Genomic DNA, 71,447 nt, shown 5'->3' with positions numbered 1-71,447 from the left:
TATTGAAAGAAAGAAAAAAAAAAGAGCCTCTAAAAACCCCACACACCAACAACCTCAGAACTCTGACTCTGAAACTTGGAAATGTTACCTAAATTCTGACAAGAAAGGGCTTGTACATCTCTTTGTGTTCAGAATCGGCTGCTGGAGAACACAGAGCTTTCTCGAGGCTGTGCCCTGCAGATTCATTTCAGATTTGACATTTAAAAGAATGTTCCACCCACGGCTTTTCTTTGCGAGACGAGAGTATCTGTGAACTTAATATTCAGGTGGATAAATAGATTGCTTGGAGAAAATGATCCCCTCTGAAATGCTGTCCCCTGACACTTTTCTTTTTGTTTTGTTTTGTTTTCTTTAGGAGAACTGTGAGGGAAAGAAAGCAAAATGCAGAAATCCTCTCTGACATCCTCACTGCCCACGATGTTCCCAGCTCAGATGAGGCGTGAGTTCTCTCCGTCCCCACCCTGCTGCCTCTGGGTGGCTGTTCACCCGGAGCCCAGAGAAGTGACTCCTCACGGTGCATGGGTGAAGTTGGGGGGGTGGAAAGCTGTGGTTTTGTTTTCGCCGGCTTTCAACTGAAATGTAGCATTTCCTTTGATTCTTGAGTGGAAGCAAGAACTCAGAGCAGCATTAGCAGGACTGGGGATTTTAGCACCAGTGGGATCACAGGTGTTTCATACCACGTGATTACTCTTGTGGAATCTGGAAGGAATGGTTCCTGATCATCTCTGCCCTGAAGTTGCAATCATTATTAGACCTGCCACTGATCTTACTACGAATGCACGAGAAAAGAGCACACACGTTGCTTTTCCACACTTAAAATTCTACACCCATTTTGATATTTGTGGGGCTTTTTTTTTTTGTCATCCTTCTGAATTTTATTTTACGCATTTCAGCATACGATTCTGGGAAGGGGTCCGTAAGCCTCGCTGGCCTGCTGAAGGGGGCCACGGCGTCGCCCGGCCACCAGCTCTGTGCTGTGAGTCTGACATGTGTTATTAGGGGAGCCCTCACACGCACACTGTGAGGTGGGTATTAACAATCCTCCCCCCCCCCCCCCCCCCCACTTAACAGATGGAAAGACCAAGTCTCGAAGGATGGATACCTTCCCCAAGGAATGTATCGGAGCCACCAGCGGCAGAGTTGGAATTCGACTCCAGAACACCTGGCCCCCTCCTCCTGACCACCCCACCTGCTACCCGCCTTCAGACACCCGGGAGGCCCCTCTCCTCCCAGAAGCTGCTCTCCCTGAATCACCGGTGAGCGGGGTTTGCCTGAAGTAATTGATTGAACGTTACCCAGAAGCGGAAGCCAACCAAAGAGAGACGAGTAAGTGTTCGGTTCACCATATTTAAAACTTTTCATTTTAGAGAGAGAATGTTCGCGTGCGTCCAAGTGCACAGCACCTGCCTCACGCTTCATCTGTGCAGGACTGGGTGAGACACTGGGCAGATACCTGGGGCCGGAAGAGGAGGTGAGGAAGGAAAGGCGGGAGCAGGCTGGGAAAGGAGAGGGCAGAGACGGAAGCAGGAGGCAAATAGACAGACTGTTGTTCACGGGCAAGTCAGAGAAGGAAAGGGGCCCAGACCCGCTCTTCCAGAGACATGGGTTCAAATCCTGCTCTGGCCTCACCAGCTCTGTGAACCGTGTTCTTAGACGGAGACCTCGCCCCTGCCTCAGAGATGAGTGCAGGGTTGTCAACTATGTGTGTAGACACAGAGCGGGGCCTGGCCCTCGGGCGCCCGGTCTGTGGGGACACAGGTGATGAGGGCCTGATTGTCACCTGGCATCCTGAGCCATTGCGGGCTTGGGCTTCGGGGACAGAACTTTGGTCAGCGGCTTATCTCAGTCCCGTGTGTTGCCCACCGAAAACCACTCTCCGTTCTCCACCTGCTCTTTGCTCGGAAACCATCCCCGTCTGGCAGACCAGGTGCCCGCAGTGGCTGCCACCAGCCAGGCACTGCGGCACCGGGGCCGGCACAATGGTCCCGAGAGCGCAGGACCACCCGGCCGTGAGCCAGCACCTTTGCCCCTTAGCACCCGGAGAGGTGATGTGTTGTTCCAGCTCATTCCGCGGGCACACTCAGCATCCTCGGAGCGACCCCCAAATCGCGGAGGGAGAGTTTTTGCGCCGGTCTTCTGACCCTGGGCTTGAACAACAACTTGGTTTCTCATTTCACAGCCGCGCTGTCCTTTCCAGAAAACCCAGCCCTGTCCGTCCCTGGCTCTCACTTCCCGGCACCCTCACTTGCGCAGCTTAGAAACGGTAAGCAGCATGTTCCTCTTCCAAACATACTTTGGCGAAATATGCATGGCTCTGAAAACAAGGCCCGGCCACCTCCTGGGTGGAGCCCTGGGGAACTTGTCTCCTTGGTCTCCTACTCTTGATAACCTGACCCGGCCGCCTGCTCAGGTACAGATTCCCTGCCCTGGGTGTGTGGCCGGTTCTCTGAGCTCCATGCCTGCTGGGGACGAGGGGCGAAGAGCATGCTGGCACCACGAGCTCAGGAGGGAAGGCACACGGTCCCCCAGGCCAGTGGCCGCGGCAGGATGTCTTTCCCGGGTGACTCACCCAGACTCACATGGGTCCCACGTCCCTGGGCGCCAGCTGGGCCCAGATGGCCAAGAGGGGAGGCAGGGTCTTTCCACAGCTTTGCTCAGGATTGATGCTCAAGCCCCAGCTGAGGGACAGGGTGTCCTCGTCAGAAGCCTTGGCAGAGGCTCTCTTTACGAAGGGACTTACCCACGATTGCGGAATGGATGTGGCCTGACATTAAGATGTTTTATGACTCTGATTAAGCACGAGGGGGGAGCTGGAGAGAGGTGGTGATTAATCCTCCCACGGAGGAGCTGGCCCCCTTCATCCCCACTAGACAGAGAGGCTGGACAGCAGGGGATGATTGCCGCTCCCCAAAGAGAAGAAGCCCAGTTTCCACCCGGGGTGTGGGGGGGTGAGCCTCGGGCCTGCTGGGCGGGCGCTTTGCGTGTGTTCCCGGGTGGCCCGTGTATGGGCCCTCAGAGGGTCAGACACCTTGTGTAAGACAGAGGACGCCTGTGCCCTGGGACGGCGGTCCCTGAGGGGTCCTGGATGCCCCCTTTGAGACAGGTGCGAGGAGGAATCCCAGGAGGACAGAGCCCATGACGTTCCTCAGGGTCTCTGGTGTGGGCCCCACGGGAAGGCTCTTTGACAGCCACGCCCCGAGCAAGTCCCTGTTTCGTGCAGGAAGAGTGTTTCCTTCCTGGCCTGGTTCCCCTCTCTGCTTGGCCCAGAAGGCTCAGGACTAAATTTGGGAGTCCGTGTTGTGAGTTCTTGAATTCCCATAACGTACACAGGGCATTCTGGCCCCTCCTCGCCCATCTTTCCATCTTAGCTCCGTGCTCTGATCGCTCAGGCATTCGTGTTTCTGGTGTTCGTCGTAGGGCGCACACCTCTGGGTACGTCTCCCATCCTCGTGGAATGAGGTCAAGGGTAATAATGGGCTTGTCTGTCTGTCTGTCCTTCCTGGCTGGGGATGTCTCTGGTGTGCCCATGCATGGGACTGTCCATATCCTCAGAGGAAACCCTCTCACCGATCCCTCCAGAAGGAGAAAAAGAGGGGTCAGGCACTGGACATGAAGTTGTAGAGACAACCCACGTGCCCACAGGGGCTGGTAAATGGGGTCTTTGTACACAAGACTCTCTTCGGTCTCTCAAAGGAATGAATTAGAGTTGCGACTCTCAACGTGAACAATTCTCCAGAACGGACGACTGAGCCAAAGGTCAAGTTCCAGAAGAATATATATGAGATGATATTATTCAAAACCCTTTTTAAAATTTTGAAGTGCTTTTCAGCAGTGTTTGTTGGCTTATTTGTTTTTATTTTTTTGTTCGATGGCACTCTGGTCACTGAAATGAGGATGTCTGGCTTCTCAGAGGTCAGGACCTGCCTCGAAGGACCCCAGTCCTTCCTACTTTTTCCAATGGTTCACCTTCATCTGTGGGAATTGAGCACTGGGTCCAGGGGCACAGACTGTGGTCTTTGCCAACACACCGAGTAAAGCCATGTGGGGACACAGGAAAGCCCCCTTTCGGGGTTCCATCAGGAGAGAGCCCTCATCCATGAACAGGGATGGGGCTTCATCCGGGACCACTCAAGGGAGACTGGGAACTGTGGCCGGGCTCACCTTGGGCACAGAGTCTGAGAGGGGGCCCACTTCATGCTTGTCGCGAGGGCGATTCTCAGAAAACAAAACCAGAAAGGACCAAGGGTCGGTGAGGATGTGGAGAAATCGGAACACTTGTGCTTTGCTCGTGGGCGTGTAGATGCAGCCACCGTGGCAAACCGTAGGAAGCTTCCTCGAAGAATTAAAGATAGAATGACTGTAGGGTCCAGCAAGTCTGCGTATACACTCCAAGGAACTAAAGGCAGATGCTCAAAACAGATATTTGCACACCGATGTTCATGGCCGCATTATTCGCAACATCCAGAAGGTGGAAACAACCAGAATGCCCACTGATGGGCACGCGGATAAACTAAATGTGGTCTAGCCACACAATGGGATACTATTCAGGCTGAAAAAAAAAAGAACGTAATTCTGACACGCTACAGCAGGGACGAACCTTGGAAACATCGTGCTCAGCAAAACAGGCCAGTCCCAAAGGACAGACGCTGTCTGATTCTGCTCAGTGAGGTGTCTGGAGTAGTCAGGTTGTTAGACACAGAGAGGAGGCCAGAGGTCGCGGGGGGCTGGGTTGCAGTTTGCGAAGACGGAAACTTCTGGCGATGGATGGCGGGGATGGTTGCACCACAATGGGAATGTGCTTAACGCCGCTGAATTTGACACTTAAAAAGTAGGTAAAATGGCAAATCATATATGTATGTTTTGTAATCATAACAAATTTAAGGGATGCCAAAAAATCTCCGTAATCAAGGCAAATATATGCATTAAGAAGCGGGCGAAGGCATGGCTTTCCTTCCGTGATTTTGCTTCGTCCGTTTTTTTCATTTCGTTGTTCCGTGTGTGATGGCCAGAGGATTCTTTCGGCTCTGTCATCTGGCCTGATAAACTCTGATGATTAAAGTTTCCCTGACACAGCTGTATTCCCTGGTTCACGGGAAACCGAACCAGAGAGGGACTTGGGCACAGTTTGGGGCGGTGGGGGTCTTCTTCCTCCAGGGAAGGGCCAGGGTCACCACCTGCCTCTTGGTCAGGGTCAGCTCCTTCAGGCTGGGACCTTGTCTGTCCTGTTCAGAGCAGTACCCAAATCTGCCTGGTGCCTGGCACATAGAAGGTGCTTAATAAGTCAGGGCTGAGTGAGTGAGCCAGGCAATGAAGGAATGAAAAATAAAAGTCTAACTAACATGTAACCCTTTATAAAGTACACACAACCTTTCTCACAGATGTCCTTGAAACTTATACTTGGGGTACTTCTTGGATGAAAAGTTGGTGGTTGAAATGGGAAAGCATATAGGGTTGTGATGCTTTAAAAACCATACCTTAAGGGGCACTTGGAAGGGTTAAGCGTCTGACTCTTGATTTCAGCTCAGATCATGATCTCACAGTTCATGAGTTCCGGCCCCAAGTTGGGCTCTTCACCGACAGTGTGGTGCCTGCTTGGGATTCTTTCTCCTTTTCTCTCTGCCTTTCCACCGCTCTCTCTCTCTCTCTCTCTCTCAAAATAGTTTAAAAATCCTATACCTTAAGTATTTATATTTGTAAATCTTCAGTGGAGGTGGACACAGTCAAATACATTTTCTTTAACCACAAAAGAGGTAAACATATAATTTGTCACCAAGTACTTAGACATAAGATGTATTTGCATTTGATGGTCCCTTAAATGCACAGACCATTGAGATGTCAGACGTCTGCTCATGGGATAGATGAGCTCATGTGCACGGTCTGAAGGGGTCTGCTTATCTTCAGAGCTAAAGAGTTTTCTTCCTTGCAAAGCTGTTTCTGTGCCTGGTCGGAGTGGTGCCCCCATGGCTGGCTTCCCCGAGAGGCACCTCAAGTTCATTGTGCTCCTCTGAGATGGCCCCTGTAGGATAGGAGCCCTGGACAAGGTAAGGGGAACAGTGTGTATGTGCACAGAGTATGCATCCGTTCTGCCTCCTCCTCCTGCCCTCCCAGCTTTGAGCTTCCGGGCTCCGGAAAGCTAACTACACGACTTGCCTGGCTCACCCAGTCGAGGCTGTTTGGTGCCCTGTGTTTTCCCCTGTGCCCTGTCTTCTGCCGGAAATGCCCTCCCCCTTCACTTCTTCCCACTCCTACCCCACACTCACCTAAAGGTCCTTGGCCCTCCATGTCCGGTCCCGGCATCGAGAGCACATGGGGGGAGCGCAGGGTCTCAGCTCCCCCCACCACCTGATGAGTCACAACCTTCTGTGACAAGGTCTTCGAGTGATTCAGACGCCCCTTGAAGCGCGGAAGCACCATCAGTGACTCCTGCTCATCCGTCAGTGTTCGGCTCAGAGGCCACCTCCTCCAGAGAGCCCTCCCGGCCTGCTCCCCGCCCCCAGCCTGCAGCAGGGGCAGTTGAAGAGCCGGGGTGGCCCGGCAACGGGCGCGCAGGCCACCTTCTCCAGCACTTCCCGTCCCCGAGCGTCTCTCTTCTGTGCCCGTGACCCTGCGGACGGACGCGTATCGTCTGTCGTGGTTCTGCCGGGGTCGGCGCTCGGGAGTCTGAGCGCCCGCTTGGGAATCCTCCCCCTGCACTCAGGCCCCTCCTGTAGCCGTGCTTGGGGTCCCTGTTGTGGGAGCCCCTGGGAAGGGAGACCACCTGCTCGCGAGGGCTTCGGGTGCCGTGGGAGCATGGTGGGAGCCCAGACCGACGTGCCTGCTGCGGACTCCCCTCCTCGGAAAGCAGGCTTCCTGCTGGAACGGTCCGCGCCCTCCTAAGTGTTCAGGGCTCCCCGTAGAGATTCTTCTAAGGGCTCCCGGGGGACGTGCGGACAGCCCTCGGGGTTCTCAGGAAAGATGTGAGGCCTTCTTCCTGGCTCTCCTCTGAGCACCCCCCCAGCTGCCCAGACACAGCCCCAGTCTGTCCTCCCCCATCACCATGATGAGCACCCAGTGCTCCATGCGACCCCGTGAGCCCCCTCCCCCTCCCCCACGCCACCTCCCCTGTCCTCACAGCCTGGGAGATCTGCGTAGGACACACATCACACACGTCCCCAGCGGCCACCCTCTCCCTCCAGGCCTACCCCTGCCCCTGGCATCCCCCCCTGCACCACAGAGACGTCTGTGCAGTTGCCCTGCCCCCCCCTCCCCTTCCCTGTCACCTTTGCCCCAGTTCCCCTGCCCCAGAAGCACAGCCCTCAGGCCTTTATACTCTTGTTCTCTCCGCCTGGAACGTTCTGCCCCCTCCCCTCCCAGGCTACTTCCTGTTAGCTTTACTCTCAGCCTGAATGTCACCTCCGGGTGTGATCTCTGACCCTCGTTAGCCATCACCCTATTGGAACCGTCTACAGAGCAGAGATTACCATCCTTTGTCCCTTTGGTCCTTGTCACCTGGCCTTGCCCCTCCTGCAACGTAAGCTCTGGGGTCCACGGGCTCCACGGGCTCACCGGGGTGTCCTTTTCCATCACTGCCTCCCATGCACTGGAACACACATCATAGAAGCTGCACAGACATTTACTAAATAAACGGATGTGAACGAAGGAAGTAACACACACACACACTTTGCATCAAATAGAGTCAAGGGTGCTGGTCCTTCTCCGAATTGCATCTGGACCCTGTCTGCCTGCTCTGTGCCCGAGGCTGACCCCTCTGCCTGCATTCCCAGCCCCCCGGGGGGCCGTCCCTCTCCAGCAGTCCAAGGGGGACCGGAGGACAGAGGGGGCATTTCCCTGTTCCCTCGACAGCCTCCACTGGGCTCAGCTGAGGCCACATCCCTCTCCTCCCTCCGGACCGAGGTGGGACCAGGTTCCCCTGGTGCTGGGGGCTGGGAGCCCGCCTGCTAGGTCCTGCCCTCATCCGTGCTGGAGCTGGGGACTATCTCCTCGCCTCGTCGTCCTCTGCACCCTGGGGGAGAAGTGCTCCTGGCTGGGACCCTGGCTGAGACACAGGGCACCTGCTTTCTGGGGATGAGATCAAGGGGTCTTTCCTCTGTTTACACATCGCACACACACGTTTTTGCTTTTCAGTTATTTATTTATCTAAAAACAATTTTTAAAATTTTCAATTCTATTTTTACATTTTCAGGTACTCAAGAAAGAACTAGAAGAGCCTAGATTCTACACATGTGCACGTGTGTGTGCCTGTGTGCATGTGTGTGTGTGTGTGTGTGTGTGTGTGTGTGTGCACGGGTGCATGGGAGTGTGTGTTTGCCATCGAGAGAAAACTTTTTTTGACTGCATAAAATTTATAAGTGTTCAACAACAGCATCTTAAAACCATAAAGATTAAGAAAAAAATGTCAGAACAAGAAAGAAACGGTTGCAAATTCTTAAGTTTTCCCATCTATAAATATAGGACTAAACTAATCCTATCAATTTAGGACGAAAATATAAATGTAGGGCTAAAATATAAACGTGGGACTACGCTAATAACAATTCTGTGCAAGTTTGAGTGGGATGTGGTTTACGTTTTTTTCTCATTGTTTTTAAAACCAACCGAATGTTATTCATGTAAATATTAGGTGACTTCTGCAGATTTGTGACCCTAGTCCTAGGGCGCAGAAGTGGTCTTGTTTTGGACATTTTTATGTCCGACCTTATTCTATGTCAACCTTAGAGAATGTTTGAAGGACGAGTGGTGTCAGTTTAAATCAAAACGCAATACTTCCATGTTTCTAAAGCGTCTGAAGGGGAAATCATGTATTCGTGAGAACATTCACGCAGCTATATTAATATGATGCCGCGGTAAAGCTATGCTGCTCCCCTAGGAAGACAGGTAAAGCACGAGCGTAGTGAGAACAGCATAAGGAAAGCGAGGACGATCAGAAATCTGTCGCAGAAATGCGTGCAGGTGTGTGTGGGGGTGTGGGTGTTCAGGGCCCCGCTGCCCTGAGCTGAGTCGATCCCACAGGCGACCCCGGATCTCTGAGCCCTCACAGTGGGGACCCTGGTGACCCAGGGGACCCCCCTGACCCTTCCCGGCCTCTCTGGGCTGCGGGGGGAGCAGCGGGAGCGAAAGGGCCCCTCGGGAAAGGCTGGCAGCTGGACTCCCAGCGGGCCAGCAGCTGCCTGATGTGGTCGTTTTCTGCCCTTAGCGCCTCGAACTTCCTCTTGGTGGACACAGCTGCCGCCCAGCTCTTCTGGGCTCTGTCCCAGTGGGCGAGGACCTCCTGGTGACAGTAGGGGGAGTTTCTCTCCAGCTCCTGGCCCACGTCCTGGGCCATCTTCTTGTAGAGGTTGCGAAGCTGGTACGTGCAGTTTATGTCTCTATACAGGTTGGCCAGTTTCCTCTTGATTTCCAAGCACCGCGCTTCCTCTCGAAACCATTTCTTGTGACGCTGAAGGATGTGCTCGTCCCGTGCATCCTGTAGGCTCTGAAGTTGGAGCTTCAGCTGCTGAATCTCACTCTCAAGCTGGGAATTTCCACGCTGCAGGGTGGCTTCCTGGGTTCGGAGACTGTTTGCCTGTCCTGTTGGCTCTGCGGTCAGGTGCTGGTCTTCCCGCCGCTGTCTGGCTGTGTCTCGATGCCCCCCTTCGGGACCCCGAGGGGACACAGCGACGCCAGCATCGCCAGCGACATCCTTCAGATCACCTGCTGCCCACTGCAGGGGACGATGGCCATTCCCCGCCGCCCCCCTGTGCTCGACGTCCCCGCTCCCGGCGGCCCCGCCTTCTCCAGGGAGGTCAGGCGAGGGGATGGCCCGCAGCAGGTGCTCAGCCCCAGGCCGTGACGGGCCTGCTTGATCTTTCGGGCCCTGCTCCCCGCGTGCCTTCGCCCGCTCCAGCCTTTCTTCCCCCTCCCTTTCCTGACCTCTCTGCCTCCGTCTCGAGATTTCTTGGTTGAGCGTTTCCGGACTTTCTGGACAATGAGGGTTTTCGCCCCGATTATGCATTATTTCCTTCCGACCTTGTTCTCGATCCTTCTCCGATGCCCTCAAGATGGCGTTTTCATCAGTGACTTGGGGAAGTGTAGGAGGCTGGCTCTCGTGTGCCTGTTTCACAAAGCCAACGGAGTCCCGCAGTGAGGCGCTGCTCAGGTGTGTGCCCGTCGCCGAGGAGCACAGGATTTGTGAGGTGAGCGGGGGCGGCCCGAGGGCGTCATCGGCCCGTGAGGCTGGGCCAGGGCTCTCACGGCGTCCTCCACAGGCCTCACCGCGGGCTGGACACCTCTCGCCCAGTGTCTTCGCGCTTCTGGGACTGTGTTGTCTCCTCACTGTCAGAACCAGCACCACAGCGCATGCCAGCACGGCCCCGGGAAACACGGGGTGTCTCAGGCTTCCAGAAGTCCCCTCCCCGCACCGCACAGGTGCTTCAGGACCAGCTGAAACGCGCATCCCGTGGCCGACGGCGGGCCCTGCGTGGCTGCGCGGGCCTCCACGGCTCGGCCTCCGACCACAGCACTGCCTCTGAGGGCCAGCGTCCTGTGGTTCCCAACTGACCACTCGGGAGAGTTCCGTCTCTAAGGTAAACAAGTGCTCGGCAACCGGGGCACGTCGGTTGGGCTGGGGGGAGGGGAGGCCAACCAGTTTCTAGAAAACAGCTCTGCCTGACTTTGCTGACGTAGAATGTGGTCTCACTTACACAAGCACCGGGGGAGGCGGGAAGGGCGGATCCCAGCCAGGAGCTCGGCCCATCTGGCCCGACGGCAAACCTAGGCGGTCAAAGCAGAGCCAGGCAGGGTCCCTCTCTGTGCACCGGGGAAGTCGGGGCAGAGTGTCAGGTTCCCGGGCGAGGCCCACCGTCCTGACTCGAAGTTTCCCTCTGCTCCAGGGACTCCTGGTCCTGCTCGCAAAGGTCCCAGGGATCTCCCTCCTCGGAGGCTCCCTCCCTCCTCTCTGTGGTCACTGTGAGCGGGCAGGTCACTCTGGGTCTGTCCCCAAAGCTACTAAGGGACCAGGATTCCAATCCTAACAACTGGGGAGAAATCAGGAACTGGCAGGGTCTTACAATGTCGTGGGTTCTGTGCAGCCAGCCTGTCCTTGTCCAATCCTGGTGCTCCTGCGAGGGGGTAATGCTTCTGCAGGGTGACGCAGTGGCCGTTTCCCTCGTGTGGCCCTCCATCCATAGCCGTGTCTCCCTCGGTGCCCGGGGGAGGGCCCCCAGTCCAGCGAGTCACCTCAGAAGTGGGCCCCTGGAGGGGCCCAGTATCTCTGCGGCAGAGTCCGGCTCCGAGCCCCTCGTCCGTCCCCTGGGACCCTGATGGAAGAGGCCGTTCCCACTCTCCTTGTCTGAGAGGGGAAGAGAGAAGTCAGTAAGGCTGGTCAGGTGTCCCGAGGGGTTCCAGGCTTAGGCTGTGGGGGCCCTCTGGATGGACAGAACAAGTACTCTGAGCAGGTTTGGTGATGAGGGAGGAGGTGGCCCATGGTCTGAAGCGAGAGCTGTTTAAGTAGACTTTTTATTTATTTATTTATTTATTTATTTATTTATTTATTTATTATTTTTTTTCCCCAACGTTTATTTATTTTTGGGATAGAGAGAGACAGAGCATGAACGGGGGAGGGGCAGAGAGAGAGGGAGACACACAGAATCTGAAACAGGCTTCAGGCTCTGAGCCATCAGCCCAGAGCCTGACGCGGGGCTCAAACTCACGGACCGCGAGATCATGACCTGGCTGAAGTCAGACGCTTAGCCGACTGCGCCACCCAGGCACCCCGTAAGTAGACTTTTTAAAAATTATTTATTTATTTTGAGAGAGAGAAAGAGAGCATTTGTGCATAATTGGGGAGGGGCAGAGAGAGGGAGAGAGAGAGAGAGAATCCCAAGCATGTTCTGTGTTGTCAGCACACGGCCTGACTAGGGGCCGGATCCCACAACCCGTGAGATCTTGAACTGAGCCGAAATCAAGGGTCGGACTCTTAACCAGCTGAGCCACCCAGGTGCCCCTAGATTTTATTTTTTGTAGTTAATTTTATGTTTGAAGAAAAATGGAATGGAACGTATGGAGAGTTCGCATATACCCCCTTGCCTCCCTCGTTAAGAACCCCCTACTGTTGACAACTGGCATTAGTGTAGTATAGCCATACTAGTGATGAAGCAGCATTGGTATATTATTATCATCTAAAGTCCATAACTTACATTAGGAATCACTCTCTGTGTTGTGCATTCTCCGGTGTTCGACAAATACACTCTGTCATAAGTGTACCGGTCCAGAGTCTACAGAATAGTTTTGCTGCCCTGAAAATTCCCCAGGGCTCCCCCTGTTCATTCCTCCCTCCCTCCCTCCCTCCCTCCCTCCCCCTGAGCCCCTGGTCATTTTCCTTGCTCTGTATTCAGCTTGTGTGACATTAATACAGTGATCCCAGCTTTTTAAAATTACTGTCACTGTGGTATACCTTTCTCTATCCCTGTACTCTTAATCTGTGTCTTTATAGTGAAAGTGAGTTTCTTGTAGATAACATAGAGTTGGCTCTTGTTTTGTGTGTGTGCGTGCGTGTGTGTGTGTTTATCCATTCAGTCTCTGTCTTTTAATTCATATATTTAGACCATTAACATTTAAAGTGATTATCAATATTTGTGGGTTGATACCTATCACATTTCTGACTGTTCTCCTTTGTCACCCTTGTTCTGTTTCTTTTTTTTTAAACTCCTTTTCTGCATTCTGTGGTTTTAGTTGAGCAATTTATAGGATTTTGTTTTATCTTCTCTCTTGGAAGCAAACTTCTTTCAATAATTTGTAGTAGTTGGGGCACCTGGGTGGCTCGGTTGGTTAAGGGTCCAACTCTTGATCTCGGCTTGGGTCATGACCTCACAGTTTGTAAGTTCAAGCCCCCCATCAGACTCTGTGCTTATGGTGCAGAGCCTGCTTGGGATTCTGTCTCTCCTTCTCTTTGCCCCTCCCTTGCTTGTGCTCCCTCTCAAGATAAAAATAAATAAACTTTAAAAAATTAAAATATTTGTAATAGTTGCCCTTGAATTTGTAGTGTACCTGTACCACTGGCCCAAGTCCGCGTGCAAGGACCGTCATCCCCAGGTCTGCTTCTGCTGATTTTAACTTCTTTAGTGTTGGGAGATGTTATGGGTTGAACTACGTTCTTGCAGAATTCAAATATTGAAGTCCTCACTCCCAGGACCTCAGAATGGGACCTTACTTATAAATGGAGTCTTTACAGAGGTAATCAAGTTAAAGTCACGGGCCCTAATCCCGTGGGACTGTGTCTGCATAGAAGAGAAAATGTGGGCAGAAACGTGTGGGGAGAGAAGGCAATATGGCGACACTGGGGAAGATGGCCAGTGACAAGACAGGGATCAAGGCCCAGAGCAGATCCTCCCTCATAGTCCTCTGAAGGGAATCTTGCCCCCCACCACCTTGCGTGGGGACTTCTGTCCTCCAGAAGTGGGAGATGACGGATTTCCCTTGTTTGAGCCTCCCAAGGTGGGTATTGTGTGACAGCCGCCCCAGGAAGCCGATAGAGAAGAGAAGAGAAGAGACGTGGTGACCAACAGAAAGAGGGACAGAGACAGAGGCAAGCAGAGGGTGCTGTGTGCGCACGTGTAAGTGTGAGTGTGCATGTGTGTTTGTGCGAGGATGCATGTAAGCATGAGTGTGTGTGTGTGTGCACACACGTGTTCGGAGGATCGTCTTATTCCCGGCTGCAGGGTTGAGCTCAGAGACATTTCGGTGAACTTGTGGACCCCCAACACCTACCCCAGCGCCCAGTAAGGTTGATTCCTTGTCACCTCTTGTTGCAATGTCACCGCTGTCACGCACAGCTATTGGAGAAACGCCAGCCACAGGAGCAAGGGTAGCACTGGGACCCAGGCCTTGGTGCTAGATGGAACTCAGTTGCTCTTAACGTCGTTACTCCTGGGCTCCTTCACTTAACTGGCTCCTAGAAAAGCATAGAGTATCTGGCTTCCTGTGATCTCTACGTTCCTAGTGGTTGACGTTTAAGAGCTGCTTGTGAATGAATGGTTGGGGGAGGGGTGAATATAAAAATGACTGAATAAAAGTTAACTAAACTGTTGGGGCTCCCCTTGGAGGGTCTTACGGGGTTCATACATTGTTTGGGGAAGCAGAAGCCTAGGCTCGTGTAAATTTGATCGAAAATACTAGTCTGATTGCTCAGGGTCTGAGAGCTCTGGCCAAGGTGCTGTGTGTGTGAGATGATGCACTCACTTCATCCCCAGGGCGGAAAGGCTAAGAACACCTGTACCACTGATGGCAATGCCTAGGATGGATGGGGCAGATGAGGGTGACAGTGTTGAGAGCCCGTCCAGCCCCTCGTCTGAGGCGGGGGTGGCTCTGGGCTCCAAGCCCTGGAGGCCTTGACCACCCCCAAGCCCACGGTCAGGACAGATCAGAGGCCACTGCTGAGTCCAAAGAAGCCCCTCCAGTTTGAACATAGGGCTTTAACCTCTCCAAGCCTCCGTTCCCACATCTGTAAAATGAACGTAACGAAACCGACCTCCCGGAATCCCAGGGAGATGATGCCAATGCTATTGTGTTTCACAATTGTTAATTACACATTTGTGCTGTGATGAAAAATAACCTCTTTGTTAGCCAGTTTGATGGAGTTTACGAGCAAATGGCAAAGGTGTTTCTCATGGGCTTTACGTGGAGATGGGCCACAGCTGATGCACAACCTTCTTGCTCCAGACCTCGTGTTCTTTGTACCGTTTGTTGCCCCCAGCATCCCCAGGACACGTCATTTGCCAGCCAATCTGGGCCATGGGCTCCCGTGAATCAGCATTTCCAGCCCCATGCCATGCAAACACACATGTGTGTTGAGCCCTGGCTGGAGAGTATGAAACCATAGATATGGAAACTGTTGGTGGGGGTCAGATTTGGCAATCCTGGGCTATCTTGCCACTGAACATGACTTGGGGAGGCAAGGAGGGGACAGTTACTCATAGCACATGGACAAAGGCGATGTCCATTCCAGTTGTGAAGGTGTCATCACCAGCTATGACAAAAATCATATTTCCCTGAATGTCAGATTTCAAGTAGAATCACATGTTCCAACCCTGCCCAGGCGTTTCAAAAGACTTACACAATAAGGGGTTTCCCCCTTCACTGCACTGAGCCTCACCCTTTTGTGCAGCTTTTTCAGAAAAGACAGATTAACATCTGGCCCCGATTATGGGATTCACGCATCTGCTCAAACTAAACTAGCCGTGACCAGCTGCTGCGTGTATGAGGACTGTGTGTCCTTTGGGTAGAAGGCTCGTGGATAATTTTAAAATTCAAGGGCTGTGCACTGTGTTCAAAACAGAACAGAAGGAGGAACTGGAAGCTTGGGGGAGCCCCTGGGTAGGATTTATAATGATTTAAACAAAACGCAGCGTGGTTATCATGGCAAGAGAACAGCATCTGGAAACGGAAGGCCTAAGTCTGAGTCCTGATTGAATTAAATGCCAGCTTTCTTGCCAAACTCTGCGGCCTGGGTTTCTTCTTATGAAAACAGAGACATGATGGTCAGGAGCTGTATTTTCTTCACAGACCCCTTTGCTCATGACTTAAATGGAGACCCTCAGGTCACTAACTTCCCACAATCTTAAACAAATGATGGATTCATCCACCCACGGCCGCCCCGTGACTCCACTTTATGGAGGGGAAACTGAGGCACCGTGTAATGAAGTCACATGCCCAAGGTCATGCAGCAGTGCGTGAACAGTTGGGTGAGAACCATAACCCAAGGGCAGGCCACAGCATGACAAACTCTACCGTCAACTTGATGTTTCCAAAGAGGTGATGAGAGAGGTTACTGCCCTCCCCACCCACCCTGTTCCGTCTCCACCTGCTCTGGCCCCCACATTCTGTACCTCACTACCTCACCCACCCAATGGAGCAGCCCCTTCAGGCTCCGAATCATTGTTGCTTTGAGTGTCCACCATTTGCAGATCTGAGGACCTCTGAGGCCTCTGCATGGGGAGCAACCAGGACATGGGGTGGGCTGAGTTGTTTGCCTTTCATGACTTCAGTTTTGACTATGTTAAAAATAAACTTTTAAAATGTGAAATACACTACATCCAAAAAAGATTTAGAGAAGAACTTGGGTGGCTTGGCCAGTTAAGTGTTCGACTCTTGGTCTCAGCTTGGGTCCTGATCTCATGGTTTGTGGGTTTGAGCCCCACACTGGGCTCTGCCCTGATGGCGTGGAGCCTGGTTGGGATTCTGTCTCTCCTCTCTGCTCCTCCCCTGCTTGTTCTCTCTCTCTCTCTCAAGCAAAAAAACTTAAAAAAAAAAGAGAGAATTGGAGTGACATATGGAAAAGGACAAAGAGTGAAGGACGGTAGGAGAAGGACTTTGAGAGTATCCATTTCACCTTATTTCCTTATCAGGTAGAACATTAGATAATCCTTTTTGTTTTACATAAAACTGCTCAACTGGCTATGAAAGGGTAAGATTGGAAGGATGGACCCTGGATCTGGAAGGAGAAAGGAAAATTCTCTTCACCTGATTCCTGGCCACCTTCTGGTCCCTGTTCCACTCCGTTCTGGGTGAGCTGCTCTGCTTTCCAGAACATTTCTCAAAGTGAGGTCCACAGATATCTGTGGGGCTCTGACACCCTTTCAGATACTTTGCAAAGGCAAAGGTGTGTAAAATTGCTGGGGCCTTAGCATTAACTGTCCCAGCCATCACTGCATTCTTCACCACCATGTACTGGTAGGGAAAAAAAAATACCAGTTCCATTTAAAAATGTCCTTGATAAAGGAGTAAAAAGTAATTTTATTAATGAGTGAATACACGTTTTTAACTTCTGGGTAACAGTACACACGAAGAACTGCTGCATGCTAAGGTAGATTGGTTGTCCCGGGAAATGCATCATGCATTTGTGTGAGTTGCAAGCTAAACTAACCACTTTATCCATGGACGCCATTTTTACCTACAAGAACAACTGACAAGTTATGTTTATTCAGACTTGGTTATCTGACAGGTATTTCCTCACAAGCAAATGAAATGAGTCTGTCATTTCAAAGAAACTTAAGACTATTTGTTGCCAATGATAAAAATTGAACTTTCAAGTGAAAATCTGAATTTCTGAAAATTTACATTGCCACTGTGAGCTTGATAGATGCTCAGTACTTTCCTGGTGAAATTGGTGATGGTGGTAATTAATGTGATTGTTTGATATTAGACATTGAAATGTGTCAACATTTTGAAGCAATATTTTCCAAATGACTAATGCGTGATGTTACAAAATCACCCCTGGGTAAATGATCCACTCAAAGTGCAAGACAGACCAATGGAATTTACTGTAATCACAGGAAAGTTTATTGGTATGGTTTCATATTCCAACTGCAGTGAACCTTTAAATAACTTTCATTTGCCAGGTTAGGTTTAGTATAAAATACACACAATTATCCTAAACATCTCCCAAATACTCCTCTGTTCCAATTACGTATCTGTGTGAGACCTGATTTCCTCCAAAATATATTGCAAGAGACAAAATGCAGAAGAAAATATAAGAACCCAGCTCTCTTTTCAACCAGACATCAGAGAAATTTGGAAACATGCAAAACAATGCTCCCTTTGTTTTTTTGGAAAAGTTATTTTTCATAACAATGTTATTTTAAAAAGGAATTGCATTGCAAAATTTGTTCTAATTACTAATATGGTGAACACCGATGCCAGTGGTGTTTTGGTAAATGTTTAACAACCAGCTCCCTGAGGGTCCTTGAAGGGAGCCCTGATTTATAGTGTCCGCTGATTTCCATGGTATAAATGCTCTCATCACGACCACTTTCAAGGTGCCAATATGTCATTGATGCGAAGTTGGGAAGGGACCTGCTCTCCCTCTAGCCTGTGGTGAGAGGGATCCAGCACATCACTGATTATAACCCACCTCTTTGTTGGCATCCTAACTTATGTTTTTAGCTTATTGAGAGAGAGAGAGAGAGAGAGAGAGAGAGAGAATACCAAGTAGGCTCCGTGCTGTCAGCACGCTGGGTTCGATCTCACAAACCCATGAGATCATGACCTGAGCCACAATCAAGAGTGAGATACTTAGACTGAGCCACCCAGGTGCCCTATCCTAATTCTGAAGTGTGTTTGAGAACAGGTGTCCCAGGATCATCACCCCGACCTCAGTCAGCTCAGCATTGTCAGGCACCCTGGAGAAAGTTTTTGAGACTGAAGTTCTTATGTTCCTCACATCAACATCCTACCATCCCCTGTGTTCCCTCTGCCAACCCCTTGGCAAAGACAAGACACCTGTGTCTTTCCATTCTAACCCCTTCTTAAAAGAATTTTTTTTTTTTTTCTGTAAGCAAACACTTTCTCAGGATTCCGTCAGGAAGAGCTCACAGGTGGCTGCGATTTGGTCACGATTTACTAGGTGACCTGTGTGTAAAATCGGTTAAATGGACTTGTGACTCTCAATAGACAGAAAGCTGCTGAGAGGACAATGGATCAGAGCTCAAAATCATACCACCTCCCTTCATCCCCTGTCGGGGTGGGAAGAATGAGGACCCTTACCAGGAGGCGTATATATAAACAAAATACTTTATTATTTGCAAGAGAAAAGGCCAGATTACAAAATCTTTATACTTCAGTTCTGTGCATGACCACACCAAAGGTTTATGATGGACTTTGGTTTCTGTAACTTAGGTTGAACCACATGACACTGCCAACTTTGTAAGTTTCTAAAAAAGTCCAATATTGGCAATTTCATGTGGTTCAACCCCATTTAAAATGAGCCAAGGGCTAAGATCCCCTTTGGCAGAAAGACATTCCCGGTCACATGTCTGTTGATGTTATAAACAGATGTCTGAGTGATAAACATGTCCCGCTTGAGAAAAACATCCTGTGCTTAACGACACTGGAAACGGTCTCGGGTAGGTACTGAGACAGAGTCCCCATCTCTGGTGTTGCTGTTCCCAGCTGACCCCCGCACCCAGTTTTGTGGTCTCAATACATAGATGGACTCCTCTCCGGGGACGTGAGCCACTCCTCTGAGTGGCCTCTCACATTGCGAGTGAAGTAGGTGAGACTCCGAAACCAGGTCGACTCGATCGTTTACAAGCGTCCTGACTGCACGCGGACCCAGGCGCTCCTTCGAAACAACCACGGGAGTCTCCCGTCGGGCGCAAAACATTTCTGCAAGTCGACCCCTCCAAAGGATTCTCTCTCCCGTTTTCTGTGCCCTCTCTTTGCCTCTGGGCATTCAGCTTCCGTGAAAATAGGAACAAAGACCCGTGCCGCTGCGGGCACTGAGCAGAAAGGAACAGCATCGTGCGTGTCCAGACAGCCCACGGTGACCCGACAGGTGAGCCAGGCCAGGGAAAAAATTCGAGTTTCGTTCATGACCAACAGACTTCGTGAAGGTCCCCCTCCCCTCCCCCCACTGGCCCCAACCTTCAGCTCTGTACAATACGTTTAACTTTACATGGAGTGCAGATAAAAATAAAGCTTTCTTACAAATTGCATTTTTTCCAGTGAATTACTTCTGCAGTAAAAATAGCTGCTACATAAATCCTTCCTGATCTCTGAAAAGGAGCCACATATTTCCAAAAATAGCATTCTTATTTTAATCATACAGAATAATTTGGGGCGCGGAGGTGGACCATGGGAAGGGAATGGCTGGTCAGGGGACGTTAGTCGTCGGGGAAACCCGGTCGAACTAAAAAATAAAAGAAGGTTTGCGTATCAACTGGTTTAAAGGCATGCACAGAAATGGAAAACATATGCCATTCGTCAAGAAAAATACTGCTCTATAGCTTTTACGTTACAATTAAGGAGAAAGCGGAGGCTACGTGTGCCTCCAGATAATAACATTAAGTGTTTTTATAAAAATTCCCAAATGTACAAAGTCCTTGCCGGATGATAATCCGGGCAAAACAAAACAAAAACAAGGGACTGACCCTCTCAGAACTTACACCTGTAGGCATATTGAATGTAAATAACACGGCTTTACAACTTCTGCGTCTGGCCGGGCAGACACGACGTTTGCAGAATGCCGCACGGGCTCTGCGTTCCCGCTCCACGTACGCTGACGGAATTATTTTAAATTACAATGTACAGTTTTTGTTAAATAGGACCATTAGAGGATTCAGACAGCAACGAGGAGATTACAGTCATATATACAAACCTGACTCCTGAAACGGCACCACAGTCTCCCTGCACCGCCCCTCCGCCTCTCTGAACCGAACAGAACACCCCTGCCTTTGTGATTCCCGGCTGCCAGAGGCGGAAAGAAACTTACGAGAAACAAACAAACAAAAACAAAAAAAAAAACCCAAAATGCGCGTGCCCCAGACAGGCTCGCTCCTTTGAGACTCTCCGAGAGCCCGGACGTTCCGGTCACACAGCCTGCTCGGGGATTGGGGGCGGCCAGGGCGGCTTCCCAGTGCTTCTTTCTCGGCCGTTCTAATGTTAAGAGCGTCATCAGCAGCGTGTTCCAAGTCGGCAGGCTCTCCGAGCGAGAAACCGTGCTTCCTGGTGGCGGAAAACCCGCGGTTTCGGAGGGAACAAGGCCACTGCTCCGCGGCGACTCTCCGGGACGCGATCAACGCCACCTGTCAGGGTCCTCGGGGTGGGGGGTGGGGGGGCCCACGCGGGCGGGGCCGGCTCCGGTCGGGGCCCCGCGGGCCTCAGTCCTCCGTGTCGGGCTGGACGCCCAGGATGGCGTGCAGTTCCTCGGGGGTGAACCCCAGCAGGTGCTGCAGGTCGCACACGAAGCGGTACACGTAGCGCTTGCCCGACGTCTTGTGGATGATGTTCTTGTCGTAGTAGTAGCGCAAACCGCGGCTCAGCTTCTCGTAGTTCATCTTGGGCTTGTTTTTCCTCTTCCCCCACCGGCGGGCCACCTGCGGCGGACACGGAGGGAGAGACTTCAACTGGGCAGGTAAAGAAAAAGCGGGGGGACCTTCTCCCCCGATGAGGGTGGTCGTGCCCGCTTACCCAGAGAGAACCGGGCCGGCCCTCACGAGCCCTGGGGGTGTGTGCTCTGTTTCAGGGCACCTGCCGGGGCACTGTGTCTCTGAGGACAGAGGGAGGGGCCCCCACCCGCCGCGCCGCCTCCTGCGGCCTGAAGCAATGGTTCACGGTCAGGTGGCCCCGACGCAAGGGAAACGCTGTGTCCCCCCCACCCCCCTGGGCTCCTATTCTAGGCACCCCAGCCAACAGCTGCCGGGTGTGGTTCCGAGCCACGGGACGGTATGCATTCCTCAGCGCTTCTTTGCACCTTCCTGCTGCCAGAGATCACAGGCCTCTCTAAGGCCCGCAGGGGAGGGTCTCGGATCTGCCCCCGGCCTCCTCCTGCAGAGGGGAAGCCCCGAGGACCAGCACGGGGCTGCGGGGGGGAAAAGGCAAACTCCCCACGGCATTTGCGAGTGGTCGGGAGAGACCCTCAGTTTACCGCTTGTGCCTCTATATCAGAGGAGAGAGCAAGACGGAGAAGCCTGCCCGGTGCCCACATGCACGCCCACGGGACACTAGAGCCGCTCTCGTTAGTAGCCGTGGACCCTGCCGTGTGCCCAGCTGGGCCTAAGGTGAGGAAATCAGGGTTCTGAGCCCAGAGATGGACTTCCCGAGCCCTGGCCGTACCTCATCAGGGTCAGCGAGCTTGAACTCCCATCCGTCCCCGGTCCAGCTGATGAACGGCTGGCAGGACTTGTCCGAGAGTAATTCCAGGAGGAACTGCCACAGCTGAATAGGTCCGCTTCCTGGGGGGGGGGGGGGGGGGGGGGAAGGGGCAGGTTACACGTTTTTACAGATTTACAGTTCGGCAAGGCTTTCGTCCTCCTAGTGACCTCAGCTGCCCAAGCCATGTGAGACCCACCTCCGGACAGGGGGCCAACATGATGACCCGGTTCAAGGGTGGTGACACTTCAATGGCACCAGGCTAGAGACCGAATAGGGCGTCTTCCTCCCCGCCTCCCACTCCAGAAACAAGGGGTCACTGGGCCCTTAAGGATCGCTGAGTTTGGTCTTCTGGAAAAAAACTCAGGGCCACCGACTCTAGACATGAAAATTCCTCAGCTCGAGGGCGCCCGGCTGGCTCGGTCGGGGGAGCGTGCGACTCTTGACCTCGGGGTTGTGAGTTCGAGCCCCACGGTGGATGCAGAGATGCCTTAAAATCTTTTTAAAAAGATTCCTCATCCTGTTTAATTGTTCCTTATGTAATACGTTTCAGGGTTTATTTCTAGAGCCACCCAGCAGGATAGGGGCGGGGGTGGCTGAAGGGGCGTTTCCCCACAGAATGAGGCACGCCATTCAAGGAATCCTATGCTGCACCTTCCTGACTTGAATGAGGGTGGGTAAATTGCTTAATCCAGGACTCAGTTTACTCAACAGTGAGTTGGGCATCTGGGGTTGTATCCATTGCTTCACCACCGCTGGTGAGGGATGCTTTGCTTTTCATATACCTCTCCTGGGTAATATTTAGAACCCCCACCTTGTGAAGAGGGTTATCACTGTATTTTATTTATTTTTTTAAAGTTTACTTATTTTGAGAGAGAGACAGACAGAGTGAGTGGGGAAGGAGAAAGAGAATCTGCAGGTTCCGCACTGTCAGCACAGAGCCTGACATGGGGCTCGAACTCACGAACCGTGAGATCATGCCCTGAGCCGAAACCGAGAGGTGGATGCTTAACCGACTGAGCCACCCAGGCACCCTGTAACACTCTTTTATTTATTTATTTTTAATGTGGTTTTTTTTTTTTTTTAATTTATTTTTGAGAGGGAGAGCAAAAGCATGAGCGGGAGAGGGGCAGAGAGGGAGGGAGACACAGAATCCGAAGCAGGCTCCAGGCTCCGAGCTGTCAGCACCGAGATCGACGCGGGGCTCAAACCCACGAACTGTGAGATCATGACCTGAGCCAAAGTCAGAGGCTTAACCGACTGAGCCGCCCAGGCACCCCTGTAACATTGTTTTAAAGAGGAGGTGCGCTCAGATGCCAGGTATCTTGCCCTGAATCACACACCCATCAAAAGAGTTGTTCCTCAAGACCCCATGGCCATCATCAATAAGGCTAGAAAACACGAAGGGCAGGAGTTCTGGAAGCAGACACAACCAGGTTACCTATGTGCCCGGAAAGCTGTCTACTTCTGAGCCAACCGCCCCAACTGTAAAGCAGGTTACTGCCCTCACCTGCGCTGGGCTGTCCCAAGGATCGCCAACCCTATTCGTGCCTAGTTAGCCACAAAGAGCTGACAGTAGGCAAATGGTAACGAATCTTAAAATGAAGATGGGGCGCCTGGGTGGCGCAGTCAGTTAAGTGTCCGACTTTAGCCAGGTCACGATCTCGCGGTCCATGGGTTCGAGCCCCGCGTCAGGCTCTGGGCTGATGGCTCAGAGCCTGGAGCCTGTTTCCGATTCTGTGTCTCCCTCTCTCTCTGCCCCTCCCCCATTCATGCTCTGTCTCTCTCTGTCCCACAAATAAATAAACGTTGAAAAAAAATTTTTTTTAAATGAAGACCACCATGGCTGTTTATTTTCTCATCAAGCCCATTTCTGTGGACGTTTGGGACGACAGAAAGAAAAAAAAAAAAAAGGATCCCTCTGTATTCTTACTTTAACCTGTGAGTTGTTTTTCCATAGGTATTTTTTTTAATCCAGTGGCTCCATATGGTCAAAATATGAAAAAAAAAAAACAAAAACACCCACACACATTTAAGGACCTATGAAGCAATGAAAAAAAAAATCTTGGTAATTTTGCTCAAGCACTGGAAATATCTGCTTCCAGAAACAGCCTTAATATTTATCCGTTGCCTAAAATAGCTCTCGCCCAAATCTTAAAAATAAGATGGATTTTAGAAACACGAAAAGGTAAACAGCCCCCGTGTTATTGCAGGCGGGCTCCTGTCCCTCCCTGGGCTGGCTGACGTTCTTTGGAATTCCTGGAGGGGGTGAGTCAGAGCTAAGGCCTCCGCAGGCCCCGTGCGTGCGCCCCAGCCGTCTCCCCTGCAGGCCGGCCCTGCACACCCCAGGGGACGGAGCCGCCCCTGGAAGCGCATCCCCGCCACCGAGCTGGGTGTGCGAAAATCCCTGCAACGTTGGCCGTTTTAGAAATCAGGGATGCGGCCTGCCCGATTCGCCCGATTCGGGATGACGGCCACGCAGGCAACGCGGGGTGTGAATACAATGTGCTCCAACCAGAAACACCCTGGATAAATAATGCGGCGCTGCGGCTGGGCGGGGCCCGGGGAGGTGACGGGGAGACCCGGGCGATGCGCTCACCTGTGAAGCCGGCCAGCACCGCCGCAGGTATGACTGGTTTGCCCTGCTCCACCGGGTCGCTCCGCTCCTGGATGTAGTCCTTGAAGGACATGGTCGGCTTGTTGAGGCACAGGGACTGGCTGCAGTCATCCTCGAAGCTCTCGAAGGAAGGCACTCGCTGCACGTCCAGCAGCGACGACTGGCTGTTCCAGGACTGCAGCAGCGAGTCCGAGCTCTCGAAGCTGTCCGTGCCGTTCTCGGGGGAGTCACGGTCCCGGGGCTTTCCTGGCAAAGACAACCGGGCACGGACGCTGATTCCTCGGGGCAGGGGACCGTCCGGTGTTACCGAGCCGCGAGGGACCTCAGGCTGGTCTGGGGCTTTGCAGCAGCATGGACACCAACCCCCCTGGGGACTGCTCACAAAGCTCCTCCACGAGGCACTCGGTCCTGATGACTAATGTGCCATACAACCTCAGCACCCAGCAGCAGCATGGCTGAACCAAGCGCAGCTCTGCAGGATGGAGTATTACACAGCAATGAAAAGGACAACCGGGGGCGCCTGTTAAGCCCCCGACTTCGGCTCAGGTCATGATCTCCCAGTTCGTGGGTTTGAGCCCCACGTCGGGCTCTGTGCTGACGGCTCGGAGCCTGGAGCCCGCTTCGGATTCTGGGTCTCCCTCTCTCTCTGCCCCTCCCCCACTCACACTTAAAACAAAAAAGAAAGTAAAGGACAATTGTCTGCCACATCCAACCACATGCATGGGTCTCAGACACGATGAGGAACAAAAGGCACAAGAAAACAGAGCGCTAGGATTCCATTTATATCAAGTTCATGGGCAGGAAAATCTAATCTATGATGACAGCAGTCAAGACAATGGTTTCCTCTTGCTGTGTGGACGCTACCGATGGAAGGCACGTGACAGGGTCTTCTGGGAGGCTGGAAGCTTCTCTATCTCCATCTGGGTGGCTGTTACTTACTCAGGGGCATATATGTAAACAGTCAGCCGGCAGTACAAGCCGAGATGTGTGCGTTGTACGTGTGCACCTCCATAAAAAGAAATCTGTCATATTCCTACGTTTTCTCCCACATGCAGGAATGTCACATTCCTACGTTTTCTCCCAAAATAGCCCACTGAGTGGAGGAATCCAGCTGCGAGAGCAGAGACCATGCCTTGTTTGCTCAATACCCGCGGTGCCCGGCTCAGAGCGTGAAACATAGCGGGAGTCGATGTTTGCGGAGACCATCTGTCCCCTGCAACAGTGCCCCACAGCACTTGGGACACAGAGGGGACCCGTGCCCTCCTCCAAAGGCTGAATCCAGGCTGAGCTGTGTGAGAAGCTCCCCTCACTGTGCGACTGTCTGAATCAAGCCTGGAGCCCCGACTTACCAGAACCTCCAGCGAGAAGGTTCAAGCTGCCGCCTGGGAAGTCCTGACTGACGGGGCAGTAACTGACGCTGACGGTGTTGAGTCGAGACTTGGGGAGCATCTGAAAGTCCTGCTCGGAACTGAGTGCGCTGGGTGCTGAGGATGATGCACACATGTCCAGGAGGCCGCCTTTGGGGTAATTCTGTGTCTGCACGCCATACGCTGCCTGCTCCACGCCAAAGCCTGGGACACAACGATCGGACGGCAGAGTTGTTAGGCAGGAGCGACGTAGTCATCAGAGACCCTCTGTGCCCTCGAACCGAACCAAACACAACCCGTTCTGCGTGCTCTAACCCTCCACGAAACCGTGGGGGGGGGGGCGGGGGGGGACGTGGGCTTCGGCAACAGCTCTTCTGAAGCCAGGGAGCCCTTTTCCAAAATTCCCCGGACCGAGATGCGGTGCCTCGATGTTAGCATTTCTACGGCTCTGGTTTATCAAATGCTTTCATCCTGCCTCGGGATGGCAGAGGTCACTGGCTCTTTCAGTTTCTAAGGCTCGGAGGGAGTAAGTGATTTGCCACCCAGCGTGTGCCTTGCAAGGGAACATCCCCTCCCTCTGCTGGCTGGGGGGGGGGGACCACCTGTAATCCACACTCATCAGTGTCAGTGACCAGAAGGGAAGACCCGAATTCCAGGACACTTTTTTGAACTCCAAAGTTCAGAGCAAATTTAGAATTGCTTTCTACATGCTTCCCGTGCCTGTCACCTCTTACTGATATCACCAGCTCTGACTACAGCAGTCAGCCCCCTTCGCTCTGCCCCTGGGCTCTACGCACTGCCTTAGACGGCACTGGCCAGGCAAAGATCATGCCAGGCACTCAGGCAACGTTAGATTTTCCAGTAGCTGCAACAGCAAACTGAAAATAAACAGGTGAAATTAATTTTAACCTTTTATCTGACTCAACAGTACCAATTATCGTTGCAGATGTGTATTATTTACCACACGTCTCAACGTGGACCAGCCACGCATCAAGAGCCACGTGTCGTCACCACATGGGGACAGTGCAGGCCAAGACTGTGCGCCAGGGAGTCCGAATTTATTTTTATTTTTATTTTTTTTGTGGGGGTGGAGAGTCCAAATTTAATAGAAAAGCTTGAAACCAAGGTCTTCAGGGCAAGAATCGATTGGACTGACCTAGTGAATTGCTATTAATCCAATGAGGAACGGAGTTGAGGTGTGAATTTTCTTCATACTGATCGTCTGTCTTTTCTTGGTTTTCTGAAAAACAGATACAGGAGGCATAGGACTGCAAATCAAGGTTAAAAACATTTATTCCCAAATTACTATCGTACGGTTATTTTAGAATATCGAAATGCGTTTACGCTTCACGTTTTTTAAAATTTTTTTAAAGATTTTTTTAAATTTATTTTTGAGAGAGACAGAGAGTGTGAGCGGGGGAGGGGCAGAGAGAGAGGGGAACAGGATCTGACGGGGGCTCTGTGCTGACAGCAGACAGCCCAATGCGGGACTTGAACTCATAAACCGCGAGATCATGACCTGAGCCGAAGTCGGACGCTCAGCCGACTGAGCCACCCAGGCTCCCCTGTGCTCCACATTTAATCAGACGGTAATCAGCGTCATTTGGTCTTTTTAAAAAACCGGAGACAGCAACACATTTTCTAATAACTAGAGTGAGTTTTCCGCCATGAACGCTGTCACTGGCCAAGCTAAATGTTCTACTGCATCATTTCAAATATCTAGACCGTGAATTTAATTCACCCCTGCCGTCAAGAGGTAGTTAGATATTTATGAAGTTCCATCTGTCCCAGGGGCTGGGAACTTTGAAAAGGAAAAGGTTATTAGCATTCCCTGTGTGTGCTTACTCCCTACAAACACACTGAACCACACACACCCACAAATCCAGGCCCACACAGACTCACACCCTGAGTGATGGTCAGACAGGCCCAACCCGCCAGTGAGCAGATTCACCAGAAACTCGTCAAATCAGACTTGTCCAAGTTCAGGAAGGATGTGGGGGTCTTCACAAATAAGCTTCCTTGGCCCCCAGAAGCCACAGCCTAAAAGAAATGGTGGCTGAAACCTAAGGTCTTTCAAAGATCCTGGGTCTGTAAAAGGTGTTGAAACACAGTGTTTAAAATCAAGTGAATGAGGACTATTTCTCTGAACTCTACCAATGAACTGATTTTCTTATATTTATAACTTGATCCTTTCCTATAATTTTTTTTTTTCTTTTTAACTAGATGTGTTGTTAACATTGCTGCCAACACTCTTATAAGGTCTAAATCAAGACTTTCTGGGGGCGTCTGGGTGGCTCAGCCGGTTAAGCATCCGACTTCGATTTGGGTCATGATCTCACAGTTCACAAGTTCGAGCCCCACGTCGAGGTCTGTGCTGACAGCTCGGAGCCCGGAGCCTGCTTCGGATTCTGTGTGTCCCTGCCTCTCTGCCCCTCCCTTGCTCACGCTCTGCCTCTCTCTCTCTCAAAAATAAACATTAAAAAAAAATTAAAGACTCTATCTGATGAGAGTTCTTTTTATCCAATGGCCAGTTTCTGCAGAACATGTCAGCGTGTAAACATACATCAATCACTTCTGCATTTGTTTAAATAGATAAAACCAGAGGAAATTCTCGTTGTTGCATTCCATTGGGTCTTAGGAAAACTTACTGTAAAATGCACGGAGTGTGTCTGAATAAAAGCTCCCTTTCACTCAGGGCAACTTGCTCCTTCGGGTTCTCTAAGATGCGCCCCAGCACCTGGGAATTCTGCTGGCCTCCATATCTGAGCCAACACGCACTCCTCTGACACATGCCATCTGACCACGGTCAACGAGTTAGTGACTCAGGTCACTGCCTCGTGGCTATGCTCCATTCCACACACACACACACACACACACACACACACTTCAGTGGATTAAAAACCCTCTAATCACGGCCACACATCTGACTCACTCCGGTGGCATTTTCAGGCACTTTACGTAATTCGGAACCCCAACCATACGATTACAGAGCACCGCTCCCCCTTCCACGGCTCTCCTCGGCGAGCAGGAGCCAGGCCCCCCAGCGGGTACCTTTGATCATCTGCTCCAGATGCTCCCAGAGGATGTCGCCCACAAAGTCAGGTGCCAGCTCCAGAAAACGCTCCTTGCCCAGGTTGCATAGCACGTGGCCATTCATGCCGAACCTCTGGAGATTGACGTTGACCAGGCTGAACTCGCTGGTGGCCCAGAGGAGCCATTGGCATACTTGCTGCTCGGTCCACAGCCAGGGGTCTGTCCGGGGGAGGGAAGGACAGACAGACACACACAGGGAGAAAACGGGAGGGAGGCAGTGAGAGCAGCGTCGTTCCTGATCTGCCCGCAAAGTCCAGATGTGTACCAGAGACCGGCCAGAGGGGAAAGACACCCAGTAAACTCTAAGACAGTAACAACGGTGCCGGACTGACTGGTCGGCCGGTTGAGGGGTTTGAAACCATCGCTGGCTCGGGTTATGCACACCCCCGCCAGCCTGCAAGCTGCTTGGGGAAGAACCGGCCGTCATCCCAAGCAATCCCAAGCAACGACGGTCAGATTCGTTCTTCCAGTACAACCCAGACTCAGAGAAACTACTGGAAAAAGTGGCCCTTACTCTTTGGGATGCCAAGACGGTGCTGCTCCTTCTTGAAGCCGCTGAAGGTAGCTTTTAAGGCTTGACTCATCACGGCCTTGCTGCACGGCGTTAACAGAGGTAACTCACAGCTGGATGCATCTAGAAAGAAACCCCATGGGGACATGAGGGCTGGAAGCTAGCAGGACCAGATACTGAATTCAGGGGAGAAATCTTGTTAAGTTTTCAGGAAAGAACAATTTTGATCTCAAACCTTGACGTAATTCCTTAAGAGAGTATAAATATTATCAAAAATTTGGACAGGGAGGGGTAGACATTCAGAAAATATCATACATCTCACAGCTACACTTATGAAAATAAAATGCAAGTTTTATTTTATTTTGCAAATTATTTTTGCCATTATCCTTAGGTGAAATTCCTATCTAAATCTCTTTTAAAATGTTTAAACAATGAAAGACAGTAGGTGGTTTCGGTCAAAGGTTTTAAGGGACGGTAAATGTATAATTTGCCATTTAAAAGAATTTTTTTTTAAAAGTTTATTCATTTTTGAAGGAGACAGAGACAGAGCCCGACGTGGGGCTCGAACTCACGAGCTGTGAGATCATGACCTGAGCCGAAGTGGGACGCTTAACCGACTGGGCCACCCAGGTGCCCCTGTAAATGTACACTCTGAAGTTACCTCCATTCAAATAAGCAGCAGGCAAAGGGCCTGTTCGCTAAATGCGAACACACAGCATTTAGCCCCCGTCACGTCAGCGCACCTGCAATTTTTATTGAAAACCAATCTTCTCCAGGTTCCCTCGGCAATTTCATGAATGATAAACGACCGCATGACGGTATACTTAGGCAGGCATCTGTGTTTTAATTAGTTTTCTGGGCTGTATTTTCCAGCACCTACTTCGTATGACAAAGTAATCTCTGGAATGTTTCCAACGAATAACCCTATCCCAGTAATTGTACAGGCATTATCTGACTGCTGTCCCTTTAAAAACAATAAGCCATGACATTAAGAACTACAGAAATAAATACATACGGGCGGGCGGATATTAGCAATTGTCATTTGTTGCCCCAAGACTCCGGGGTGGGGTGGATGATCTAACTAATGAGGAGACCCCAGACAGAGAAGCTGGGGTGCATTTTAATCATCGGCTTTGCAGGTGCGCCTGGGAGACCGGACCCAGGCTGGCTACAGTGTTGCAAACATCCCAGTGGAAATCTCAGGGGCTCCCCTACAGGTTGGTCCCAGCAGGGCATTTGCTCTGGCTGGGGGGCACCTGGCAGTGGAAGACACCAGAGCCAGCATGTTCAGAGCGAGAAAACTGTCTTCTCCCAGGTCCAGAGTCACCGACTTTGCATGCCAAAGACTGAAGACACCAACCGTGGCCGCTTGCAAATGGTCGCCTCTTTAGTAACCGAACTAGGGGAGGAAACCAGGCACACTTTGTCAAGTCTGAGTAGCAAATTACCATGAGAAATTGAATCCAAGCCTGTGGGCACTTCCTGGAGTGTCTGCTCTTCATTTAGGGAGGGGAAAACAGCAAACAGGGACCCATCGAAGGTGTCCAAAGCTGGCTGGCGCTGGGAAACAGATGGAAAAGAAAACGGAAATTAATATTTCAACCCATTTAATTACCTGTTTTAAAAGTGGTCCGTGGGTAATCGTCCCGACACAGCCTGACGAAACTGGCAATTATGAAGCCACCAATGGACCAGACCACTGAGCGCTCTCAGACCAGACTTACGAGACAGTCAAAGTGATGGGGAGGGTTCCATTTTACTCGGGATCATTTCACTGACCTCGCAGAGTCAGGATAACCCAGGAATTTATTTTTAATGGCTTAATAATTAACTTCAACGAAGAAACGAAGTAAACAAACCTAAAAATAATGGAACTTTGGAAGAACAGGACTGGACCAGACTAAGAGACCCACCTGGTCCAAACACCTGGTCCCTCCACTACATCAGAGGGAAATGCAGTCAGACTGGGCACAAAAGCATCAACTACCCTCAGTCGGGCAGTTTTAGCCCACCGCCGTTAAAGGGAAGACGAATGACTGAATGAAAACTGAGAAGCAAACAGTGAAATAAATTACTTTATTTGTGGAAGCAGTTATCTTTATGTTTAACCATGAAACACTTTAACTGAAACTAGTTTGTTTTTTTTTTTCACTCATCAACTCCAATGGTCCAGAAAATAGTAATAGATATGAAAAAAACACCTTAGGGTTTACTTTTATAAAAGTTAAGGTGTTGAAAAGACCTCTACCCCACATCATCTACTAAGGAGAAAGATTTCCAAAGGAAAAAGGTTTCAAGTTCAACTATCTATAGCTTAGGGGAAAAAGAGAATGGCGACACAGAGAAAGATAAACCCCACACTGTGTCGATCTAAGATAATTTCATCTAACAGTTATGAAAGTAGCCTTTAATGGAAGACTTGTTTATAAGTAACAGATAAAGTCTTGATTCATCACTGCCTGACTTGCTGAGTAACAATGTAAAAGATGGTTATGTTTTTCCAACATACACTGGAAATCCCGTGTTATGTGTAATACAATGAACCATCTGTTGAGTCATCAATTTAAAAAATGTGCAACACATTTACAAATAAAATCGGTTTGTGTGCTTTCTTTCTAGAAATGCGGAACAATGAATGACGCATTACGTAAGAGGGCAGGCAGAAGTTGGACCGCAGCCTAAAACACTCAACACAGCGATGTCCCAACATTATGGGAGCCCAGCCCCCCAAAACCCGAGACTCTAATGTCTGACTGCCAGAAACCTAAGGGAATAAACAATCAAGTAAGTTCGAAATCCTCATCTGGATTTATAAACTATACCACAGGACCAATTTCAGTGAAATAGCCAATTAATTTTTTTTTTTTTTTTTTTTTTAATTCCCAGTAACATTTCCCCAGGTGACCAAGAAATGCCTTTCCTTTCCTGGCTGGAAGTTCTTTTTTTAAAGTCAGGAAGCCAAAAGACAATACAAATTCCCACTGAGTGTACCAACACATCAAGGTCAGCAACGACGTTTCTTCTCCGAACCCAGAGATCACATGAGCATCATCAGGTTCTTTTAGCGTCTGGAAGAATTTTCCTCTCTAGGGGTGTGGTTTCAAACCTAACACCACGATTTCTTATACAGCCTCTGCCACGTGGAAAACATCTGACCAAATCAAACGAGCAAACTCACTGGCTGGAAGTTTCCTGACCTTCCTAATACGCAAGAAAAGCCTGGGCCCATTTTTGGCCGTCGGGGACTCTCCCGGACTAAATCACCTCCTAAGGATACACAAACGATCATGCAACACGACGAAGCTCCATCACCGTACGAAACGCTAAGCTTGGTGGAGGCCAATCGAAAAATCCCTGCTTCTACAGGTGTTTACTGCGCGAGGCTAAAAAAACAATCAGGTCTCGCTGTCACGTTTGAAGAAAGCAAACGGGAAATTACCAGTTTCTGCTCCTTCAGAATGTTCCCCAAAGGAACGAAGGTAGAAGCTGCATGGAATTTGGCTCTTAGACACCGGAAAAGCCTCCTCCGTCTTTCACCTGTGTTTTGGTTTACGCAGAGAGGCGTGCCGTTCTGTGGCCGTGTGGCAGCAGGCTGCCAGCAGCCCGGTGGGCACAGACCCTTCGGAAGGAAGGAACCCCCCTGCGGAGGCGGGCCTTCCTCCTCTCTGATCTTCCCTGGTCAGTTCTTTTTTTTTTTTTTTTTTTTTTTAATTTTTTTTTTTTAACGTTTATTTATTTTTGAGACAGAGAGGTCAGAGAGAGAGGGAGACACAGAATTTGAAACAGGCTCCAGGCTCTGAGCCGTCAGCACAGAGCCCGACGTGGGGCTCGAACTCACGGACCGCGAGATCACGACCTGAGCCGAAGTCGGCAGCTTAACCGACTGAGCCACCCAGGCGCCCCTTCCCTGGTCAGTTCTTAAACAACCCAGCCCGTGACCCCAGGAAATGCACAGATGAACAGAACCGCAGTAGAGACAGCTTCTCCAGCGCTGTCCCACTGAGAATCCCAGGATTTTTCAGCTGGTAGGAGTCTCAGAAATAAACCACAAAGGCCTCGCCATCTGCAAATTAAATGGTTTCCTAGCGTGGAAGACAAGCAGAAACAAGCATCAGGATACCCATTTTATAGACTAGAAAACTGAGGTCCAGAGAGACTAAGCAAACAATCCAGAGTCACACAGCCTGTATATTAAAAGGCCGGGGCTAAAGCCAGTCTTCTGGGACCCAGCGCATCGTTTTACGATCCTAGAGATTGAGTTTTCCAATATATTTAAAAAAAAAAACGTTTAAATTAAGACTTAGCTCACTCACCTTGAGTGTCCCTCTGTAACTGTTAGACACAGGGGCTACCTGGTCCATGTTCTTGACTCCAAAATCATTCATCTTAAAAAAAAAAAAAAAAGGAAAAGAAATAAAGTCAGGGGCAACAAACATCACATTTTTTTTTTTAAATGAAACACTAGACATTTCAACGTTTATTTATTTTTGGGACAGAGAGAGACAGAGCACGAACGGGGGAGGGGCAGAGAGAGAGGGAGACACAGAATCGGAAACAGGCTCCAGGCTCTGAGCCATCAGCCCAGAGCCCGACGCGGGACTCGAACTCACGGACCGCGAGATCGTGACCTGGCTGAAGTCGGACGCTTAACCGACTGCGCCACCCAGGCGCCCCAACAAACATCACATTTTTAAGAAGTCTTTACTGGCTAGGTCAACCCTAATTCTGGTGGAGTCTGTCAACGTCTACAGCACAACCGGTCATTCAAAACTGAAGGCCAGTTCTTGCTTAAAAGGCCCTTCTCGCAAAGGGTACACTATTTAAGCAATTAAATAATAATGCTGATTCTCCACCAAATCCACTTAGATTCCAGACACAGAGATGAAGGCACTTTCTGGCTGGCTGGTCAGGGCCTCCCAAGGGAGCCTGGTTCAGGGAGCTGAGCAAGGACTATAGGACAGGTGGGGGTAAGCTGCTTTCCACGGTCATGTCCCCGGGGCAGTCAGCTCCACCTGGGAGCTAAGGGCCAGCCCCCTGCTCCCACACCCAGGCGGCTCCTGGTGGACCCAGGCCAGCATGCTGGAAGGAGCCTAGGAGGCTCTTTCTCCTGCCTAAGCTACGAGCGAACATTCCCACGTAGGACGTAAAAGGTTCCCAGAACCACTGCTTCAGTCCAAAGCCCCGGATCCCTCCAGTATTGTCTATACACACTCAAAACGTGTCTGCTGTGTATGTAGCTCAGCTGTGTTTCTTCCAGGGGGAGTAATGCTGGGTATGCTGCATCAGTCTTACTGGCTCTGATGAGAGTCTGGGCTTTACCAGGCGGACCTGGGCTGACCACTGTGCTATAGCCACCAGCCCTGCGTGGACTGCCAAGTGCTTGGCCTGGGGCTGGGATGGGCTGAGCTGAGCTCTGCACGGCAAACACACAAGATTTCAAAGGTTCTGTAGAAAAAAGCGAAGTATCTCAGTAACGACCGTGGACTGACGGCACGTTTGTATAATATTCTGAAGGTATTCAGTGACTTGGAACATAGAAATTAACTTCATTTACTTGCCTATATTTAATGTGGCTGTTAGAAAATTTATAGTTGCTTACGTGGCCTGCAAGGGGACAGTGATGTAGGCTGAAAACTTATTTGGAGCCCTAACATATAATTGGCGGAGTAAGTTCTATATTAATAGGTGAGAAAGGTACCAAGATCATGTCACCAGAGTGGTAGATAAACACACACAGCGACTAAAACTCATTTTCAAAGAAGCTGGGTTAGCACCAATAATAGAAACAGGCAAGCCTCACTCACCCCCGCCCCCGCCCCCCAGCTTACAGGCTATGGAACTGAAGGTCTATAGGAAGCTTTACAGGGTACCCCGAATCGTCCTCCCCCCATGATCTCCCCAGGGGTGCTCCCACCTGTTACAACCAGGAACTCTGAGTAATTAAAGTGTTGCGCAATTGATAGGGCTTATTGGAGGTGGAGAGTAGGACATTTCCCCTGACTACTTTGAGTTTGTACTTTGTTTCCTCTTATGATCAACATTATGGCTAAACCAGACCTCCCAGCTACTAGACACGCACCTGTGCATGAACGCACGCGGACACACACACACACACACACACACACACACACACACACACCCTGGGCTAGAGAGGTAGCGTGGGAGAAGTCTATGCCACAGAGCAGGCAAGAGACACTGGAGAGGGCTGTTAAAACCCTCAGAGTGCGAGTAAGTATCATGGTGGCCAGTGGAGGCTGGAAAACATTATCATGGTGGCCAGTGGAGGCTGGAAAACATTATCATGGTGGCCAGTGGAGGCTGGAAAACACAGACAATAAATTAATAGTCCTATGGGGGAGAAGGGAGCAGAGGAAGGACTGTCCGGGATCAAACGTGGCCACTGTGGCTCAGAATCTCCACTTAGTGGCTCGGGCGCTCAAGAATCAATATTCCCTACTAATGATCCCCGCACGGGCACCATCCTAGTCACAAGAGCCAAGCCCAAGATGGGGGACCACACATTCCCACTTCACTGAATCTTCCCTACGTTTCTGAGAGGCGGATGTTGTAACATTTTACAGTGATGTTGCATCTTACAGGGCAACCGAGGCCCAGAGACCTCCAATGACTTGCCCAGGACCACACAGCTACAGCACGACTACAGTCCAGATCAGTCCTTGGGTGGGTAACCCGAATGATGAGGCCTGGGCCTTTCCCACCACATCACTGTGGAGCCTAGAGAACATACAAATATTATTAGACCAGGCCCCTGCTCACTCCTCTTTACCACGGGAAATGCTCCTTCACTCACAGCTTTATGTTATTTATCTGGATAAACTAAATGCTGTTACCTGTCGATTAAATCAACCAACCTCAAACAGAAGACCTAAACGAAAAGACGCCTTAACTCTTACCAATTCTCTCTCCCGAGCCCACTGGGCCAAGCACTTTTTCTAAGTCTCGTTTGCAGACAACTTGCTAACTTTATTGTACTTTTTTTTTTTTCCCCCCAGCCTCCAGGGACGGACAGAGAACTGGTATGGAAGGCGATGGAAAAAGCTCGCCTGGTTTTGGGTACAAATACCAGGAGAAAAGGCAGCCTACCATCCCCACAGAAAAAGCTCTGATTACTAGCTACAGAATGGAATTCTTTTGTTGTCCGGCATTTCAACTGTTTTGTAAGAACCACGTAGAATCAAAGTGTCCCCCCAATGGTTTCAGGCAGACACATAACTAATGGAATTTATTTATTTTTTTTTTCAACGTTTTATTTTATTTTTGGGACAGAGAGAGACAGAGCATGAACGGGGGAGGGGCAGAGAGAGAGGGAGACACAGAATCGGAAACAGGATCCAGGCTCCGAGCCATCAGCCCAGAGCCTGACGCGGGGCTCGAACTCACGGACCGCGAGATCGTGACCTGGCTGAAGTCGGACGCTTAACCGACTGAGCCACCCAGGCGCCCCCACAAGGCTTGTTAAGGTGGCATTGATTAAGGTCAAGTTTCTTCACCTGAATCAATTTCAAATTTAGGTCCCTTTCAGGTTTCCCTATTGATGGCTGCTTTTGAACAAAAAAAGGAAAAAAAAAAAAGGCAGAAATGGAAGATCTGAGAACAATAAAATTTTAAAACAAAGAGAATTTGCCTAAGGACAGTACCCTTACCGGAACAAGATCAGAGCACAGGTCGGTATTGAGGTAAATTTGAAAAACAAAAGGCAAAACAGACCCATAGGCTACTTTTGAAGGCTGGTTTTGCCGTTTCTTTTGAAAGTTATCAATTTAGAGAGAGAGAGGAATGACTAATCCCAGAAATGAGTGAATATTTCCCTGCAGGGCCCATGGCGCTAACTATAACTCTACTGTGATATTACTCAGAATTTTAATAAACCTTAACTTGGAGATTTATCTCCCTGATTGGAGGTGGTGTGGACAGGCCGAGGGTGCACGGGCGCTTCCACTGTCCAGGACAAATACAATCTCTTACCGGTGAATTAAAATAAATCACCTCTATCTCCAAAGGGGGGACTGCTCACTTCTTTACTTTCTGAATAACTAGCACGTCACCTAGCAGTTTAAGCTTACCCCGAAACCGAATACAGGCCAACATCTTAAAAGTCTCCTGGGCTCGAAACCAAAGCAAACAACCCACACACGCACAAACGGCAACCTTTCATTCAAAATCCTTTAAGAACGCGAAAATAAAGGCGGCCCTGCGCACCCACACCCGCGTTTCCGACAGGCTCCCACGCTCGCCTGCCGGCACCGAGGGCCCAGATCCAGAAGTCCCGGGGCGCCCGCGGGGGGCTCGCCCTCCCGGGCGCCTCCCTCGCCCACCGCCCCCGATCGGGCCCCGGAGCGGCGGAGCAGGTGAGCCGGTGCTGGGCACGTTTTCGGGGGCGCGGGGGGGGGGCGGGGGGGAGGCGGGTGCAGCCGCCAGGTGTTTCGGGCGCCCGCGATCCCACCGGGCCCGGTGCGCTCGGGTAAGTCAGCCGCAAAGCCGGGCGCGCCGGGGCCGCCCCGACACCCTCCGCTGTGTCCCACTCCCCCCCTCACCCTCCGCGAAATCGGCCCGCGGGGGCGCCCTCCGGCAGAAGCCCCCCCACCAGACCCGGGTTTCCTTTTAAAAACAAAAGCAAGTGAAGCCAGCGGGCGCGCCCCGCCCGGCGGCTCGGCCGCCGGGGGACGCGGCCCAAGTTCGCGGACGGCTCGGAGCCTCACGGCCGGGCCCACCCGCGCCCTGCCCGGGCCCCCGCGCGCCCCCCCCCCCCCGACCTCCCCGCGCCGCCCCCCCCCCACCTCCCCGAGCCGCCCCGGCCCCGGGAGCGAGCCTGAAGCCGGGGAGCAGTCGCCGCCCCGCCGCGAGCCCGGCCGCGCCTGGGGACCCGGACCTCGGTCCGGGGCCCCGGGAGAGAAGCCGCGCCGGAGGGCGCTGTCCTGGACCCCGCTCTTACCGCGCCGCTTCGGGCAGGGCCGGCGGCGGCTCGGGGCCGGGCTCCGCGGTGCGCGTCGGACGCGGGCGAGGGCGACGGGGCGGGGGTCCGAGCCGCGGGCACCGGGGCCGGGGGCCGGGACGCTGACCGGACGCGGGCGGGCGGCTCCGGGCGCTCGAGGCTGGGGACGCACTGCGCTCCGTGCCGCCACCGGAGGAAGTAACCGGCCAGTCCCCTTCGCGGCGCGCTCTTCAGAGCCGGGAGGGAGGAGGGAGGAGGGAGGGGGGAGGAGGAGGGGGGAAGACGACAGAGGGGAGGGGAGGGGAGGGGAGGAGGGACAAGGGGGAGGGGGAAAGAGAGAGTAGGGGAGGAGACAGGAGGAGAGAGGGGAGGGGAGGAGGCGGGGGGGGGGGCGGAGAGGGAGGAAGAGGGGAGGAGGGAGGGGGAGAAAGGAGGGGTGGAGGAGGGGAGGAAAGGGGTGGGGTGAGAACAGAGGAGGGTGGGGGAGGGAGGGGAGCGGAGGAGTGGGAGGGAAGAGGGGAGGGGTGAGGGCTCGAGGGGAGGGGAGCGGGGGCGGAGCTGGCTCCTTCCGGCTGGGACCTCGCTCCGCGCCCGCTGTCACCCGGCTGCGTCCCTCGCCTGCGGTTCTGGGACCGCGGTGGGCCGGGGACTCGAGCCCGGGGAGGTCAGGGGGAGGGCCTCGCCTTGGAGGATCCGGTTTCCTCCCCTCGTCCCGAGGCCTCCACACCAAGCGCGCCTCTGGAAGTGGGCAGGAGCGGGGTGGTGGCACCGAGGGGCTGCGACACTTGGTAGTGAGGGACTCGCTCAGGCCCCATTCCTGGATCTCCTCCCGGCCTCGGGAGTTCTCATCATTCTGTCACGAAGAGTCTCTAAAAATGCGCCTGAGATGCTACACGTCCGAACTGGGCCCCTGGCTGGGTCGCCGAGTCTGCCCTGCTCCGGGGAGCCCCCAGCCTCCGGCATCGTGTGAGGGGCGCCCCCTAGAGTTGAGCGGTGCCTGGATGGTAACCAGCCTTGGCTGAGTGGCTCCGGGTGAGTGCTCACCATCCTCCGAAGCATCGTTGTCCCCACTTGACAGTGTGAGGCAATTGAACCTTGGGGAAATAACTTGCGGGGCCATAAAACATATGAATGGGAAATTCACGTTGAAACTCAAGTTTATCTGACTCCCAATCCCGGTCACAACCGTCCCCCCTACTGCCGGTTTCCGTTGCTAACGAAATACTTGAGTCCATGCCTAGAAATACGCGCATTTCCTACTCGGGCTCTCAATATTTTGGAGGAAAATTTAGACTCCTGAAGGTGGTATAAAATAAAACAGCCCAGCGTAGGGAAGGAAGGCCAAGGGACTGAAAGTTGGCGCATCTCGGGGACTGCAGTGCTGTGAAGAGACAGGAACCGTCTCACTGTTACCAAGGTTCCCGGTTTCCATGGCAACCCCAAATCTGGAGTTACCCGGATAATTGAGATACTATTGCACTTTAATGTTGCCACCGGCACCTGAGGCTCTTCCGGCATCACCCCTGCATGGGTCAGAGGCAGAGTCTACACCTCTGAAACACCCCCACCCCCACCCCCCCATGCAGAGGGTGTTGATATTTCCAGGAGACTGATTGGATTCTGATGGCTTCTCAGTTTATATTCAATCCTGGATCAGAAATCACAGATAGGTCAAGAAGGAGTTTCATAAATGGAATGCAGATCCATAGTAAGTTACCATGGAGATGTGAACAGTATGCTACTTTTTTTTTTTTTAACTGTAGCAGAAAATACTGACTCATGGGTGCTGCAGTTTCAGCGAATAGAGGGACTTTTCCCCCACGCTACTCATCCAGCCCTTGATGGAGCCTGAGAAGTATGATGCCTACAGCTGTTCCATTAAGTTCAGTCGCCCAAAGTGGGGCTCCCGTGACCACGGGTGTTGGGTCCAAGCTCAGAGGCTCCCCGAGTCATCGATGTCCACTGATGCTTTGGGAAGCCATCTTCCTTCCTGCAGGGGCGGATCCAGGCTGGGGGCCTGGAGGGGACCTTTGGTCATGCTGGGCTGTTGGACAACCTATCTGAGCAGAAAGATGTCAGAAGAGGGGCATGGGAGATAATCCGTTCCTGACAACTATTTTCTTCTGCTCTGACTTGGGAAGGAGGTTCTCGCCTCTACAGAAGAAAAGGTGATTATAGAACCTACGTCGTCAGGCTGTGATGACCAGTCTACACAGAACCAAACGGGTAAAGAACTTATCAGGGCCTTGAGCAACATGGTAGAGAGAATCTCAAAATGATATAGCGATTAAGTGTCTTTTTCCAAGCTCTTCTCTTTTCATTTTATGAAAAAACCTTTAAAAAAATGCCATATATGGCGGGGGGGGGGGGGAAGAAGGAAATTATCCCTACCCTCTCAAATATACTGTGTGAAACCCTATTGAAAATAATCTGGCCAGAGGCACAAATGGCAGAGCTGAAAGAGGTGTGGGAAGCCGGGGGAGAGAAAGTGAGGTCACATGCCAGCCCCAAATCTGGACTCTAATCAAGCCCCTGTCACCCCCTGCTTTCCCTTCCAGGGAGCCCTGGGCCCATCCAAACAGCCCCCTTGCCCTGGGTCCTGGGCCATGGCTGATCCCCCTGTCCGCTTGGACAGTCATGTGCAAAGAATAAAATGGCTTGATCCTAGCTCTGGGGCGATAGCAGGGTTCCTAACATTTTTTAACCTTCCTGTTACTAGTCGGTTTCCTAGTTACTCAGCAGAACGAAAACCTGGCTGACTGAATGAAGCCTGTGATTATTCACTATTATGGCTTGATTCACAGGGAACACTGAGCTTTACAGTAAATTAAACCTAATAAAAGGACAGCCCTTGTGCTTCAAGATCAAAAGTCGAACGTGTTAGAAGGAAATTAAAAGTCAGAAGGCACGCGGGGTGAAATGATCAGATGCACTATGTCAAACTGAGTTTAAAAGCTATCTTGACTCTTTGCTCTCCAGAAAGAGGGACACTCATAGAAGAGAAGAGGAAAGGAATATTACAGGAGAACGTGTGTGTTTAAATACCAAATGTCTAGAGACTGAAATGCAGTCAGGAGTTTTTTAGAATCCAGACATAATTATTAAAAGTGATTAGCTTCCCAAGTCATTCTGTAAAAAACAAAAACAAAAACAAAAACCAAAACCAAAAAACCCTGAAAAACAACCAAACATGTTTCCTTACAAACATGTCTGTATTTACCTTGAAATCCAAATCAATAGTCAACATACAGTACGTGTGGTTTCTAGTTGTAATCACAAAAGACATCATTTGGTCGGAAGTGTCTCATTTACCCAGTCAGCAAACACAGTGTCAGCTGCTGAGAAGACAGAGACCAGTGAAGCCTAGTCCCTGCCCTTAAAGACATAAAAATGAGTCCACAGCACTGTAAAAATCACACAGAAACAGGAAACTTTGGAGATCCTGGGGGCAGGGGCAGGATGGGGGAGGGGAAACGCACTTACAGACAGGCATCGCAGAACTCACGCGTATTCTGGCATTTGAATTTCCTCTGTTGACTATTTATTTACCTTGCAGTCACGGAGTGGGTGGGGTCTGGCAGCAGCAGGGACCCCACGGATGTACGTTGGGGTCAAGGAAAGGACAAAGTGAAGGTTTATAACCCGCACCACTCCCCACCTCCGTGTGCTCAGACACCACATTCACGATCCAAGCGGCTCTCTGTTGTTGCCCATTTGCAGGCTGGCATCAGTTACCAGGAAGCTGGGGCGACTTGGGGTCGTGGAGCAGCCTCCCAGCCTCCTGACAGGGTGGTCCCAAGCTATGTAAGAGCAGGCGGTATCTATACTCTTGGGGAAGAGTGTCTAGAACACTCATTTATTGGTTGGGTTCCCCGTGGGTACAAAGGCATTAAAAACTAGATACAGCCTGTGATCTGAACCTCCGAAGGGTAACTTGTAGGGTAAGACTCCCTGGGTCAAAACCCAGTTCAGTCTTTTTCACTAGGCATCCACTGTGGCCCTCGGAAGGTATTACTTTACCTCTCCGAGCCTCGGTTTCCTTCTCAGTCAAGTTTGCATAATAGCGATGCTGACATTTCTCCAAAGGCTGCCTTGGGATGAAATGAGTTAGTGTTTCTTATGCACGGCCACACAGTGCCAAGTCCAAGCCCAAGTGTGTGATAAACCAGCAGCAGATCCTCCGACCATCCCTTCCAGCGCCTTCTGATGGCCGCTTTGCTCTACACTCTGAGCAGGACTTTGGTTCACAACAAGGAATAAAGTCAAGACCAATGCCATCAATAGGAGCCTACGGTTTCCTTCACCATAATTCGCTTGCCTTCGGTGGTGGAATGAAAACACTGAATTTTAAAACTGGAAAAAACTTCAGAGATCTGATAAGTGAGATCAGCTCCTGTTTTTATAAGGAAACTGAGGCCCGAGGAGGATCAATCCCTTACCTGCGGTCATGCGGCTATTTCCTGGCAGGGCTGGGGCTGGGGGTTATTTCCAGGCCGACTGGCCCTTGCCGGCATTTTCCCTTATAAGGTATTACTCTCGGAGTATATAAAACACCTTCAAAATCCGCCGTGGTGTTAAACTGCATGATGCCATGCTTTAGGCAAGTCTGAACAACAAAAATAGCAAAAGACCCTTTGTATGCTGTAAAATCGATAATCCTTAAATAAATGTGTCTGCAGTGTGAGTCAGACCGGTACAGATATATGATTTTGGAGTTGCGTGTGCTTTTTTTTTCTGAATCACAGAATGATTCCCACAGTATGCACTCAACTGGATAATGCTCAGCTCATCAGCCTGACTGTCTGCCTTGCAAACCCAACACTGAGCCACACTAGGCCTCGCACAAGCCAAGAGTTAGTCACTGCTGTGGCGGTCAGCCTAGCAAGTGATTAAGTAAAGGTTAATTCACCTGCCGCTTTGGTGGCAACTGAAACCTGGATTAATATTTTAAAGCTAAATAATGCAACACACTCAAGCAGGCATGTGAATCAATCGCGAAGATGTTGGGATATTCGGGGGGTGTCCATTCTTTTGAAGAATGGTTTTCCAATTGCTGCAAGGTTTCCCGGGACTCCTTTGCACTTAGGAATTTTGGTCTCTTTGTCTATTTCAGACCCACTGAGCTATTAGCACCTCTTGTTTTGTAGCTGTTATGTAAATCACACCTCCTCATGTACTTTGCTCCCAGCTAATGCTTTCTTTTACCTCTTAAATGCCAAAAATTTCACCACTGCACTTGAACATGCCTTTTGGGTCGGGTGGAGGACAAGGAGGAAAGCGATCCTCCACACTTAGCTGTCAAGGGAGAGAAACATCAGCACCCATCTTCTGGAAGAGTCTCACAGAATGCTGTTGGAGTCCCCTGTTTTGGCGAAGAAATACCCTTTCTTTTTTTTTTTTTTTTAATTTTTTTTTCAACATTTTTATTTATTTTTGGGACAGAGAGAGACAGAGCATGAATGGGGGAGGGGCAGAGAGAGAGGGAGACACAGAATCGGAAACAGGCTCCAGGCTCTGAGCCATCAGCCCAGAGCCCGACGCGGGGCTCGAACTCACGGACCGCGAGATTGTGACCTGGCTGAAGTCGGACGCTTAACCGACTGCGCCACCCAGGCGCCCCAAGAAATACCCTTTCATCAAAACGAAGCAGAGCTGACAGGCAGGTTCATGCGGTAAGAACAGCCCCCGCCCCCACGGCTGGAAAAAACGACAGGGTTCCACTTGGCATCTTGAAATTCTTAGTAACTGTCTGAAACAAGAGGTCCGTTTTCATTTTGCAATGGGCCCTCCAAATGATATAGTTGGTCCCGGGGGGGACGTCTGACCCAGGGCTTTCTCCACCTTCAGGGCCCCATTAGCCACGTCACAGGCAGAGACTGGGTCATCTCGGTCGATCTCTTCAAACTATCCTTTCCTGTGTGACAACAGAGGTTCAAAATGCACTTTTAATAGGCTCTCCTGGGGGTGCCTGGGAGGTTCAGTTGGTTGAGCGTCTGACTCTTGATTCTGGCTCAGGTTATGATGCCGGGGTCTTGGGATTGAGCCCCGCGTTGGGCACTGAGCACTGAGAGTGGAGCCTGCTTGAGATTCTTTCTCTCCCCTGCTCATGCTCTCTCTCTATAAAAAATAATAATAATAATAATAATAAATTTTTTAAAAAGTCTCTCTCCTGACTGGGCATAAATACTTCCATTAGGGATTATGAACATTTTTTAGAAGTCACGAAAAAACATTGTGTTTGTGTGTGTGTGTAGGTACGTATATGTGCACACACACACACACACACACACACACTCTATTGAGATCTGATTCACATACCATAAAACCGACCCACTTAAAGTACACAATTCAATCGTTTTTATTTTAGACTTTTCATGGAGCTGTACAACTGCTATGCAGTCCATTTTAGAACGTCTTGTCACCTTAAAAAGAAAACCTGTTTCCGTTAGCTATCACCCTATTGTCCCTAAGTCCCAGATAACCACCAATCTGATTTTGTCTCTAGAATTGCCTCTTGTGGACTCTCTGCATGAATGAGATTGTACAGTATGTGGTGTTTTGTGATGAGTTTCTGTCACTCAGCATCATGTCCTCAAGGGACATCCATGTTATAGCATGTGTCAGTATTCCGTTCCTTTCATGATGTAAATATATATATATATATATATGATATACACTTCTCCTATAGCCAGTGTCCAGTCTCCATTTGCAGGTACCTGGGGAACTGTTGGGCTGCACAATGAAACTCACCGCATCTTCGGACCTCAAGCTGTATTACAAAGCTGTAATCATCAAGACAGTATGGTACTGGCCCCAAAACGGACACTCGGATCAATGGAACAGAATTGAGAACCCAGAAATAGACCCAGAAATGAAACGTATGGCCAACTAATCTTTGACAAAGCAGGAGAGAATATCCAATGGAATAAGACAGTCTCTTCAGCAAGTGTTGCTGGGAAAGCTGGACAACAACATGCAGAAAAATGAACCTGGACCACTTTCTTACGCCAGACACAAAAATAAACTCAAAATGGATGAACGACCTAAACGTAAGTCAGGAAGCCATCAAAATCCTCGAGGAGAAAGCAGGCAAAAACCTCTTTGACCTTGGCTGCAGCAACTTCTTACTCAACACATCTCCAGAGGCAAGGGAAACAAAAGCAAACATGAACTACTGGGATCTCATCAAAATAAAAAGCTTCTGCAGAGTGAAGGAAACAATCAGCAAAACTAAAAGGCAACCGAAGGAGTGGAAGAAGATATTTGCAAACGACATATCAGATAAAGGGTTAGTATCCAAAATCTATAAAGAACTTATCAAACTCAACACCCAGAAAACAAATAATCGAGTGAAGAAATGGGCGAAAGACGTGAATAGACACTTCTCCAAAGAAGACATCCAGATGGCCAATCGACACATGAAACAATGCTCAACGTGAGTCATCATCAGGGAAATACAGATCAAAACCACAACGAGATACCACCTCACACCTGTCACAATGGCTGACATTAACAACTCAGGCAACAACAGATGTTGGCGAGGATGCGGAGAAAGAGGATCCCTTTTGCCTTGTTGGTGGGAAAGCAAGCTGGTGCAGCCACTCTGGAAAACAGTATGGAGGTTCCTCAAAAAATTAAAAATAGAACTACCCTACGACCCAGCAATTGCACTACTAGGTATTTATCCAAGGAACACGGGTCTGCTGTTGCAAAGGGACACATGCACCCCAATGTTTATATGTTTATAGCAGCACTATCAACAATAGCCAAAGTATGGAAAGAGCCCAAATGTCCATCGATGGATGAATGGATAAAGAAGACATGGTACATATATAAAATGGAGTATTACTCGGCAATCAAAAAGAAGGAAATCTTGCCATTTGCAAGTATGTGGATGGAACTGGAGGGTATTATGCTAAGCTAAATGAGTCAGAGAAAGACAAGTCTCATAGGACTTCACTCATATGAGGACTTTAAGAGACAAAACAGATGAACACAAGAGAAGGGAAGCAAATATAATATAAAAACAGGGAGGGGGACAAAAACATAAGAGACTCTTAAATATGAAGAACAAACAGAGGGTTACTGGAGGGGTTGTGGGAGGGGGGATGGGCTAAATGGGTAAAGGGCTTAAGGAATCTACTCCTGAAATCATTGTTGCACTATATGCTGACTAACTTGGATGTGAATTAAAAAAATAAAATAGGGGCGCCTGGGTGGCGCAGTCGGTTAAGCGTCCGGCTTCAGCCAGGTCACGATCTTGTGGTCCGTGAGTTCGAGCCCCGCATCAGGCTCTGGGCTGATGGCTCAGAGCCTGGAGCCTGTTTCTGATTCTGTGTCTCCCTCTCTCTCTGCCCCTCCCCTGTTCATGCTCTGTCTCTCTCTGTCCCAAAAATAAATAAACGTTGAAAAAAAGAAAAATTTAAAAAAATAAAATAAAAATACCAAAAAAAAAAAAAAAGAATTCCAGGAAAAAAACAAGGTTGATTTTGGTTTTGGTAGAAAGATTTCCAAGACATACAGCCAAGTGAAGAAGGCGATTGGCTAAATAATCTGGACAGTATGATCCTATTCATGTGAAAATGATAAATATCCACACTAACCTCCAAAAATAAATAAATAAAAATAAAAAAGAAATTTATGGCATCTTTCGCCCCCAGAGTGGGCTAACGCCTCATGTTCTCTTCCTGGACCAGCCTGAGCAGGGGAGGAAGACACAAAGTCACGTCAGGCAGGATCAGGCTGGGTTTCACCTGACCGCCCACCTGGCCTTCCTCAGCGCTGTGGGAGGGAGACCAGGGCAACCCGTCTCCTTCTCAGCTTGGGCGCCGCTAGTTCGAGCTTGGGGAGCAAGAAGATTGTTGACTAAATGTGGTGAGTGGTGCCTTCCTGTTTCTTTATTTTCACCCTGTACTTTGGCATTTGTATAGCAAAATGAGTAGACTATTTCTCTGCAAGAACCATTTGCTATAGTCTAGGAAAAACAACCATTCTATATCTATCTATCTATCTAGCATCTATCATCTGCCTATCACTTATTCCATTCAGTTTTATTAAGATACAATGACATCATTCGACAATTTTAAACGACTTGCAGTATAACTCGTGAATTGAAATACTTATGCTTATTTCTAAAGACTTCTAGATGTCTGTTCTCACAGGCATGCTGTTGAAACATCTGTCATCCCGTCCTTCCCCAGCAGAAACCATCCAATGGCCCATGTGGCTTGGACGAAAAGCTCAAGAGCCCGCCAGGCCCCTCAATGCCTTGTGACCTGGCCTCCTTCCATGTCTGTGATCCGACCTCTGTCCTCCATCCTGCACCCCGGCCGGGCACCAGCCTCTGGCCTCCCCCAGATGCCAGGCAGGCCCCTTCTTCTCCTGGGAGAGTTCTTTCCCTTGCTGCCTCTGGTTTTCCCTAAATAGTCACCTGTGCTGTGACCTTCCCTGGCTACCCCACCAACATTTCAACCACTCCCATCGGACCCACATGATTTTTTTTTTTCTTGAGTACATATCATTATTGAATATTCTTTACATCTCTTTTTTTTTTTTTTCCCCCCCAATTCATTCTCTATCTCTCCAGCCCAAGTTCTGCTCCATTAGGGCAGGGACTGTATCCATTTTGTTCACTACTTTTCTGCAAAGCTCAGAACAATTCCTGATACATAAGACTCAACACATATCTGTTGGGTCAGTGACGCTAATGAGTTCCGTGGGTGACTTTTTATCGCCTTTCCAGCGAACACGTAGAATGTTGGATAGTAAGTATGGACGCATATGTTAAACGTTTTATCCATAAAAAGATGTGACTACATTATGCAACGTCTTTTAGAATTCTTCGCTGAAGTAGGAAAAACCATAATAATGGTAGCATCTGGCATTTATGTAGTACTCTGTACCTTTCCTAGACTTGCCTTCCACGACATTCCTTATTTTGGATCGCATTCCTATCTCCACTTCAAGTGACTTGCCCGAGGTCACAGGATGAACTTCCAAGGGATGCAAGACTGAAATCTTTTGAAATTTTCACTGAAGAGTGTTCTTCCCCCGACGCAAACAGAAGGGCACGCCGCTTGTGTGGGTCTAACCCTTCACACTTTGCAGACTCTTTCGCAGACATCAGCTGCCCTGCCCCTGCCCTGTGATAAGCAGAACGCGCCCTGTTAGCCCCGAGTCCCTGGTGAACCAGTGAGGAAACTGTGACTCAGCCTGGCCAGCGTCTCGCCACCCCCCTCCACCCCCCTCCAGCTGGCTAAGCTGAGGGCCCACACCAGGCATCTGCTCTTTGTGTGGACTTGACTGCCAATGGCGAACAATGACATTGACTTCCTTATTCTTTGCTGAACAAGGTACAGCTTGACCTTTGGTATTTGAGGCTGTCCTATCAGTCAGTTCCATCATCTGAGAGCAGCCCGAAGCCCCGTGGTGGGCTGTGTATGAAACTTAGCTGAAACACGTCTCAGTCTCTGCAGCCGCATGGCCAGCAAGGGAACCTCACCCACCTTTCAGCTTCTGTTTCACCTTCACGTGGGTGGGCTCCCCTTCTCTCGGCCTTTGCAGTAACTCTCCCCCAGGGATAACAGCTGGGTTCCTGAAGTGGGTCGAAAGGTAGCTCCCTCCCCCCAAAAAGATGTCTACTTCCTAACCCTTGCAACCTCACCAATGGGACCTTGTTTGGATAAAATGTTTTTGCAGAAGGTAGTAAGTGGAGATCCGCAAGATGAAATCATCCTGGGTTACCCCCGGCAAGCCCTAAATTGATGACAAATGTCCAGGAGGGACACAGGGAGAAGAGAAGACGGTCATGTGCAGACCAAGGCAGAGCTAAGGACCACCTGGAGCGACCAGGAAGGAGGAGGCAAAGAAGGACCCTCACCCAGAGCCTCAGAGGGGCCCGGCCCTGCCGACCTTGACTTTAAACCTGTGGCCTCCAGATTGTGAGAGAGTAAATTTCCGTTGCTCTAAACCATGAGTTTGCAGTGATCTGTTGTAGCAGCTACAGGAAACTCAGACAACCTCCTTGGGAGAAGTGACCCTGAGAGGAGGGCCAGGAAATGGGCATGAGGGATGGAAGTCAAGACTCAAAGCTTTCTCAGAAAGCAAGGGATCCCTTCTGTCCCCATGGATTTGCCTATTCTGGAAATTTCGTATAAATGGAACCAGACACTTAAAAAAGAAAGAAAGAAAGCGAGGGATCTTTGCCCGAGTAAGAAAGTTTTGAGTGAATTAAAAATGGAGGAAGGAATCAAAAGTTGAATTAGGTGGTGACTTGGGTCTTTGACATTGTCTACAAGAAGGCGAGAGGAAGGGATTAGTGAAACCACGGTGGGGGACATCGCAGCCAGTGAGGGCGATGTGCACTTCAAGGTGGCAGTTACATGTGGGGATGTTAAGTACAATCTGAGGGCTGAGTCACCATTTACAACTCAGGTGGGGGAAAAAAATTATAAAGCTAAAAGACTAAGAACTTGTGGATGCAGGGTAGAAGGAACCAGAAGGTCATCTTTGGCCCTCCCGCTCCTGTTCTTTCCTAGCTTCTAGTTGGGTTCTCTGGGGCCCCTCAACTTTGGATCTGATCCAGTACCCGTTCTGGAGTTGGTAAGAAAACTTGGCTGGTCCTGTGGACCTCTGGACTGGGATCACAGTCCACCAACCACCAGCCCCGTGGTCTGGCAGGGGGCGGACCGAGTCTCGGCCAGCCCAGAGCCACGGCGGGGTCCTGCGCATCGGGACCTCCTCGTTCCCTCACCTCTGGTCTCTTGAGATGGGGTTTCTGCCTTGGTATTATTTCTTCAATTCAGACTTCTCCGCCTGGCGCCCTCAGCCCCTCCCTGGGCAGAAGCCACGTCCGTGTTCTGCCACACAAGGACAGTCCCACACGGGGAGCGCCTGTCTGCCTGTCTGCTTGCTGTCCATGAGACACTGGGCTTTCCTCACAGCCCATCTGTTAGCAGTGAGAGTGTTGATGTGCAACACGATCCAGTGTAGACCGTGGGGACCAGAGTCGTGGAAGCAGGGGAGCCGGCCAGGGGACCACAGTGGGGGTAACACATAGGTGAGGAGGGTGGCTTGGACCCGAAGAGGGTTTCACATCTCGGGATCCGGCAGGCACTCAGAGGCCCTGGGAGTCATCCTTGATTTCCAGTCTTCCCTCAGCCCCTAAGATATCAGCAAGTCCTGTGAACTCTACATCTTTCAAATCCGATCGCTCCGCACTCTTTCTGCTTCCATACCCTTGTCGCCATATCACTCACCTTGACGATGCATCCGTCTCCTAACTGTCAGGCACCCCTCTGCTCCAGACTTCCTACAATCCACCCTCCGCGCGGCAGCCAACACAGTCTTTCAGAAAATAAATCCTGTGATGCCACTGCTCTCCCCAGAATCCTCCAAAAGCTTCTCACCCACGTAGAATAGAATCCCACTCCTTCCAGCCCCTAGAAGACCTGCCCTGCCTCGTCTCCCATCCCATCATCCTCTCCTTGCTCCCCACGCTCCGGCACACAAGCCTCCATCTTCTCCCGGAACGCCCCGAAAGTGCTCCTACCTCAGGGCCTTTGCACTTGCTGCTCTGTGGACCGCTCTTTCCCCTGTCTCTGCAAGGCTGCTCTTTCTCATCCTCTAGGATAAATGTCATTGGTTCAAGGTAGTCCTTTCTGACCTTTGGTCAGGAGATGCCTCACCTTCCAGTCACTATCACCGCATGCCGATAATGCTCTTCCTCGCATTTACCGCTACAAAATTACCGTGTTATCCTGTTAATTTATCTGTTCATTTGATTTTGTTGTCTTTCCCCAGCATACTAAAACGCAAGCTCAGAGAGAGCAGAACGCTTGTCTATCTTGTTCATTGCTGTGTCCCAGCACCTTTAGCAGCATCTGGCATGTTCTAGCTGTCGATGAATATCCCCTCAGTGAATGAATGAATGAATGAATGAGTGAATGAATGAGTGAGTGAGCGAATGAATGAATCTGGCTAGATTCAGTGCATCACAGTGTCTCCGATCTTTAGGACTCCTGAGTTTTCTTATCCAAAGTATCTTTTCATTACTAACTGCTCTGGTAACCTATAACCTTGCTAGGCAAGCCGTTGAACAAATAGTGACTAATGCAAAGCATGTCACTAGGACTCTTCCTCTGGGTGACAGTCACTGACGCCTGCTTAGCTCTTTTTGTAGAAGTACCCTCGAAGATACACGACACTGTGTGAAATATCCCGCTTTGGAACGGGTGACATCTGTCACATTCGCCTTATCTGCTTCTCCAACCAGCCTGGCAGGTCACACCCACACAACTGGTTTTTATGAAATCCTGGTGACCCCGAGGCCTTCATTCAGTTGGGTGTGTTTCCTGGCTGGGTCCCACCAGAGCAGATGTGAAGGATCCGTTACTGTCCAGATGCATGCCGCAGACCTGTCTGCACACAGACAGTGGCCTCTGTCCCCGGGCGGGGACGCTTCACGGGTGGCTTTCCATGCCACGAGTCAGTGCAGAGCCTGAGGACAGAGGGCCAGTGGCTCTGAGAGCCCTCGGTGCAGAGATACAATCCCTCAACCTCCCAGTCACTTAAAATACAACAAAAGCAAACGGGTCTCCCCGCGTGCAGAATGACACTTGCACATATATGTCAGTGACAAGATTCCAAAAATGCAGGGGCTTAAGTGACAGAGAATTTGACCGTTCCCTAGTATAACACCTGGGGAAGGTGGTCTGAGGCTGGTTTGGTGGCTCAGTGACCTTGGAACCTAGGCCCCTCCCATCTCATTCTGCCCTTTGTCCCCTGACTGAAGATGGCTCACTACTGCCTCCCTGTTCCTCCCTGGCAAAGAAAGGAAGGGACTTCCCTTTAAGGTCACTATTCAGAATGGCACATGGTGGTCCTGCTCATTCTTATTGGTCTGGATTTAGTCACATGACTTCGTCCGGCAGCAAGGGAGGCTGGGAAGTGTAGTCTTTAGCTAGATGAGTCGGTGCTAAGAACGGATACCTGCAGGAGAAGCAGAAGTCTCCAGGGCATCCATCCCTGAAGTGTGCCCCTCCTCCCGGGTTATGTCCCGGTGGACCAGGGGCAATCCTCACAGACTCTACTGTCTCTTGCCCAACCCAAGTCAGCCTGGAACCAGGGCCTGTGGGTTCTGGCTCTTCAATTTCTCTAGCAATCAACCTCTTCTTTCTGTCTTCACGAATCTGAGAGGGACGGCACAATAGGGTCAGGTCGTCACTTTCCAACCAGACGTTCTCCTTCTGGTACCTTCCTCTCAATCAATACTACACGGACCAGGCAGATAGGCTTCCCGATGTATTGCTCTGATTAGGTTATTCCCCTGCTCAAAAGCATTCGGTGCGTCCGTGCCGTGAAAATCTAAACAGCTTGGTGTGGCTTTCATGTGCGTGGCCGGCTTGGCCTCCCACACCCCCACCAGCCTCACCGTGAGCCTCAAGGTCCAGCCAAGAGGAAGGCAAGGGATTGAGGAGAAAAAAGAATGGAGATTTATTGGCCTGTTGTAACGATCATCGCTACGGTCTGAATGTTTGTGCGGCTTCCAAATGCATGTATTGAAATCTAACCCCAACGTGAGGCTATTTGGAGGTGGGGTCTTTGGGAAATGACTGGGTCACAAGCACAGAGCCCTCATGAACGGGACTGGTGCCCTTAGAAAGGCAGCTGGAGAAAGCTCTCTTGTCCCTTGCCCTGTTGGGGACACAGTGAGAAGCCAGCCAGTTATGCACCAGGAGCTGGGCTCTCACCCGACCTTGACCCTGCCGGCGTCTTGGTCTTGGACTTCCCAGCCTCCAGAACTGTGAGGAATAAGTTTCTGTTGTTTATAAGGCACCCAGGCTGTGCTGTGTTGTTGTAGTGACTCAAATGGACTAGGGCAAGCGTGACTTAAACGCACTGGGTGCCCACCGAGGACCAGGCCCTATTTCGCACCTGGTCCTAACAGTAGCCTCACTGGCTGTCCGAGGTCACCCCTGGGTCTTACCTCCTGGGCGGTGACAGTTTTGCCAGAGTTTCTTCCCAGAGACCGTAAGCTTCCTTAGGGCCCGGAAGGTTGTCCTTTCACCTAGGCCCTGAGTGTTCATGGACGAAGGAATCACCTTTCAGAGGAGTTGGTAGGGGGTCATTCCCAGGCGGGGGAGGGTGACAGAGAGGTGAACTCAGTGGGGTGCCTGGCTGGCTGATTGAATCTCTTCATTCCCAGAGATTTCCAGAAGAGGCAGCACGGCCTGATCTGTGGTAGTGGTTACTGAATCATGGACTTACCAGGAGCAAAAGTGATGGGTGGCCCTCAGAGGCACACCTGACGTAGCTGGAATGTTCCAGGTCTGGTAAACGGGGCCTGACCTGTGCCACCAGGGTGAACTCGGAAGGCTCTCAATGGATTCCAAAGCCTGTGTCTGTTCACAGACTCGGGGATCCTACACCACCTGTGTGGGTCTGAGTTTCCTGCTCAGACCCTGCGAAGGCCTCTGAGGAACGTGTGCACTGGGGAAGGGCTGTCCCCGCCCCTTTCAGGGTCACCTGGACGTTGGCTGTCTACATATTCCAGTTCTGGCGGGCTTGAACGCCCTTGGGATCTACGGGAAAAGGCACTGCCTTACGGGGGTTGGATAATAGAGTCATGTGACTAAGACAGCTGTGACGGGGAGTTCCGGCTTTGCCCCCTACCATGTGATCTTGCAGGGCCCTTCATTTCCAACGCATCCGTGTCTCCCATAAAACAGAGGTAGAACACCTTGTTCTGTCAATTATTCAGATAGCAGGAGAGCTATATACCTTCCTCTCTCCCCGCTACCCATCCACCAGTACTCACCAAGCACCTGCCGTTCTGGGCAGCCTGGTGTATATTAACACACAAAAGGACACATACGTCAGCCCTCCTGGAGTTTACACGAATGTGGGGAACATGCATGACAGGTGATAAGCATAATAACTAAGTATTCTGGGGTGCCCGGGTGGCTCAATCGGTTGAGCGTCGGACTTCAGCTCAGGTCATGATCTCGCGGTTCATGAGTTCAAGCTCCGCATCAGGCTCGGTGCTGTCAGTGCAGAGCCCGCTTTGGATCCTCGGTCCCCCTTTCTCTCTCTGCCCCTCCCCTGCTCCCAGTCTCTCTCAAAAATAAATGAACATTAGAAAAAATAACTACTCAGTAATTAAAATGGAAATAAATGCATGATGGGGAAAAAAACCCAAGAACAAGGCGAGGGGGAACCAAATTACAGAATGGCAAAGGACCCTAAAAATGACGTAGGGCAGTGATTGCCAAGCATTTTGGTCTCAGGATTCCTTACACTGTTAATGTTTCTTGGGTCTGCGGTTTCTACCAATTTTTACCGTATTGGAAATCAGAACTGAATAGCGTTTAAAACATTTATTTAAAAATAATTACAATGAAACTATTACGTGTTCACATGAATAACATTTTTTTTTTTTTTTTGTAAAACAACAGACATTTAGTGTGGAGCCTGGCATTGTTTTATATTTTTGTAAATCTTAATGCCTGGCTTGACAGAAGGCAGTCGGATTCTCACATCTGCCTCTGCATTCAATCCGTCATAAAGCCTGCATATCACACGTCATAAAGCCTCTGGAACACTCCGTGTGCACCGTGGAGCAAGAGTGGACAAGGCAGATGACTCTTATGAAACGACTTCTGACCCCACAGGGCTCCAGAAAGTGGCTCAGGGACCCCCCCCCCCCCCCCCAGCGGTTCCTAGGCCACACCTTGAGAACTGCTCTGCTGTATTCTGATCTCATTTTTCAGATGAGGACATCAAGGTCCTGAAGGGGATGGTGCGTTTCTGAGGTCTCCTAGCATGAACCAAGGACCAGACTCGCAACTTTCCACCTTAGCCCGAGATTCCCTCCCCAGTATGATGTTTATTCGAAGCTGGATTATTTTAATGCAAAGCAAATGCCCAGATAATTTAATTATGATCACGAGGAAGTTGCAGCTTTTGAAATAAATACACTACAAGCCCAATGGCCACACACACACACACACACACACACACACACACTAAGGTAAGTTGCAGGGGCCCAGAGCACAGCTGCTAATCGTATGTTTATTACCCCGTCTAGTTCACTGGCTCATGTTTGCACAATGGCCCCTTTGTGTGCTTTGACAGCCTGTGTGTTTTAGGTGTGGCCTTGTGTACGGTGAGAGGACTCGGTACAATAACAGTAAATATTCCCTTTGATGGCTGGAACAAAGGTGATTTAAACTGAATCTCGATGGGAGGAGGGGAGGTCACGAGCTGCCCTGTGCCAGCCGGTCACACTCGGAAGATCATGCTTTCTTCTGGGTGGGTGACTATCATACGCCTTGACCTCCAGTCCCGGGAGGCACTGACTTGGATTCATCAGAGCCAACTAGTGAGACTAGACCGACTCCTCTGGTTTAGGGTCCATGGGGACATGGCTGCCAGTGGTCACCACCAACTTCTGGATTCTATTGGAATGAGTGTGCTCTGAACAAACAGTGCCTTCTCGGAGCTCGCCAGGTGTCGTAGGCATTAGTCATCCAGATGTTATCAAGACGTAGAAAGTTCTGACAGGGCTGGGGATGAGTCACCGGACCCATCAAAGACCCACGAGATAAACAGAAAGCAGAAGAATCAATACGCTGCGCTTTGCTCGATGGGCCTGGCTGGGATTGCACAAGCAGAGGTTTCATCACCCAGAAGGTGACGTCCCGGTGGCCCCCAGCCTGGCACCCCAGCCTTCGGGGCCGTGGAATTGGTGGGTGTCTCTGAGTCTGTGATGGTAGCCCACTGTTGATTCGCCAGTCTCTCATAGTAGATCTGCTTTGGGAATGTGAACGTGTCAAACCAGCCAATGGGCTCCTGGAAAGGAGGAAAGGGGAGGAGGCATCTTCCAGAGAAGGGAATGCTACTGGAAATAAGGTCAACTCCAGAGAGTTTAAAGTTTATTCTTTTAACAAACAGCTTTGACTAAGAACCTGTATTTTCCGATTTTATTTAGGTATTTTTTAGACATCTTATTTTTTTTAGACGTTTTTGACGTGATAAAACAATTTGGTTGATAAAGCTTTTATGGCCATTGTAAATTTGAATTATTAGCTATTTACCATGTTTATGGAGACTCTGGAGTAGCCTTAAAAAGACATTTCATGCACTCCCTTCGATAAAATAAAAAATTAATTTTCCATGTCTCCCGTTCAAATTCTCAACTCTTTAACTGATTTTGTTCATAAAGCAACATTATAACTAAGCATAGATGGGAAAAATCTGGGCCTATAAATGCTATCTCATGCTAGCATTCCATGCTAATGTCCATTTAAAAAAAGTTGGTGCTTTAGAACTTAGAGGAAGTATATAGACCAAAGTTAGAATAATATGAATAGTTTTGCACCATATTTAATGCTGATATTGAATAGTTTAAAGGACATGGGCTTATTTCTATTGAAATGACATTTGAATATCCTTCTCTCTCTCACAATAAGAACTTGACATCCTTGTTAGTGACATTCAGTCCTAGAACATCACTTATGATTACTCATGTACTAGATGTTAATTTTAGGCTCTCTGCTTTGGGTCACTATCGTGGGTCTAAGATGAGAAGTCTTGCTTTTGTGTTCGCTTGACCAAGTCACTGCTTCTCTTTTCCTGTATCATGAGGACTTGGCCCCGTTACGTAATTTATCATATTCCTAAGAACATTCTAGATCTACCTGAATCAGATGCCCCGTTTTCCCCAGTGGTATAACATAGCGAGGGTGAAAACTCAGGCCTCTTAGTGATACACGTTCTTGGTTCTCCCTTATACCATTCACTCAGCAGATAGTAGGGGCTCGGTAGAGATTTGCTGAGTGAAAGCCAGGCACAGATTGCAGAAGGAGCAATAAAATTTGTTATGATGTCATTAAACCATAAATTTTAGGGGAAAAAATCCCCATCTTGCTAGAGGACACCTTTCATAAAATAGTTACTTTGTAGTAGCATCAGGCTTATCAGGAAATGCGGGAATTTCAGGAGCAACCTGGAAAAAGTCAGGGGAGATACAGATACAGAGGCTGAACCCCAGCAGTGCTCTCAGCCTTTTTCAGCACGGCCCTCAAGGAAGAAGATCATATAAGGCCCCCGGAACCACCATCGCCCTGGCCTGGAGGGCCAAAGTGGTCACTAAACTCTGCGGCTTTTGGTATTGTCGAAGTCAATTATCGACCGGAAAGAGCTTCTCTTGCCCAGAGACCATGTGTTTGGCAAACCCAAACAGATAACTTCCAGGTTCCTGTAAATGCCCTGCTTGCCCAGAAATGCAATGTACCCAGTCGGCCAATCCCCAAACACCGAGCCAACTCTGGGCTCCGCACTTTACTTCCTCATTTCTTATTCCTTATTCTTTATGCTATAAAAGCTTTCTGACATCTGCCTCATTTCCCAGTTCCCTTGATGGAGACAGACTGTCCTCTTGATAAAGTGTTAACGTTTGTATCACCTCACTTGTCTTCTTTAACCATTTAAAAACAAATATCTTCGGGTCCTGTTAACAGATACATGGAGGGATATGAAAAATGTTGAGTTTATCTGAGCAGAACTCTGGATTGGGCAGTGCTAAGCTGGAAGCTGTAATGTGTCCCCCACCACCCTCTCCCTCCCCGACCCACAGGCCCCAGGGGAGAGAGGGGGTGGGAGCAAAGACGGGAATTGGTTGATTGCCTATCACTTAAAGCATGGTTGGCTGTTTGTGACTGGTCATGCTTAGGCTTCTATTTTATACATTTGAGGCATTTCCAGGTTTAAATTTTGTTTTGCTACCTAAGCCGCCAGGGTAGTAGAGCCCCTGCAATCTAGTGGCTTCTTTGTTTAACTTAACAGGCTAAGCTGCCAAGTTTGGGACTGGAAACCTGTGAAAACTTAATTTTCGAACTCAACCTTAAGAGAAAGAGGTGAAAAGCAGCCACATTTGGACCCATATATAGATCTTCCTCAACTTAACGACAGGGACACATCCCGATAAACCCATCACAACTTGAAAATATAAGTCAAAAATGCATTCCTACGCCTACCTACCTAACGTCGTGGCTTAGCTGAGCCTATCTTAGACACGCTTAAATGAGAATGCTTAATGTTAGCCCAAAGTTGGGCAAAATTATCTGACATAAAACTTATAATAAAGTGTTGAATTATCTCGGGTAATTTTGAAGCAGCATCATGAGAGAGTATGTGCATATCGCTAGCCTGGAAAAGATGAAGATTCAAACGGTGAAATCTGGTTCCTCCTGAACACACATCCCTTTCACACCATCACAAAGTCATAAAGTTGTAAGTAGACCCATTGTAAGTTGGTGGCCATCTGTACAGTAGGCAGAACTTTGATTTATTTTTGTTTTTCTACAACTGGATATTTTCCTTTTTTTTTTTTTTATGTTTGCTTATTTTTGAGAGGGAGAGAGAGAGAGACAGAGCCTGAGTGGGGGAGGGGGAGAGAGAGAGGGAGACACAGAATCCGAAGGAGGCTCCAGGCTCTGAGCTGTCAGCACAGAGCCCGACGTGGGGCTCGAACCTGTGAACTGGGAGATCACGACCTGAGTCAAAGTCGGATGCTTAACCAACTGAGTCACCCAGGCGCCCCTACAACTGTAATTTCCATTAGTGGTACACTAGAATGTAATTCAATTCGGCAGCAACCAGTGGTATTAAATGCTCACACTATACAAAAGCTTTGTTCTATTTCAGATGTATTTTGATAGGCGGCCAGACAGCATAGATTAGATCCCGGGTCAGATCTTGCCTCTGTCAACTCAGTCGTTGTGTGACCTCAGCTGGGGGCTGACCCTCTCTGGGCCTCAGATGTGATATGGGAAACACAGCATCTACCTCAGTGGTGTTGGGAGACTCAGTGGCCATACTGATGGTCAATGGCTCTGTCTGTCTGCGTATCTATCCATCATCTGTGTATTTGAAAGAGTGCTTCACCTACCTCCATTTTGACCTCGGTCTATTCTTCCAAGTCCTTCCTTCCAGCTTATCTTTGCTGATTCAAAATGAACACAACTTTTAGAATTGCTAAAAGAAAGAAAGAGAGTTTTCTCTGAGCCCAAGTTGGGACGGCTGTCCGGGAACCATGCTCTTTACGGGGAAGAAAGTGCTCCGGAGAATGAACAGACCTTACAGAGGTATGTCTTTTTTTTTTTTTACATCTTGTAACAGCTCAAAAGATTATAGATTAGCATATAGGCAGGAATTGCGAGTTTTAACATCAAGGAATGCATAAAGCAGGAGCCCCGATGGATGTCTCTAGAACAAGATGGTTGTCCTTTCGGCTGCTCATTCACAAAGCAGGTGTACAGTCCGTGGGGGGTGGATCATAAACCAGGCTCTGGGTTTGAACAAAGTTTACGTACGGTCACGCTGATTTAGAAAGAAATCGAAAATGGTTTCCCTTATATATCAGACTTTTAGAGCGCTTTTCTCTCGTCATTTCTTAACTCGGGCAAAGGACCCAGCGGGCAAAGCATCCCTTGATGGAAACCGAAATTACCCCCTCAAGCCACAGGGAACTGCCCTGAGCTGCAAGCCCCCACGTGATTGACCTCAAGATAACGATCCACCTGACCTTGGCTGTCCAGCTGCATGTACCCACCGACCCTTGTCCCACATTTCCCTTGTATAAACCTGGAAGTGTTTTCGGTACTTTGGAGACAACCCCTGAGATGTTAGTCAGCTGTCTTCCCGGTGTTGGCGTCCCTGAAATAAATTCCTTTCTGTGTCGCCACCAAACGTCTCTCTGCCTTTGGATTTTGTCAGCGGAAAGTGGCCGAACCTGATCTCTTTGGGATTCCTGGAGCTAGGTGTTCTTATATCCTTGGACCCCAGTTACATTATCCATCCATCTATCTATCCTCTATCTGTCGCATAGTCTATAGACCAGGCCACATGTACAGTGTTTTGGCACAATCTATGCTGGAAACCCACGTATGTCCATTGGCCACACCGTATCCCCAAATGACGGGATGCTATGCTTTTGTATAAAGTAGCATTGTTTACACGCCTCTAATTTGAGAGCCTAGTCAATTGTTGGAAATTTGAGAATCTGGTAGAACATAGTTAAAGTGAAAAACCGAGAAGAAACCGAAGACATTGTCTTGTCTTTGTTCTGTCCCACTGCTGGTAATAGAATAGGAGTGACTTTCCAAAGTTCAGTTTAATTACGTCAGACAAAGGAATGAATCAACTTACTACGGTAAGGAGGGGCATACGACTTGGACTGTTAACAGCCTGTTTCTTTCTTAGGAAGTGGGTCTGGAGTCCTGGACGTCCCTGCAGGGCTGTGCCTGGGTTAAGGAGACAATGTTCGCTCCGAGCTGAGCTGGGCAGGAGCTAATACTTCAGCAAAGCCTATTTCCCACTTCTCCAAAGACCTTCTTTAAATTATGTAAATAGGAATTATTTTGATTTAAATGGAATCTGATGCTTAGTTAACAATGATTTTTCTGGGGGCACCTGGGTGGCTCAGTTAGTTGGGTGTCCAACTTCGGCTCAGGTCAGGATCTCGTGGTTAGTGGGCTTGAGCTCCGCGTTGGGCTCTGTGCTGACCGCTCAGAGCCTGGAGCCAGCTTCGGATTCTGTGTCTCCCTCTCTCTCTGCCCCTCCCCTGTTCATGCTCTCTCTCTCTCTCTGTCTCTCAAAAATAAATAAAATGTTAAAAAAATTAAAAAAAAAAACAATGATTTTTCTGGCAAACTCAAAGTAAACCAATGGGTGAAAATGAATTACAGTCTTGAAAACCTTCCTCTCTGATAAGGACTTTATCAGTATGACAACCATCAATGAGAGAGGTACACGGTCCCCCCACCCCCAACTCCCCCACCCCATTTCCCCCACAGAACTTTATTTGACTAATGCATACTAGATTTAGGATGCTGAATTAACCCCTTGCTTGTAAAAGGCTTCTATCTATGATTCCAGATTCCTGCAGCCATTTGTAGCCAGCGCAGCTGAAATTCTGAGCAAGGATTTTTGTTTCTAACTGAGATCCTTTCTGCAGGTCTCAGTCTAAATGTCACTTTTCAGGAAGGGTTTTCCTGACCTCAGTCCTGTTCAAATCAGAGCCGAGTGACCCAGAAGGCTTCTAGCAGTGGCTTGATAGGACAGGTGCTCCGGCATGCTCCAAGAGCAGAAAGAAATTTTTGCAAAGTTCAAGGTCGTCCCTCCCCCCCCCTTTCCCTTTCCTCCCCCGCTATTATAAGTGTCACAGAGGTTTTGGGTTCCACCTAGTTATTTCCTTTATAGGCAGAACCTTCATGCCTGCTTTGTCCTCAGGTGCACGAGCGATGCTTATGGATAGGCCACCTCCCCACAAAGGTCTGGTTTCTGTTACGACACAACATCTTTCTTCTGGCACAGTGAAGTCAGACCGAGAGCCAGGAATGCAGGTCCGAATTCCAGCCCTTTACGCGGCGCTGCATTCCTGGTACAGACATTAACCACAAGTTGTTACATGGAATGACAAGAGAATTCTGTTAATTTCACCGTATCTGAGTATCTCCCCATTCTCATGAGGAATTAATTTGAGAGTAATACATACACCCAACACAATGAACTGGGATCTTAGCGATTATCTCCCGAATAGACCCCAGGAGGGGTGAAGGTAGTGGTAGGTCCGGGTAGTAAGGTGAGCGGAATTGCATTCTGGAAGCATCTTTCTGGCCACCGTGTGGAGAACCGAGGCAGCAGAGAAGCCTGTCGGTGTGAGGCTCGGGTAGGGAAGGGAAGTGGACAAGGGAGCATTGCTGAGTCCGTGTTGAGGGCAAAGTTTGTATTGTGGAAATTTGTGAGAAAGGAACAAAACAGACCCACCAATTGACAAGTACCAGACCACATTACAGGCTAAGGAACAATTGAAAGTGATGGTTAAAATAATCAAAATCACTAAACAAAATAAGCAAAGTCTACCCAAATGGGAAAAGCCAAGGCTGTTTACTCTGAGGCGGCCATGACGGGGGAGTTGGCCACCATCGCCCTGTCTTGACAGAGCCGCAGAGGTGGGTGGAGGAGAGGGAAAGCTTCGTAGTGGAGGAAAGAGAAGGCTCCAGGGGCGCCCTGGTGGAGGCTATCTGCCCGGGGAAGCTTCAGGTTGCTGCCTAGAAGCGGGGCGTCTCCTGTGATTGGTGACAGGCACCTGTTTAGCTTTCTGGGGTGTGCTGGGCCTAAATCGGAAGGAAGGATGGGAAAAGCGTCAGTTATTAATGCGGCGCTGGCCCCTTTGGGCTGCTCGTTACAGAGATTGTTGCCTGCCTTCCCGGATTGTCGGTGGAGAAATCGGTTTTGCCTCTTGCAGCAGGCTGGCTACCTGGGCTGATTTCTGTAGGTAAGGGGTTGTTTTTCTGGGCAGATGGTTGCAGATTGTGGGTCATTCTGCTTTTGTACTTGGCGTGGCCCTTCTCCCTTTGTATGGTTAGTGTCTTACGTCCTGAATGAGAGACTTTTTAAGGAATCCCTTGACGTGCATCCACAAGCCAGCAAAAGCTCTGGAAGATGTGCGCGAGACGCTGGTTGAAGTCGGGCACTTGCAGGTGGGGGCAGGGTGTGCTGAGCCAGGCGCGGTCTTCGCCTTGAGAGTAAAGCAGGTGAACTGGGGCATCCACTCCTGCAACTTTGGGAGCGGGAAGAGAGCTGGAAGCGAAGCCTGGTGCCATCAAAGGTAGGGAGTCCAGGGGCGCCTGGGTGGCGCAGTCGGTTAAGCGTCCGACTTCAGCCAGGTCATGATCTCGCGGTCCGTGAGTTCGAGCCTCGCGTCAGGCTCTGGGCTGACGGCTCAGAGCCTGGAGCCTGTTTCCGATTCTGTGTCTCCCTCTCTCTCTTCCCCTCCCCCGTTCATGCTCTGTCTCTCTCTGTCCCAAAAATAAATAAAGGTTGAAAAAAAATTAAAAAAAAAAAAAAAAAAAAAAAAAAAAAAAACGGTAGGGAGTCCAGCAGGAGGCCCCTGCCCCACGTGAGGCTCCCAACTGGCTGCACCTGCTGCATCCACATGACTCCTGAAACAGAATACTACGGGCACCAGTGACAGTCACAACAAAGTTTATTGCCACGAGAGGTAAGGCAAACCGATCGATCGGGACCGGAGCTCTTGACCAGAGTGCGGTCTCGAACAGCTGGCGTACAGAGTTTTTATAGCCGACCACATCGTCTTATTATCACCTGGGAAGAGAACAAAGGAATAGTTCCCAGGTGGAAACAGTTCAAACAGGCCCTTGCCCCAATCCGATCAGGCGCTAATCCATCCTTTGACTGATAGGATAAGGCTGTTATCTCTTAACCTATAGTGTTAAAACAAAGCTGTTGTTTCTTGAGGCTACAGGTAAGCCCTACCCTTACACACCCTCAGTGCGCAGGTGAGCTAGAAGTGTCACCCACCACAACCACCGGGAAAACAGCCTCTCTCGAGCCCCCCGCTTGGCCCCACAGATGTATAAGGGTCATGGAACCATGACTATAGAATTCACCTTCCTGTGACTCACACAAAGAATATTTACCCACGTCGTGCAACACGTCCCGGGCTAAAAGACAAGCCCCATGAATTTCAAATGACTAAGTCACACACCACTGTCTCTAGCCACGAGGCTATTAAGTTAGAAATCAATGACCAAAAGGTACCCGGAAGAGAACCAAGTGGTGGTGGTTTAAGAAACACAGTTGTACCTCGTTCACGAGTGTTCCGGTCAAACACATGGTCTTTGCTAGGGCCGCCAGACCAGGCACCACAGACGGGGCAGCTTCAACAACATCAACAACAGAATTTACCCGTTCCTAAACCCTGCCATTCATTGGCTACTTTTCTCCACATACAGTTTATTTATTTTCTTTTAGAACATAATTTTATGCATTCGCTTGACTGATCCTGCCTAGATGCTGATAAGACATTATTTCTGGGTGTGTCTGCGAGGGTGTTTCCAGAAGAGGTTAGCCTTTGGTTCGGGAGACTAAGAGAAGAGAGTTGCCTCACACATGGGGATGGGCTTCATTGAACCTGTTAAGGGCCCAAAGAGAAGAAAAAGGCAGAAGAAAGGCAAAGTCTCTTGATTTCTCTTTTTGAGCTAGAACACCCAAGTCTCCTGCCCTTGGACATCAGACCTCCCAGACTTTATCTTGGGGGGTGCCTGGGTGGCTCAGTCGATTGGGTGTCTGTCTTTGGCTCAGGTCATGATCTCGCAGTTTGTGAGTTCGAGCCCCATGTCAGGCTCTGTGCTGACAGCTCAGAGCCTGGACCCTGCTTCTGATTCTGTGACTCCCGCTCTGTCTGCCCCTCCCCCACTTGCACTCCGTCTCTGTCTGTCTCTCTCAAAAATAAATAAACATTAAAAAATGTTTAATAAAATAAAAAAATCTTTTTATTTTTATTTTTGACAGAGAGAGAGAGAGAGAAGAGAATGGGCAGGAGAGGAATGGAGGGAGAAAGACAGAATCTTAAGCAGGCTTCACACCCAGCAGGGAGCCCAACTTGGAGCTTGATCCTATGATGCTGGGATCATGACCTGAATGGAAATCAAGAGTCCGACACTTAACCAACTGAGCCACGCAGGCATGCCCTCTGTTAAAATTTTTTGGTAACAGCTTTATTGAGCTGTAATTCACATACTGTACAACTCACTCAGTGGTTTCTACTATATTCACAAAATTATGCAACCATCACCCCAATCAAGTTTAGAATATTTTCATTACTGCACAGAGAACCCCATCCCTTTTAGCTATCCTCTTTTTTTTTTTTAATTTTAGTTATTTATTTTGAGAGAGAGAGAAAGAGCAAGTGAAGCATGAGAGGGGCAGAGAGAGGGAGAGAGAATCCCAAGTAGGCTCTGCACTGTCAGTGTAGAGCCCGACGCAGGGCTTGAACCCACCCGCCATGAGATCATGACCTGAGCCAAAATCAAGAGTCAGATGCTTAACGGACTGAGCCCCCCAGACGCCTCTTCTTCAGTTTTCTTCTACTTTAGACCCCCTTCTGCCCTCCCCTAGACCTAAGCGATCACCCATCATCTACTTTCTGTCTCTATAAATGTGACTCTTCTGGGGATCCTGGGATCACACCGTAGGCTTTTCTGGTTCCCCAGCTTGCAGACGGTGTCTTGTGGGACTTGTCACCTCCATACTGCGTGAGCCCCTTCCCATTTCCCACCCTCTCTCATGCATCATACATCTCCTATTGGTTGTTCCAGGGAGCCCCGACTACTACACATACTTATCTATTTCGCCTGAGATGCCAGAGTTGGTTTTGATACTTGGAATCCTCAAACCCCAACTAACTTGGACTTGCATCTCTGCTCTACCACTGAACAGCCATACGACCCAGTGTGGGTAACTTAACCTGTCAGAACTTTAAGTCCTTCACGGCAAAAGGAAGCATAATAATGAAAACTAAAAATGCAAAAATGCCGAGGAGATTAAATCGGATAAAACATATAAATGGAATATCCATCATTGTCTCAGAAGGGATCCATAGCTCCCCTAAGCAGAGGCACCGTTATTATTTAGAATGAGCACCATGATTTAGGCTAGATTTCGTATGGATTATTAACCAAAACAGTTGGCTGTGCTCTCTTTCAGAATTGCTAGAGGGGGGAGACTACAACTTCTCTCAGTATACCTTCCAGGAATTCCATCATTTCTTCCTATAAGCTAGATCTTCTAACCCTCTTGCTGTGACCTGATTCTGAGGAAGAACAAGAACATTAGTCACCCCTACTGCTCAGTCAAAATCCTGAATGTATTTGAGTACATGGGAAAAAAATCTTTGCCTTACCACACACATGGCCAGCTCTTTTTTTAAAAAAATAATGTTTATTTATTTATTTTGAGTCAGGGAGGAGGGGCAGAGAGACAAGGAGAGAGAGAATCCCAAGCAGGCTCTGCTCCCAACATGGGAGCTGGATCTCATGAACCCACGAATTGTGAGATCACCTGAGCTGAAATCAAGAGTTGGGTGCTTAACCGACTGAGCCACCCAGACTCCCTTGTCAGGTCTTTTTAAACTTCTCTCATGGGCATTATTCTCACGTGGGCCATCTTGGTTAGTGGTTTTCTTTGTTCACTATCCAGGTCAAGCCTCTTGTGTTCTTGTGTGTCAGTTGTTAGAACTGTGTCTGTAAAACCTTGTATGAGAAGGCGCTACTGTGTTTTAGAATGTCAGGGTTTATTAACATTATGATCTAGCTGTTGGAATTGTTTCTGTACAGTCTGTGTTCCTTTTCTCCTTAATATTGTCCAGGATTATTTCCAGCAGTGCCTTCTTTTCCATAAAAAAAAAAAAAAGAAGGACCCAAAGCAACGCCAAGTTATTTTCTCACAGTTCTTGAGGCCAGAAGTCGAAGATCAAGGTGTCTGCTTGTCTGGATTCTCCTGAGGCCTCTCTGCCTGGTTGAAAATGGCCCTCTTCTCACTGTGTCCCCACATGTCACCCCTGTAATCTCCTATTCTTATTAGGATGGCAGTCTGATTAGATTAGGGACCACCCTGATGACCCCACTTTAACCTAATTACTTCCGTAAAGATCCTGCCTCTGGATACAGTCATATTCTGAGTTATTGGGGGTAGGGTTTCAACATTCATATTTTGAGGAGATACAATTCAGCACAAAACAGAATCTGGGGTGGGGTGTCTCTCTTCCAATGAATCTGAGGAGGGTGTCCCTTTGACCACTTCAAGCAACAGAATAGGGCAGAAGTGGTGCTGTGCCAGTTCCCAGGTACAGACCTTAGACTGACAGTTTCTTTCCCCCGACACTCTCTGGGAACACTGAGCCACCTTGAACTAGTCCAACCATCCTGAGGCCATGGTGCAGCAGATACCCTATGTAGATACTCCAGTCAAAAGTCTCACCTGCACCTGACCTCCTATCCATCCCTGCCAAGATGCCACATGAGGGAGGTTGTCCTCCAGACCAGCCCATCTATCATCTGAATAATTGAATATCACCAGTCACCTGGGCCAGCTCTTAGGGGAGCAAAAGAATCATCCAGCTGAAAGTTGCACAGATTCATGACCCATAAAATCACGAGAGAAAAGAAGATACTATTTTAAGCTTCTAGTTAGTTTTTTTCAATGCAGCAATAGATAAACAACCAAAATCTCAAGGAAGAAATTAAAATGGAATTAGAAAATAGATGCGGGGTGCCTGGGTGGCTTCAGTCAGTTAAGCGTCCAACTCTTGATTTTGGCTCAGGTCATGATCTCATGGTTAGTGAATTTGAGCCCCACACTGTCAGTGCAGAGCCTGCTTGGGACCCTTTCTCTATCCCTCTTTCTCTGCCCCTCCCCTTCTCCCTCTCTCTCTCATTAAAAATAAATAAATAAACTGAAATAAAAAGAAAATACTTACAACTGCATGATTAAGAAAATACGAAACTAGGGAAATGCAGCTAAAGCAGAACTTAGAAGCATGTTTATAGCTTTAAGTATTTATATTGGGGGAAAGAGCTAAAAATGAATGGGCCAAATATCCATCTTTTTTATTTTTTTTTTAATTTTTTTTTAACGTTTTATTTATTTTTGAGACAGAGAGAGACAGAGCATGAACGGGGAAGGGGCAGAGAGAGAGGGAGACACAGAATCCGAAGCAGGCTCCAGGCTCTGAGCCGTCAGCCCAGAGCCCGATGCGGGGCTCGAACTCCTGGACCGCGAGATCGTGACCTGAGCCGAAGTCGGACGCCCAACCGACTGCGCCACCCGGGTGCCCCTAAATATCCATCTTAATATACAAGAGAGACAAGAGCAAAATAAATAAACTTGAGATCCAAGCCTGCAGATTAGATCTTCGAGAAGTCTGTGGGACTCCTGAAATTGCAAAATTCTGTGTGCCTGTGATAAAAGGATCTCAACAGATTTACAGCATTTTTATGTACTGGTTCTTCTGACTTCCCTATTTAATTTTGTGAATTGCTGCAGCCACTGTGGCTGTGGCTACAGAGGTTACTGTTGCTTCTTGTATGTGTGTCTGTGTTTGCACCTGTGGTTCATTTCTCTTCCCTGCTAAAAGGTGGGGAGTCTTTCAATTTAACCATAAAAGTCATGCAGAAAGTGCACAGCACTGTTCATTTTCTCAGCTCTGTGCTCCAGAATGGGTTCTTTCACCTGGCCCACTCTGGGCCACCATTTTTACCTGAGTACGTAAAGGGCCTTAATGGTCCTCAACCCCCATCCACTGTGGGCTATCTGACTTTGGCTGTCATCCTGACATTGAGTGCCCTCTAGGATCTGGCCCCCATCCACCTTCACAGCCTTCTATTCAGAATGCACCTGGGGACAATCTTACACTTGCTAGCTTTTACTTCCTGTCATGCCCTGCACATACCCATCAGGTTCCTCCTCTCCCCAACCCCCACCACTCTCTATCTCATATGTGCTGATAGGAAGGCGTCTCGAGGAGGTAGAAAGGCAGGGACTCTAGGGTAAGATTGGCCTGAATGTAAATTATGGCTTTACCTCTTACTGGAAGTCACCTTGGGTGCATGATCGTACCTAGTTCAAATTCCGTTTCTTTGCTACTATGAAGATGAAAGGAGACTACTTCTCAAAAAGTGAAGCATAGAGTTACCATCTTAATGAGAAATTTCACTCCTAGGGATGTATCCAAGGGACATGAACATGTATGTCCATAGAGAGACTTGTACACGAGCATTCACAACAGTAATATTCATAAGGGCCCCAAATAGAAACAACCGAGATGCCCATCAACAGATGAATGTCTTGTGATATATACACAATAAATTGTGATATATACATGCAGCGGGACATCATGCAGTTGTAAAGAATGTGAATGAATCCTGAAAATATTGTGCTAAGTGAAAGAAGCCAGCCACAAAAACCACATAGTGTATAATTCCATTTATATGAAGTGTCCAGAATAGGCAATTATATGGGGACAGAAAGTGGGTTAGTGGTTGCTTGGGACTGAGGCTGGATAGATAATAGGATGACCGCTCTTAGGAATGGGGTGTCTTTTTGAGGTGATGGAAATATTCTAAGAAAGAAACCAGACACAAAAGGTCACATATGGCATGATTCCATTCATTTGAAATGCCTGGAGGAGACCCATTCATAGAGACAGAAAGCAGATGAGTGGTTACGGGAGGAAGGAAGAGGAAAGTAAGGAGTTCCTCTTTGATGGGTAAGGGGTACTTTGTCAGGGTGATGAAAAAGATTTAAAACTGGAGAGAGTTGGGAGTTGCACAACATCGTGGATGTACTAAATGCCACGGAAGCGTGCACTCTAAAGTGACTAACTGTATGTTATGTGAGCTGCACCCCAATTAACAAAAAAGATGAAAGGAATCAGTGGCACACGGTAAGTGTTCAATGACTATTAACCGCCGTTGTTTTTGTCTTATTTATCATCCTTCCCACTCTGTCACCGCATTCATGTCAAAAGTCCAATGGAGTCCCGCTCCATTCCCAGAGGACCAGCCTTTCTGGGGCTGGGCAAGCTATAATCTCTCTTTTGGAGCAACCACATTTTACATCACCCAGATTAAAGTGTACCCACTTTCCATCTTCAATGTTTTCCTTAAATGTAAAATAATTTGAGAACATTAAAAAAAACCCCACTGCTTTCAAAATTAGCTTACTACAAGTAGCTGGTTGGATCTGTTGCATTGTGCATATTTGAGAATTCTGAATTCTGGTGGATTGAGAAACACCAAGCTTTGCGGTTGTTTTCAAATGTAGTGGGCTTTGTGTGTATTCAAGTTCAACAGTCAATGCGTAGAGATGTTGTTACAGTTTGGAGACGTTTGATGAGACAATTTTACCTTCATAATTTTCCACTGTCATCCAGGATCTCAAACATTTTTGTGGCCTCTCCCAGGGTTGTAGGCTGAATTGAACTCTTAATTTTCTTCGGCAGTTGTTTTTTTCCATTGATATTGTGTTATTCTCCAATAGAGGATTCTTCTCCCACCTCTAATTCATGAAACTCCATTTCCTTGCTGTTTCCACCTTCTAGAGGCCACCTGTTGGCTCATGCCCCCTTGCTTTGTCTCCAAAGCTACTCATGGTGGGTTGAGTCTTTCCCACATTGCATCAGTCTGACCCTGACTCCCCAGTTTCCTCTTCTGCATTTGAGGACCCTGGGGTTTACACTGGTCCTCCTTGTATAATCCAGGAAAATCTCCCCATTAAAAAAATTTTTTTTAATGTTTATTTATTTCTCGAGACAGGGAGAGACAGAGTGTGAGTGGAGGAGGGCAGAGAGAGAGGGAGACACAGAATCCGAAGCAGGCTCCAGGCTCCGAGCTGTCAGCACAGAGCCCGGACGTGGGGCTCGAACCCACAAACCGTGAGATCATGACCTGAGCCGAAGCTGGACGTTTAACCGATTGAGCCACCCAGGTGCCTCATGATCTCCCCATTTTGGAATAAACTGATTAGTCATCTCAAACCCATCTGTTACTCTAATTCCTCTTTGTCCTAAAATGTTACATGGTCACAGATTCCTGGCATGAGGACGTGGGCATCTTCGAGTGATCTTTATTCTGCCTTCTACGAGAGTGGAGCCAGAAGTGGCACATTTGGCTGGGTGTTTAATGTTTGTTCGCCCTGAATACTTGCAACCTGCTGGTAAGGCAAAGCTGAGTTCACTGTTCACCACAGTAGGGGGCATCCCCCTCTCCACAGAGCCCAAGAGGTGTTTTTGATGCTTAAGGCAAAGTTGGGACATTTATAGGGTTTCAGAAGCTTAGCAGTTTGGGGAGGACGCTTGACAGGGTTTGGGGAAGGATCAGGGTATCACGGTTTAGGATTAGCGTGGACAGTCAGGTGAGGCTTTTAAGGCAGGATTCTCAAGAGTCCTGGAGAATAGACAACCCTCGAGACTACCTGTTGAAAGAGTTGAATGGTTCGATATTCATTTAGGTGGATTTTTTTCTGGGAAGTTCCTGAGATTAAAGAGAAAGTTAGTCACTTACACTTTTCCCTGCAAGTGTTTCCCAGAACAGAAGAACCAACAGCACAGTGAGATGGTGAAGTCATGTTTAAGGAACACTGCTTATGGTGAAGTCATGCCAGTGCAGACAGAAGACTACGTGGGTGTAGACGGTTTCTGCTCCCGAAGGTAATCTGAGGCCATGTCATCGAGGGCTTTAAATAACATTTGAAGAAATTTAAATTTCATTTGGATAAAAACTACATACCAGAGTTTGTATTGGACCATGAACTAGACAATAGATTGGAATGGAGACAAGTTCGAAGATTGAGGGGCCTCTCGGGTGAATATTGAAACAATTCAGGAGAGAGGGAGTGAGGTTGTCCACTGGAGAGATTGTAGCA

General features: G+C 49.5%; 1 protein-coding gene across 1 annotated transcript; it reads right to left on the bottom strand.

Annotated features, from left to right (window-relative positions):
* Positions 1-18,522: 18,522 nt before the first annotated feature.
* Positions 18,523-38,403, bottom strand: ETS2 (ETS proto-oncogene 2, transcription factor). The gene is made up of 10 exons (XM_047875506.1): positions 38,160-38,403; positions 33,520-33,591; positions 30,655-30,766; positions 29,210-29,329; positions 28,654-28,854; positions 26,759-26,842; positions 25,585-25,806; positions 24,218-24,481; positions 21,583-21,701; positions 18,523-20,843 (listed from the first exon to the last, which is right to left on the bottom strand). Exons 2-10 carry the CDS (start codon positions 33,589-33,591, stop codon positions 20,628-20,630), a joined length of 1,410 nt encoding a protein of 469 aa, XP_047731462.1. The 5' UTR covers positions 38,160-38,403; the 3' UTR covers positions 18,523-20,627.
* Positions 38,404-71,447: the final 33,044 nt, after the last annotated feature.

Source organism: Prionailurus viverrinus, chromosome C2, assembly GCF_022837055.1.
Source record: "Prionailurus viverrinus isolate Anna chromosome C2, UM_Priviv_1.0, whole genome shotgun sequence".
NCBI classification, from domain to species: domain Eukaryota; kingdom Metazoa; phylum Chordata; class Mammalia; order Carnivora; family Felidae; genus Prionailurus; species Prionailurus viverrinus.
The sequence above is the reverse complement of the archived record's forward strand: the minus strand, read 5'-3'. Positions and strand labels throughout refer to the sequence as shown.

Coding starts and splice junctions, on each gene's coding strand:
- ETS2 (XM_047875506.1), bottom strand. CDS start 33,591: ATGAATGATTTTGGAGTCAAGAACATGGACCAGGTAGCCCCTGTGTCT. Junction 29,330..30,654: donor CTTGGATTCAATTTCTCATG/GTAATTTGCTAC, acceptor GTTTCTTTCTAG/ATGCATCCAGCTGTGAGTTA. Junction 21,702..24,217: donor GGTGCTGGCCGGCTTCACAG/GTGAGCGCATCG, acceptor CCCCCCCCCCAG/GAAGCGGACCTATTCAGCTG.